Source organism: Schistocerca gregaria, chromosome 7, assembly GCF_023897955.1.
Source record: "Schistocerca gregaria isolate iqSchGreg1 chromosome 7, iqSchGreg1.2, whole genome shotgun sequence".
Taxonomy (NCBI): domain Eukaryota; kingdom Metazoa; phylum Arthropoda; class Insecta; order Orthoptera; family Acrididae; genus Schistocerca; species Schistocerca gregaria.
The window spans coordinates 278,753,284-278,825,372 of record NC_064926.1 but is presented as its reverse complement, the minus strand read 5'-3'; the positions used below and the strand labels follow the sequence as shown (position 1 = coordinate 278,825,372).

The 72,089-nt window shown below is 43.1% G+C and overlaps 1 protein-coding gene across 1 annotated transcript; it reads left to right on the top strand.

The window, feature by feature from the left end:
* Window positions 1-25,457: 25,457 nt before the first annotated feature.
* LOC126282370 (uncharacterized) lies at window positions 25,458-64,010 on the top strand. The gene is made up of 4 exons (XM_049982029.1): window positions 25,458-25,544; window positions 29,611-30,357; window positions 57,981-58,067; window positions 63,444-64,010. Exons 1-4 carry the CDS (start codon window positions 25,458-25,460, stop codon window positions 64,008-64,010), a joined length of 1,488 nt encoding a protein of 495 aa, XP_049837986.1.
* The last annotated feature ends 8,079 nt before the right edge of the window (window positions 64,011-72,089 follow it).

Below are 72,089 nucleotides of genomic sequence, written 5' to 3'. Positions count from 1 at the left end.
TTTAAGGACAATCTACATTCACACGAGACGCTTTTGGCAACAAAGTGAAATCAGCTGACCCCATTATCACGATTCTACCCACAGATACACAGACAATATTCATTATTTAAGTTTTGGTGTTGTAGAGGTGAAGGTAAATGATTGGAGAAAACTTCTAAGACTTCTCCAAGCAACTTCTCCACGGTCGAGAAACATGAAATAGTCATACTATACCAGAGAGAAACTCAAAACTTTCAAGGACTGTGTTCAGTGGCACCAGGACATAGTATCTGGATACTGAGGGGTCGCAGTGTTAGTGCTTCATTTCTCACTGTTATCGATGACCAGTAGGCGTTCAGTAGGTCTGTCTGTGAACCCATAGTTCCGATTCTGCAAGCAGTAACAGTGCTGAGTTTAGGCGTGGACTGTCTCTGCGACTTTCATTCTAAGGTGCAACAATGCACCATATAGAAATACGCATTCATGTTGAAGAGCTTCAGGCATTAGAACGGGAATGCATTATGAGTCTTCCGGCAGCTGGATGGGTGTATCGACGAATATTTTGCGCCCAACGAACCGGTGAAGTGTCTCGGGTTTCATCTGTGGTCCCTGAGACGTTCCCATACATGCAGACCATGTTCTAGGGGTCCACGTCCTACAAATACGCGTCAAGATCAGCGCATTGTGACAGCAGCAGTGGCTGACCAAACGTCATCCAGGGATGAAATCCAGTCACATGTAGCACCTGCTGTGTTATTACGAGGAATTCGGAATCGTCTGCTACCAGCAGGATAAAGACCACGTGTGCCTCTGACTGTGCAACCGCCGACACCACCTGACCGACAAATATGGCTACCCTGGTGTCGTTAAATAGTGGAATGGCGTTTTATTGTCTTCTGAGATCAGACCAGGTTCTATCAGCATGCGACTGACGAAGTTAACTGATATGGCATGGACCGGGTAAGTTGCGTAATCCAGAGTGAATTCATCCATGACACACAGGTCTATTCCTAGGCTCCATGGTGCTGGTGGTAATCTAAAGTGAATTCATCCATGACACACAGGTCTCATCCTAGCCTCCATGGTGTGGGTGGTCATCAGTTACAATTCGCTATGACATTTGGTGTTTCAGCTGGGTAAAGAAACCAGTTGGTGCTACATTGCATAAGCGTTAGCCTTGTGCTACTGCCATTTCTTCGACATACCTGTAATGTGCTTTTTCAATAGTACAGTGCCCCTCCAAAAATGCCTGTTACAATGCAGGGTTCTCTTCATGATGTACAATTGTGGTCCTGGCCAGCAAGATCACTAGGTGCCTCATTCGGTGTGGACATCACAGGTCAATATATATATACTCATCGCCTCAGTTTAGCCTTTGTTCTCCACAGTAATCTCAATTTTGTGAGCGAAAAGGCCTATCAGAGCCATACGCGTAAAGAAGCAGTGGTTAAAATCTATGGTTCAAATACATAAACAGTTAAGCAATAGTGTCATAATTCTTTGTATGAGACGCAAGGTAGATCTCATCGAAAACTATTTAACGTTGGTAAGAGGCGTGCTGATTCGATTCACAGTGTAAGTAAATGGAAGGCTGAGTTGAGACGTGGATGTAATTCATCTGAAGACGATCCACATAAAAGTGCTTTACAAAACTGCAACCAGAGGTAAAGATATCGAAAAGTGCACTTTGTGGCACTACACGAATTGCAATTGATGTTGAAAAAAGATAGATCACGGCAAAGGTGTTTGAGGAGAGGCAGACTGTAAGTTGGTGCACGAAGAACTAACTCTGAAAAAACTTGGAACAACATAGATGCGTTATCAACTGACTTTGCTAAAACAAAAGCGACAATAATTTCTCATCATGAACTCCACTGCTTTAGCGGTAGCAACATATTTTGCGTTGTATTTCTTTAGTGGGCTTTAGGTGAGATTGTTATTTCACATCGCAAAACAAATGGGCAATCGAAGCGAAAGGAAACCGACGATTGAAAACAAGAGAACGCCATGTTGTGAATTTTATATTCGGAGGTTCTGGGATGTCACATAAATTCATCATAATGATTTTCTTCAGAAAGGTAAAATAATGAGAGACCAATATGTAAGTTCTTTGTGGGAACTCCGTGAATAAATAAATAGGACTGGGACCTGAATTGAAAATTGAGGGGAAAAGGATCATCGTACAACTGGACGTTCACCTGCCCTTTAAGTACTTTGACAACAGGAATGATTAATTACTATATTTACAGATAGTTGGGACCGACACTCAGTCATGGTAACCTGTGTCTCCATAATATTATCACGTATGAGGACACTTTTCACTGGAAAGTAGTTTAAACAATATTTTATGACTAAAATCGAACTTCATGGTTGGAAACAAGTCACTGGAAATGCATATACATCCTCATCGATACTCTCCAAGCAAGGTGCAGCTGTGCTTGATGGTACTTTACGTAACACTGTCATTCACCCCTGTCCCTCTACTGGTTCCACATTATTTGCGAGAAGAACGATTGGTGGTAAGTCCCCTGATAGACTCGGATTTAATTTTACCTCCGGGGTATTCCGCGAGATGCACGTACGATGAATCAGTACATTGGTAATACTTCTAGAAACTTACGCTCTCGGAACTTTAACAGTAAACCACACAGTGATCACAACGCCTCTATTGTGGCATCAGCCACTACTGTAGAGCGAACGTCTCCGTGAGACTTTCGTGTTAGATAAATGAATCTGTAACTGAACTCGCTGCTCTTCTTCGGATCTTATCTCTTTCCTCTGTCATTCCTATCTCGTACGTATTCCAGGCTATTGAGTAATATTCCAGTATCAGCAGAACGAAGGTTTTGTGCTTGGACTACATTTCCTGAGGGTTCTTCCGATCTGTCTGGCAACTGCCATACCTTAACTTGGTTTTATGTGGTCGCTCCACTTTCAATAGTTCTGTGTCCCCTCCTAGATATTTTACGGAAATAAGTCTTTTCACTGATTATTCTGCAGTCGCGTGATCACAAGACTGAGTCAATCTGCCTATTTGTAAGCAAATGTTACATTTTTTGTGATGATGATCAACTGCCACTCACTAATCCAAGTGTCGATCCTCTGCATGTCTTCTTGCATTTCGTTACAATTTCCTAGCTCTTGGGCTTTTCTGTATACCGTAGTATCATCCAAGAAAAACCGCATGGAACTGCCGACGTTATGCAATAGGTCGTTTACATGTAATGGGAAAAATAGAGACCATGTGACACTCCCTTTGTATACCCCTGAAGTTAGTCTTACATCTGAAGATTTTCTCGATCGACAATGACTTACTGTGTTTTGTATGCTGGAAAATCTTCACTCCAGTTACACAGCTGGTCTGATATTCCGTAATCATTGCGGTAAAAGTGAATCACCTCACGAACGTTGCTGTTTCTTACCTAAAACACAACATCCCTTGTTGTGACTTTAGAGTTTCCTGGCCGGTACCTCCTGGTGAAGTTCTTGCCGCTACTACAAAAAGTGTGGAAATACCACGAAATTGCGACGAATAAGGAACGATGTGACAGTTTGTGGGTCGTCATATGTGGATCACGTGTCTTCCATTCACTCTGAGAAGTCTAAGCTACCTAAACTGCAACATAATTTTACAAACACGTCGATATGGTAGATTCATAAGTGAAACATTAATCACTTCATGGCAGTATCTGATGTTTCAAATACACTCTGAAAGTTTCTTTAAAAATACGATTATTGTTCGTTTTACTTATTGTTTATGTTTATTGATTTTGCATGGACTTTGCTGGCTTGAATTGTCTGAAAGACGGTCTGAGAAGTTCAGTCTATTGCAAACAGTTAATCAAAACAGAAGTAGACCTGAGTGATTTGGAAGACAGTGTCCTGAGTAGCCTACTAAAGAAAAACAGATTCTACCTAATCTTCCTTCAAAAATCGTAAAACTCTGTTTTATACTTCTTTACGTCTCTGACATGAAATCTGATAACACCGCAGACGCGCAGTGTCGCAGATAACATTGCTCGCTGTCTGGCAAACAAAGTACGCGGGACTGCTGTCAGAGTATCCAAGTTATAAGGGAAGTTGATAGCGACCAAATACCAGCATACCCACATACCAACACTCCTGTCAGCTTTTTTTAAAAAAAAAAAAAATAGCGCTCCTCGCAACAAGAAGGAATTAACCGAATAGGACAGAATTTGGCAGATGTGATATACACTCCTGGAAATTGAAATAAGAACACCGTGAATTCATTGTCCCAGGAAGGGGAAACTTTATTGACACATTCCTGGGGTCAGATACATCACATGATCACACTGACAGAACCACAGGCACATAGACACAGGCAACAGAGCATGCACAATGTCGGCACTAGTACAGTGTATATCGACATTTCGCAGCAATGCAGGCCGCTATTCTCCCATGGAGACGATCGTAGAGATGCTGGATGTAGTCCTGTGCAACGGCTTGCCATGCCATTTCCTCCTGGCGCCTCAGTTGGACCAGCGTTCGTGCTGGACGTGCAGACCGCGTGAGACGTTGCTTCATCCAGTCCCAAACATGCTCAATGGGGGACAGATCCGGAGATCTTACTGGCCAGGGTAGTTGACTTACACCTTCTAGAGCACGTTGGGTGGCACGGGATACATGCGGACGTGCATTGTCCTGTTGGAACAGCAAGTTCCCTTGCCGGTCTAGGAATGGTAGAACGATGGGTCCGATGACGGTTTGGATGTACCGTGCACTATTTAGTGTCCCCTCGACGATCACCAGAGGTGTACAGCCAGTGTAGGAGATCGCTCCCCACACCATGATGCCGGGTGTTGGCACTGTGTGCCTCGGTCGTATGCAGTCCTGATTGTGGCGCTCACCTGCACGGAGCAAAACACGCATACGACCATCATTGGCACCAAGGCAGAAGCGACTCTCATCGCTGAAGACGACACGTCTCCATTCGTCCCTCCATTCACGCCTGTCGCGACACCACTGGAGGCGGGCTGCGCGATATTGGGGCGTGAGCGGAAGACGGCCTAATGGTGTGCGGGACCGTAGCCCAGCTTCATGGAGACGGTTGCGAATAGTCCTCGCCGATACCCCAGGGGCAACAGTGTCCCTAATTTGCTGGGAAGTGGCGGTGCGGTCTTGGCGAGCATCCGTGCGTCGCTGCGGTCCGGTACCAGGTCGACGGGCACGTGCACCTTCCGCCGACCACTGGCGACAACATCGATGTACTGTGGAGACCTCACGACCCACGTGTTGAGCAATTCGGCGGTATGTCCACCCTGCCTCCCGCATGCCCACTATACGCCCTAGGTCAAAGTCCGTCAACTGCACATACGGTTCACGTCCACGCTGTCGCGGCATGCTACCAGTGTTAAAGACTGCGATGGAGCTCCGTATGCCACGGCAAACTGGCTGACACTGACGGCGGCGGTGCACAAATGCTGCGCAGCTAGCGCCATTCGACGGCCAACACCGCGGTTCCTGGTGTGTCCGCTGTGCCGTGCATGTGATCATTGCTTGTACAGCCCTCTCGCAGTGTCCGGAGCAAGTATGGTGGGTCTGACACACCGGTGTCAATGTGTTCTTTTTTCCATTTCCAGGAGTGTATATAAACTGACAAAAACATGACAACAAATTTAGAAAAAGTGAATGATTTGTTAAATATAAAGAGCTTGACAAGTTGAGCATGTCAGTAACTCGTTGGTCCACCTCTGACCTTATGCAAGCATTTCATTTGGTCTCAAGAAACGAGACTCATCACTGAAGACATTTCGATGATGATGATGATGATGATGATTAGTGTTTTAGGGCGCACAACAACGAGGTTACTACCGAGCGGTGTGGCGCAGTGGTTAGCACACTGGACTCGCAATCGGGAGGACGACGGTTCAATCCCGTCTCCAGCCATCCTGATTTAGGTTTTCCGTGGTTTCCCTAAATCGTTTCAGGCAAATGACGGGATGGTTACTTTGACAGGACACGGCCGATTTCCCTCCCAATCCTTCCCTAACCCGAGCTGACGCTCCGTCTCTCATGACCTCGTTGTTGACGGGTCGTTAAACACTAACCACCACCACCACAAACGAGGTTACTAGCTCCCGTTCCCAAAATAAGTATTGAAGAGTGCAGTCAAGATCTTTTAAAGAAGAATGAATTTAGAGCCGATCTTTACGAGAATTGTAAATGCTCAAATTTCCAGATTAGGCACAGCACATCAAAACAGGTAGATAAAGCTAAAAGTAAAATACCAGTACTAAACAGGTAAAAATAATTAACTGTGGCTGGGCGACCACTTACAAATAATGGGTGACCAAACCACTTTAGAGCACATTAAGATCTCAATCCCAATATTTTGGGAAGAACGTAAAACTCCAGCCACACTCGCCTCATTATTAAATAAAATAGAGGGCAGGTCTCGTGGTAAACTTAAATCTTCCCTCAAACCCGCATATAAAACACAGTTAAAATATGTCGTATCGAAAGGTGTGTTCCACATGTCTGACACGTTGGTAGCTCCTCACGTCATACAGAAAACCATGTGTGAATGGACAATGTCCTATTCGAAGCCGTGTAAGGGCTACTTCCTCAGTTCGTGGTTATCGGAAGGATGTAAACCACGGTCGGACGGAATCCTTCACCTCTCGCAACTTATTATCCCACACTTCCAGCCACTGACCCTCCCACCAACGCATGACCTTCCGAGTCACAAATAATGTTATTGCCTGCAGGGGGACGGAACAGCGAGAAGGAGATGGGATGGAGCAAGCCTCCTTGGCAGCCGCATCTGCAAGTTCATTTCCAGGAATCCCTATGTGCCCTGGAACCGAGCAGAAAATTACATCCTTACCCTGCTTTTGCAAGAGCAGGAGTGCGTCCTGTACTTTTGCACCATCCGATTTGCTGGGTACATCTGTTCAAGAGCGTGTAGAGCACTTTGGGAATCGGAGCAGATGATGAATTTTTTGTCATGATCTAGTTACATATGCTCTAACGCTTTCAGAATGGCAAATAGTTCTGTATAGTAAACTGAGAACTGCTCTGGGAGCCATATCCTACGTACAGTATCAGGAAACACAGCAGAGCAGCCCATAAAATCCCCCTGTTTACACTCATCCGTGTAAAAAGTAATAAAATCTGAATGGCAGTCTAAAATCTTAGTAAATTTAATTTTAAAAAGGTGGTACGGGGTACAATACTTCTTGTAAGCAGCCCGATCAAGAAGAAATCTCGGCCGTTGTAGTAGCGACGGAGATCCCCTATTCCATCCCTGGTTGAGGGCTTTAATGCTCTCCAGGTGTACTGATTCGAGACTCTCCTTTGCACGGATGCCAAACGGCTTTGTTGCCTTCGGACGGTGGCGGAAGAGACGTTTCAGTGCCGGTTGTGAAAAGATGTTGGACGCCAACGAAACAGGAGTGGACTTGGCCCTGTATGCTTGCCGTACCACGAGGAGAAGACGTCGAATTGACAGCGGAGCCTCTCCAGCCTCGACACATAGACTAGCAACTGGACTCGTACGATAAGCCTCCGTTGAAAGCCTAATACCCTCATGGTGAATCACATCCAACATTTTGAGGTACGAAGGTCTTGCAGATCCATAAGCTGGACATCGCACGAAGGCGTTATAGAGTTGGAGCAGACGTGCCCTCTCAGCGCCCCAGGACCTATTACTGACACGTTTAAGGACGTTTAAAGCCTTGTAACAGCGGACACTTAGATCCTTTAGGTGTGGCAACCATGTGAGCTCCTCATCAAAAATAAGCTCGAGATATTTTACTTTTTCCTTAAAGGTGAGAACAGTGTCTCCTAGTTTTAAAACAGGGAGATTGAAAAGAGAACGGGAGCAGTTAAAATCTACACAGTCTTCTCCAAAGAGACTGTGGCCTTAGACCATTCCTCCAAACGCAGGATCGTCAGCTGTAATTCGCGTGTAGAAGTTGTAAGGAAGGAAAGCGCAGAGAAAATGGAGAAATCGTCTACAGACAAGGAGCACTGTACGGGCCGTCGTACTGTGGACGCAATACTATTGTCACACTGAGGACACGTCCTTGGGGAACACCTTTCTCGTGCCTAAAACAGGACATTTCCAACCTTATACATAAAATACCTGTCCGACAGAAAGAATCTGATGACTGTGGGTAAACGCCCACGGAAACCCCGCTCATAAAGCTGCTGCAAAATGTTATGCCTCTAGGTAGTATCGTACTCTTTTTCCAGTTCTAAGAAAACCCCGGTAAGGTGTTGCTTACGTAGGAAAGCATCTTGTATCGCTGTTTCGAGTAGGAGCAGGTTATCTATGGTGAAATAATACCTCCTGAAGCCACACTGGCAGCGGGTAAGTTATGATCTGTATTCGAGAACCCACACCAGGCGCCCATTGACCACACGTTCAAATGTCTTTCCTACGCAGCTCGCGAGACTAACGCTTCGATAACTACTGGGATCGGACCGATCCTTCCCTGGTTTTAAAAGTGGAATTAAAATCGATTCTTTGCACGAACTAGGAAAGTCACCTGTCTCCCAAATTTCATTAAAAAGTTGAAGGAGGACTTGCTTTGACCTCAGATCCAACTGTTGCAGCATGCTATACGATATCAGGTCTTGGCCAGGTGCAGTATCACGAGATACTGACAGTGCAGAGTCCAACTCCCACAAAGAAAAAAGTCTGGTTTTATTCCTCATTGTTGTTTGAACGGAAATCAAAACCAGCCCTCTCCTGTGTACCCCGATAGCGATGAAATTCTGGGTGCTGGCTAGAAAAGGCCGTAAAAGTTTGACATGATTCTACCACTTCCCGGGCGATGTCTCTTGGAGATGTTAGGAGACACCCCCGCTCACGTATAGCTGCTATTGGTGGTAGAGTATGGCTTCCCATACTTTGCTTGAAGATGTGCACCTATTGATAGAGTTCAGGAACTCTCGCCAAGACCTCCGTTTACTCTCTCTAACGACTCTTCTCGCCCGCGCCCGTGCTATTCGGAAAGCTGCCAGATTCGAATCAATAGGGCACCGATGGAATCTTCTCAAAGCCGCCCTTCTGTCTCTGTTTGCGGTACCACAGTCGTCATTCCACCAAGGGACAAGCTGCCTCACAGGTGTCCACTATGACTTTGGTATGGATAAATTAGCGGCATGGTGCATCACTGTCGTAGTGTGATCCGCCCAATCCTGGACGCCTTCACACTTCGATAACAGCCAACTGCCTGTAGAGCGTCTAATTTCCCTTCCTGAACAAACATTTTGGCGGCTTTTCGACACGACCCGTTTCAAAAAAATGGTTTAAATGGCTCCGAGCACTATGGTACTTAACATCTATGGTCATCAGACCCCTAGAATTTAAAACTACTTAAACCCAACTAACCTAAAGACATCACACAACACCCAGTCATCACGAGGCAGAGAAAATCCGTGACCCCGTCGGGAATCGAACCCGGGAAACAGGGCGCGGGAAGCGAGAACGCTACCGACCCGTTTCAGCTGGCAGATGGAGCCAGATAGGATAATGGTCGCTACCATGAAGGTCGTCGTCTACTACCCACTGAGCAATGTTCGCAAGCACAGGCGAACGAATAGAGAGGTCTATGACGTAGAACAAACCTGAAGCGGTGCTAAAATACGTGGCCTGACCTGTGTTCAGCAGTATGATGTCGGAAGTCCTGATCAACTGCTCAATCATCTGGCCTCTGGGGCAGGTCTTGTTAGAACCCCATAATGCATTATGAGCATTAAAATCTCCTAAAATGAGAAAGAGACGGGGTAGCTGATCAATGAGCTGTGCGAGGGATTCACTGTCAATTCTCTCATCGGCTGGTAAATACAAGGATCACACTGTGACATTATCATCGGCCAGGATGTGAGCTGCAACCGCTTGTAGCGTTGTGGTTAAGGGCACTTTAGGAGTGGAATGTAGCCTTAACGAACACTGCCACCCCACCCTGCGATCTATTACCAGTCAGGTCGTCTTACCTGTACATGTGATAACCTGTAAGTACAGGGGTGTCATTCTCTTTAAAATGTGTCTCTTGCAAAGAGATGCAAAAGGGGTTTTCTTGTACTAACAGCCGCTATTCTTCAAAGCGAGTTCTGACTCCATTCAGATTCCACTGAAATATGGGAGCCAGATCAGCGGTTTAGATTTCCCCGTCTCTTTGCGCCGCGCTGGTGAGACACTTGTGGAGCGAGTGGCAGCAGAGGGGCTGCCAGGTTCTGGTGAAGAGGTGTCAAACTCCATGATGATTTCCTCCTCATCAGTCAGGGATACCATGACGACATACGATGGTGCCTTTGGCAGGTTTGACGCCAAACGTCGTGCCCCTTTCCCTGGTCCCTTTTTCTTGGTGGAAGTCGGGGATAGGGAAGTGGAGAGGCACTCGGTGTCTGGGGTGCCTTCGAAGCCTCACTGTAGCTTTCTCTGCTATAGCGTTTGGTTCAGTCGGAGCAGCCTGAATAGCTATTTCTTTATTGGTTGTGCTCTGGCGTGTACAAACGCACGTACAGGTATTGGTGGTGGATACTGCTACGCTGGACACGGTCTACGTCGAAGAGTCTACTTTTCTACTTTTTACACACTTTTGTGCAGCAAGGAGGCATAGGATGTGGCAAAGCCAGGGTTTTTTGTCACCTTATACTCTTTTTCGGCTTCTACATAAGGTATCTTCTTTGTCACCTTTATCTCCTGAATTTTTCTTTCCTGCGCAAAGATGGGGCAGTCTCTGATCCAGACTGGATGGCTCCGAGAGCAATTGATACACAGGGCTGGAGATGGGAAGTTAGTCCCAGCCTCATGAGCTGCCTTGCCACTTACACCGCAGGTCGGTTCACCCCCACAACTAATCGTTGTATGGCCAAATCGTTGACATTTGAAACATCTCATAGGATTAGGTATATAAGGCCTAACCCTAAGTCGGAGGAAACCAGCCATAACGTATTCAGGCAAGACAGGCAAATTGAAAGTCACAATGAAGGTGGCAAATTACTCAACAACTCCATTATTCCCAGGTGTAAATTATTCCACGTCAACAATCTCCTGAGTTGCTAATTCTTGCTTCAGCTCTTGTACCTCGATATCCATTAATTCACGGGAGGTGACAACGCCTTTACTAGAGGGAATTGTGCAACTCGACAGTAATATCATACTCGCCTAACTTGGTTGACTTTCGAAGCAGCTCCACTTGCTTTGCCCTAGTAGTCTCAACTAACAGGGTACCATTCCTCAGGCGTTTGATAGATTTCAGTGTAACTGCGAGTGTTTCTAAACCTTTATGTATATAGAAAGGAGACACTTTTTCAAATGAGCCCTCCTTCCTCTTAATCACGATGAAAACATTGTCATTTATGACTCCATGAGCCCTGTTACTCAGTTCTATCTGCTTATCTGGAGGACTAGCCTCCCTCATGCGCTTTACTGATTGCGAAGTTGCTGAAGGAAAATACGTCGTTGCCATGTGCGTCCCACGAGCAGCTAGGGAACTAAACGTCAGCCGAGACAGATCCCCGCATGCCTGGGTAAGCCTTATACAACTGAGGTGCGGCAGGTTCCTCAGAGGTCGCCCGCTAGTGGCTGTTCCACCTCAATAGCCATGCAGCTTATCGGCGCGGAGCTCACCTTAAGATTGAAGGTTTTTTTTTATAGAGGTATACGTATCGTCCTCACGATCCAGGCAATCAAGCCAAGATCCCCGGTCCCTGCGACACCCAACGTTCCACCGTTGCGCCATGGTCGCTGAAGCATACCCAGAGCTTACTGTGTCAGAGGTCTGGCGGCGCACACCAGTCCACAGCTCGGGGACCCCAGGTTCGCCAATCCCGTACCCAGCAAGTGCATGCTGAGTCCCCCGAGGGGAAGACATTTCGACTCCAGTCAGTGATATTGCAGGCCGAAGACACGTCTGGAGACGCCTCGGGCAGCGATGGGACACCCACGTAAATGTCACATAGCAACCTGTAGCCCGCAGTAGGGCCTGAAAACCAGGCCTGGAGGTCTGAAGTACGATTTCCTTTAATAGGATGACTCATATGATTGTCATCCGCGGCAGCTCTTCGGCACAGCCGTTATTCGACGAGATTTTACTACCAGCTTTGTTGCCCTTCATGCGAAGCCATGCTGGGTTTACTTTTCAGAAAGACAATACCCGTTCGCTAACGGCGATTGTTTCTATTGCTTACCTTTGTGCTTACAAAATTCTACCTTGGCCAACAACGCTGATCTCTCCCAAATTGAGAATGTTTGTAGCATCCCATCGCGGGACTTTGACGATCTAACACGCCAAATGGACATAATTTGGTTCAGTTCCTTCAAGAGGACATCCAATAGCCTTGTCCATCTAGCCCTATATCTGCTTCCATAAGGGCCACTGATGGACCAACGCGTTATTGGCTTCCTCAATTTTTGGAGCACTTTATCTTGAATAAATTATTCAATATTTCTAACATTTTAGTCATTTTTCTGTCTGTACATGTATATCGCAGCTACCGATTTCCGTTATATTCAGGTAATTCCTTAATAGAGCCTAGTTCTTTTTATTTCTCATTTTTTATCCCAGATTTATTAACCAATTATGAGTGCAGTTCCTCGGATAAAAATGTGGGTTTTACAAGTTCTGTGGAAACATACAATATTGTTAGAACTCAAACTAGTTTCAGCGGCAAGCCTCGTGTCATCAGATTACTACAGAATACAGAGTCAAATATAACACTGTCCTTCTTTATGTCACTAGGACGAAATAGGCACGCATATTGGATCATCCGATTTCTCGCTGTATTTCCCTTCCTGAATGATGGATGTAAATTTGTAGTAAACTGCTACTACAGACTGTGTAGTTCATCTTTATTTGCCCACGTCACAGCTTGTATAAATTTAAAATACTGGTGACATACGAAGCTATAGTATAATTTTAGAGATCGGATAAGTAAAATTTTTACTTCCATAATGTCTTGCATTTCTTCATAAAGCACTGGATTTTTTTTATTAACGTAGTTAAATAGAAATATCATCGCGACAATATTATGCTTTTATTTTCATTTTAATTCATTTAATATAGCTCTCGTTTAAAGATTAAGAAGCGTTTCTGGAGACAAAGGCGAACTGAATGACAGACGATGAAAGCAATACAGAGTTGGATATCTAAATGCAAGGTCCCCCATCAACGTTTTTAAGTATCGCTCTACCCCGCATGGCATATATTCGAATAATTTCGGATATACAGCTAGAAGCTACATCTGAGAATAATGCATAACACATTCAAAATACTGAATAGGATATCTTCGATACACAGGAACCTACCACATACCGACAATACGTTGTGTTTCTGATTCACTTTTTCATATTACCAGCTCTATTTTTAGGAATATTAATTGTAAACTTTATTTCATTCTCTAGTATTTCTCATTTTTTCAAATATTCTTCTGTGTATTACTTTAACATTAGTCTACATAATAAGCAATTTATATCTCACCATAAAGTCTCTCAATAAGTGTTAGCGTGATTTTTCTTTGACGTTCTAGGACAAAAGTTACTGACAGTAGCAAAGACTATGTCTCTTCTCAGTATCAACACAGAGATACGTAAAATACATTCACCATTATTTTAAACATGTTACTACAAATTTTCGGCAAGTGATGCTCTGTCAAATTTGTTTAATTTCTTTAATTGAAGTTTTACAATGCTTGTTTCAGCATGTGAAGTATTAAGCAGAGTTGCCAAACATGATGGAACGATGATCGAAACTAAAAGAAATATGTGATACACAATGAGCCTGAATGTATTTGAAACCACTGAATTTGGTACCGAAGGAAAATGCTCCCAAATCTAATGCCATTATCATCGCGATCGCATGCACCACGCCTGAAATAAATAAATAGTTCATGTCTGGCGACGCAGAAGCTGGTTACACATTGCTAACAATGACGACGAGCAAAGACTTCAACAATAGGAAATGGCTGGAGGTAACGTTAACCGTTGCGTAGCATCAGTCTGAGGAATTCAACAGTCGAGTAAAGAGCCGTTCGGAGCTTTCTGACAGTTGCTTCATCCAGTGAAGACTCTTACCGTCCGAGGTAAGTATCAACTGTCTTTAATTTCATTGTCTACTTGAACTGCAAGTGATTTTTCATAATATGAAGGCTGAGATATAAAAAGTGTGCGATAACAGACGCAGTCTTTTGTATAGGCCTATTGTGGTGCTCTATGGGAATTTCGGAAGATACAGATTCTCGGCAGTGGGAGAGGTGAACATGCGTTAAGAGGAGGGTGCTATAATGCAGATAAATACGGATCCACAAAATTTTCAGTTATTTACTAATGACGGAAGAATTTGTAGAGATATAATTACATTTACACCTGTATTAGTATATAGGGAATTCGATTCACTGTCTAACGCTTCGAGACGAATAGGTAGCATAATGTACATTGAGCTGATTAACGTCATGAGACAGAGATACGCACATATACCGATTGTGGCAGTATCGCGTACACTAGGTATAAATCGGCAGCGCGTTGACAGAGCTGTCATTTGTACTCAGATGATTCATGTGGAAGGATTTCCGACGTAATTTTGTACCCGTAATGGGAATCAACGGACGTAGAACGCAGAATGGTGGATGGAGCATTCAATTTCGGAAATCGTGGGAGAAATAAGTGTTGCGAATTCTTCAGAGTAAAAAGTGTGCAGAAATACCAAATTTCAGGGAATTACCTCTCATCGCGGACAACGCACTTGTCGACAGTCTTCACGTAACGAATGAGAGTGGCGTAGTCTGTGTAAGGTAGTCAGTGCTAACAGCCAAGCAACAGTGCATAAAATAACCGTAGAATGGTTCAAATGGCTCTGAGCACTAAGGGACTTAACTTATGAGGTCATCAGTCCCCTACAACTTAGAACCACTTAAACCTAGCTAACCGAAGGACATGACATACATCCTTGCCCGAGGCGGGATTCGAACCTGCGACCGTAGCAGTCGCGCAGTTCCGGACTGAAATGCCTAGAAACTCTAGGCCACCGCGGCCGTCCCAAATAATCGTAGAAATCTACGTGCTACGTACGACGAAATATCCTTTAGGATGGTACGGCAAAATTTGTCGTTAATAGACAATGGCAGTAGACGACCGTCGCGAATGCCTTTGCCAACAGGCGCCGTCTACATCGGCTCTCCTGGGCTCGTGACCATATCGATTAGACGCTAGACTACTGGGAAACAGTGACGTGGCCAAATGAGTCCGAATTTCAGTAGATAAGGGTTACACCTACATCCGTATGATGACTCTGCTGGTCACAATAAAGTACATGGCAGAGGGTTCAATGAACCACCTTCCAGCTGTCTCATTACCGTACCCCTCTCGAACAGAGCGCGGGAAAAACGAGCTTTTCTCTTATTGTATCGTGATCATTTCTACCTATGTAGCTGGGTGCCAACAAATGGTTTTCGCGATCGTAAGAGAAAACTGATGATTGAAATTTCATGAGAAGACCCCGCCGCAACAAAAAACGCCTTTGTTTTAATGATTGCCACACCAATTTACGTATCACGTCTGTGGCACTATCTTCCCAACTTCGCGATAGTTAAAAACGACCTGCTCTTCTTTGTACTTTTTCGATGTCATCCGCCAGTCCCATCTGATGCGGATCCCGCACCGCACAGCAATACTGCAGAATAGGGCGGACTAGCGTGCTGTAAGCAGTCTCTTTAGTGGATCTGTTGCACCTTGCCGGCCAGTGTGGACGAGCGGTTGTAGGCGCTTCAGTCGGGAACCACGCGATCGCTACGGTCGCAGGTTCGAATCCTGCCTCGGGCATGGATGTGTGTGATGTCCTCAGGTTAGTTAGGTATAGGTAGTTCTAAGTTCTAGGGGACTGATGACCTCAGATGTTAAGTCCCATAGTGCTCATAGCCATTTGAACCATTTTTTGTTGCACGTTCTAAGTGTCTGTCAATGAATCGCAGTCTTTAGTTGTCTCCACCCACAACACTATTTATATGATCGTCCCAATTTAGGTTATTTTTAATTGTATCCCTAAGTATTTAGTAAAATTTACGGCCTTCAGATTTGTGTGACTCATCGCGTAATTGAAATTTAGTGGATTTCAATTAGTAGTCATGCGAAGAACTTCACACTTTTCTTTATTCATGGTCAATTGCAAGTTTTCGCACCGCACGGACATCTTATCTAAATAATTTTACAATTTGTTTCGGTCATCCGATGACTTTACAAGACAGTAAATGACAGCATCAACTGCAAAAACTCAATGAGGCCTACGCAGATTGTCTCTTATGTCGTTAACATAGATCAAGAACAATAGAGGGCCTATAACACTTCCCGCCTTATATTACTTCTGATTTACTCGATGACTTTCCGTCTATTACTACGAACTGTGACCTTTATGACAGGAAATCATGAATGAAGTCGCACAACTGAGACGATATTCCATAGGCACGCAGTTTGGTTACAAGACGCTTGTGAAAACGGTGTCGGAAGCCTTCTCGAAATCTAAAAATATGGAATCAGTTTGACATCCCCCGTCGATAGCACTTCATGAGTATAAACAGCTAATTGTGTTCCACAAGAACGATATTTTCTGAAACCGTGCTGACTGTGAGCGAACGGTTGTATATAATTGTTAAATATGGAGCTATTGTATCAGCATAGTCTGATAGCTGATGCTAGGTTTCGAGTGTGGCGCAGACGCTATGAACCATGGTCCCAAGGCACCTACAAGGCGCTGTTCAATCTGTGATGATTCCATAATGTTAATGTTTGACCACTTTAATGATTGTATGCAACATCATTTTCACTGTTGGACAATCGTATTCGGAAGTATATGGTCCTTCAGTTGCCGATGTAGGCTTTTTATTAAAATTTTATCGTAGATATAAGTGCTTTCCTGATAAACGGTCCGATGTAGCTGAATGTGGGGAGCGCCACCTATGGCGCGCAGGATGTAGCGCATTTGACGACCGTGCGCCTAGTATAACAAATGTAGTGGCGGTGGACATAGGGTGCTACATGCAGTTTTACTTATGATCGAAATAGGCTTATGTCTGTTGAAGCTATTTTATTTTATTGATCTTGACGAATCCGCTGGACAAAGACACTTCTCATTTTTAAAAGCTCATGTAAGCAATTTGTTATCACATAAGTAATTTATAAGTTTAAGTATAGATTATATTACTGGTCTAGATATTGTTTTGATCACCTTAGGACCTCTGAAGAAGGCTATATTATTATAGGAGAAACCATGGTCAAGGCTTAGGATAAAAATAATTAGAGAAACTGTGGGCTGTTTTTCAAACGAGACTACTCCATAATGTTGTGGGCTGTGTTCACATCTAATGGACTGGGACCTCTGATCCAATTGAACAGACCATTGGCTGGAATGTTCGGACACGTGGAAACCATTTTCACCGATTCATGAGTTTCAAATTCACAAACAACGATAGAATTGTCGTCACATTTGTTTACAGTTAGTATGAAGAACATTCTGGACATTTCGAGTGAATAATTTGCTCACCCACATTGCTCAACGTGAATCGAACTTTTATGGGACGTAATCGAGAAGTCACTTCGTGAATAGAATCCTATACCGGCAACACTGTCGCAGTTCTGGACTGCTATAGAGGCACTCAAGGTTGAATATTTCTGCATGGTACTTCCGAAGACTTGTTGAGGACATGCCACATCGATTTTATGCACTATGCCGGGCACAAGTAATTGCCACACATTATTAGAAGGGCGTGACATTTTTCACCTCATAGTATTTATAAACGGCTGGCGATCGTGATTTGTGTGTAGAATCGAAAACAGGATAAACAGGCAATGTTCCCGCAGAGACGTTGCCTGCTGGTCAGTCTTTACAGTGTTCCAGTTAAATACCACCCCTCCTCCATGCTGAAACGGTGGGGCACCGGGATTCTACGGGTTCTCATCCTGATGATCATATGATGAATTCCGACACCGGCACTGCATTACCTGTCTCTTCTGTACCTGATGTTGCTGTAAGTCGTTTAGAGTTGTGCTCTCCGATTTCCGATGAGTACAGTGGAGATGGCTCCTCTATTAAATCGGAGCTTGACGTGTCCCCAACCCTTCCACATCAAGAGTCAATGTTCTCACGGAGTGGTGTGAAACAGCGTTTTCAACCTGCACGTGCAGCTGAGCGTCGTAGAAAGAAAAATGAGGATTCCTCGGTACCCGGTAGGGAGGATTAGAACTACATGTTCTTTCCACCACCTCAAGACGTTGAGGAGAGAAGGGCGTGATGACTGTATTTTCCTTAGTGTTGTTTCGTTGACCTTACATGTGATAACGGATGCAGCCATATACATTTCTCACCCTCAGTATTAATAGGATATGTTCCCAATTACGGCTTGCTGCATTACGCCAGTTTATTTACGATTCCCAAGCTAATATCTTGTGTTTACAAGAGGTGTTATTTGATGTGTCTTGTCTTACTGGATACTCTACGTTTTTCAGTATTGCGCCTGAAAATTCTACCGGTATGGCTTTGCTTTATCGAGATGGAGTACCACTGACGGACTTCGAAATGCTAGATGATGGTCGGGGTGCAGGCTGTACTTTTTTTTTCTCTTTACGCTCCGTCTGGATCCGGTCGTTCATTCGATTGCGCGCTGTTTTAGAAGTAACAAGTTGTTTATTTACTTCGACGGAAACCGAAAAAAGGTTTTGTTGAGGGTGGGGTGGGGGCGATTTTAACTGCGTCTTACGTCGTGTAGATCAGATCTCAATTATACATATTGTCGTGAGCTTAATGGTACGGTGACGTCTTTGATTCTCCAAGATGCTTGGGCATTCAGATATCCTGCATTGGTGCTGTTTACGTTTTTTACAGCTACTTCAAGCAGTCGATTGGACCACTTTTATGTATCCGCCCCTATATGTAGTCACTTTCTATCGATTGATGTAATTCCTGCCAGTTTCACTGATCACTGTGCTGTTTCAATTACTTTTAACCACGTCCCACTGCGGGTCCATCTTTTGCGCCCTTTATGGAAGCTAAACACTACATCTCACGGGCCCCTCTCTGGAAGGCATCATCGCAACCATACGGCGGCTGACATTCCAGTCCCCGGCGCTTTATCCCTCAATTCTAGAATGGTGGGTCACTTTTGCTAAACCTCAGATTCGAAATAACACTCAGGCGTTTTAGCGCTGAAAAAGCGGCTGAAATAAGGCGAACCATTGAATTTTATAATGCTGTCCTGTGCCATCTTTACGATAAGGCTCGTGATGCCCCCTAAGAGTCTTAGACGTCCACCGTGTGAAGGCAAAACTTCTACATCTCAAACGTAGGCACATTGATGGTATGGGCTTGCGTTCCCAGCCTTCTTCAATCGCAATCTTCTTCGGCTTCACAAACGATCTCAAAGGACGTGTCTTACTACCATTCGTTCTCTAGATGGCCTTGAGTGGTCCTCCCAATCTGCTATTATGAGTGAACTTTACCATTACTTTTCTGACCTTTACACTGAAGTGTATTCAGACAGTCTATAGTCTGTTGATTTTACCTCCCTCCTTTTTAGTGTTGTATCGCCAGCTCTTCAGGAAGAGTTTATCTCTGTATTCCATCACGATGACATATTTGATATTCTGGCTCGTTCTCCCTACCACAAATCGCTTGACTTCGATGACCTTCCCTGAGAATTTGATACTCGATGTTGGCCCCTGATAGGAGATAGGATAACTTCTATGGTGAATGAAGTATTCCACGGAGGCCTTATCCCGACCACCTTTAGGGTTGCTAAAATTGTCCTGATCCCCAAGAAGTCGGGACGTTTGCGTATGGACCAGGTCCGCCCGATAACCCTCTTCAACTATGATTTAAGATAAATGGTAAATAGCAGACTATCGGTGTTGTTTGGTTGCCATCATTGCGAGAAATGTTAGTTGTGTTCCGGCCATTCCCGTGACATGCGCTTTGCTTTTCATTGATTTTTACCATGCTTTCGACCGCGTTAATCACGGTTTTCTCATGCGAGCATAGACGATTGTTGGTTTTAACGATGCTACGTGACGGTTCTTTAACTCACTAATTATTGGTATTCGGGCGTCCATTGACGTAAATGGCCGTCTTACTTCCCCATACTTCAAGGGAGTCCACTATCTTTGTCGCTCTACGTTCTGTTTCTGGAATCCTTAAGCGAACTATAACTGTTCATGTGGGTGGCTGGTCGCTGTTGGGAGAAAGGTTTACCGTTCGGGCATGTGCTGATGACGTTATGGTTCTTCTTCGTACCCCTGATGATACACCACGGCTGACGGAAGTTTCGGATGCTTTTCTTTGTCTTGCTGGAGCGCGGGTTAATGACCAGAAATGTCACTTACTCAGTTTGCGAGGATTTGACGCTGTTGAAATTCAATGGGCCTTTAAGGTCACCCGCTATCCATCGTTAGGCGTTATAATTGACAGTTGTCCGCTAAAGATGGCTACGAAAACTGGAAGTCTGTCACGGATAAGATTCAGGAAGCAGTCATTGAAAACAAACGTCGCTCTCTCTCACTTCTTCATAAGGTCCGGGCCATGGAAACGAATGTGTTAGGTAAGGCTTATTTTACGGCACAAATCTTTCCACTTCATGCAATGATGTACCGCAAGTTGTAAAGTTTAACTGTCAGGTTCATCTGGTCCAACTCTATATTTCGCTTGCGTTACGGGGTCATGGCGCGTCCCCGTCGCCTGGGAGGTTTGGACCACGCTGATATTCGTGGTAAGGCTTCTGCCTTATTCATCCGTCGCACCTTTTTAACATGTCTACGCGCTCCCCAGTCACTTCCAGCTCGTTTTCATGACAGTATCCGAACGGCGAGATTAATACCTCCAGTAGATATTTGAAGGATTAGTTGTAAACTAAGGTACGTTAAGGAGTTTTTTCTTGAAGTCAGTTATTTAGGAATAAATATCCTTTCCCAGGCGAATCTCTCCCTAAAAATGCTGTTTTCCCGCTTCTCAGTTCCTCATAGCATTCCCTCTGTGGAAGCCCTGTCGCCAGAAACGAATTGGAAGTTTGTTTGGTCTAACGTTAGCCTCCAGATTTTCCCGATGGAAGTGTCGTCCTTGGTGTACCAAGTTGTTCATGATATTGTACCTACCAACGTGCGACTTTTTCGTATTGGCCTCAGTGTGACGAATGGTAGCACTCGTTCCATGAAACTGATACATCATATCATCGATTGATCTCCTTCGGCTTCGCCGACAACTAGCTTTTCTCTTCAGGACGTCGGAGGCGGCTGTCCTGGGGGAGATTCTAGTGTGTCCCGATTCAACCTTCCTTTCCCGGTCGAAGAACAATGACATGTCCACTACATGATGGTGAATAGATATCACGCAGATCCGATTGCCTTTTATCAATATATGGCTACAGCCCATTGGACGTGGCTCAGGATGCCACGTTATCCAGAACTTTTTTCCTATATACTGTATCTTGTTTTTCATCGACAAGAAGTTGGATGAGTGTAAATCCCCTCACACTTTTGTGGCCACTCTTTTTTGGATTTAAATGTTCCAAGATATAGAAGCGACGGAGGAAAAAAAGGTGAGGGCTCGTTAAAATTAAGGCCATTACCCTTCATATACGTTTTTCTGATTTAACCATTTTGTTTAAATTGAAATGGCCTTTTTTGTTTTATTTTTAATTGATTGCCTTAAATAAGTGATTTGTGGGACAAAAAAAGCGGTAGCGTCTTGCACTAAGGATCAAAAAGCTCTAGGTGCCGGGCTAGACCCCAGCTAATGCATACTCTTTATCTATAGATCATCCTCATTGGCACCCAGTACTTTTCAACAGGATTGTAAATTATAATGAAGATGTGGCCAGAGGTTTTGTGCAACCTCTGAATCTTGGTGTGGTCAACGGTATGAATGAGCAAAATGCAGTGCAAAACAGAGCTTAACAACACATAACACGTGTACACATGAAATGTGGCCTCTAACTGAAAAAGTGTCTTGATCGTCTCTCCATTGGCAAAAGTGTCAGATATAGCCTATCATTTCTATATGCAGGAATGGACCTTACCAAGAGCAGGTGACCATGAGAAAATGATTGAACTTACCACAATGCCGTTATAATCTAGGACTTCGGATATGACACTAAAAGATCTGAAGAAGGTAATTGTAAAGGCTCAATGTAGATATAGTTGTGTAGATGAAGTGAAATTTAAAGAACTCCAGGATTTCTGTTCTGACTAATGAAGAATAGTATTAACAGTACCAGAAAAATATGTGACGAGGGTGGGACTCATTTCGAGTAGAAAGGTAGGACACAAAGTCGAAGTACTATGAACTGTTCAGTGACATGGATAATCTCAACAGAATCTACAGGGAACCATCACCAACGAATGTAGCTCAGGTATACATGTTGAGTGACGAGCAGAAGTTGAAGAAATGGATACAGAGTATGACGAAATTGAAAGCAGGATCAAAAGCTAATAACCATGGGAATTGGAACACTGTGGTGCAGAAAGGAACTACAGAGATAAGGGAGGCCGCGTGGGATTAGCCGAGCGGTCTCAGGCGCTGCAGTCACGGACTGTGCGGCTGATCCCAGCGGAGGTTCGAGCCCTCCCTCGGGCATGGGTGTGTGCGTTTGTCCTGAGGATAATTTAGGTTAGGTAGTGTGTAAGCTTAGGGACTGATGGCCTTAGCAGTTAAGTCCCATAAGATTTTTTAAAAAAAGTTATGGGAGAATATGGTGTCGTTATTAGAAAGAGAGGATAAAGAAAGACACCATGAGATGTGAAATAAATTTATGTTTGTAAATGCTATTCACAATTACAGAATCACAACAGGAAGAGATCTATTCGGAACAGGCTCGAATGTATAAGAAGTTAACACCTAGATTACAACTTACTGACACAGATATTTCGAAGTCAGATCCTGGGATTTGAGACATACACAAAAGCATTTAGAATGAGATCACAATTTAGCAATGATGAAGAATAAGCAAAAGTTTAAAGCGAAATACTCGAATTCTGAGGTAGGGGAAGATGTAAGCTAAGGCTGTAGATGCTATGGTAGTGAATACCACAGTAGGCTGTTCACTTTAAGAGGAATGGACACCTCTTAAAAGGACGATAAAGAAAGGTACACAGAACAAACATAAGTGGAACCTAGGTAAGTGGGAAGGAACAATGGTTAACATAAGAGACAATTTTCAGGAGCGAAAAAAAGAGGAAATTATTTACAACCGTAGCGTGACAGTTTCATCGTGTGAATTTCCTTTATTCTAACATGTATATAATACACATTACCTACCAGTTTCAGCTCTTTGTCATTATCTAACATAAATCTCATTGGTGACGTGTGTGTCACGTTTAAAAATATCAGCAGTGGTGTGTCCTTTCTCACACTACTGACTGCTAAACAGTGGTGACTAACGAAGACATAACCAATAATCAGTGGCTGGAGGCAACGTATGCTATTGGGTAGCATCATTCTGAGCAATTTATCATTAACCTTGTGAGCCATTCTGGAACTTATTTAATTTTTTCCATTGAAGACTAACGTAATTATCAACTACTTTTCGTGCCATTGTCTGATGATGCTGATAGTTATTAGTTTAGACTCTGAGGGCTCAGATATGAAACTGTGTGATAATAGAGGCAGCAGGCATATAATGGAACTCCGTGGGAAGTTTGCAACATAGAGTTTCGAATATTGTTAGTTCGAGCGTAGTATGTCACTTAATGGGAGACTACTGTAGAGTGTATAAAACTGAATCTGTAACATTTCCGTAATTTAACTATGGTGTAAAGTAATTACACAGACATAATTTCATTTACATCGGTGCTGAGTTGTAGGACACGACTCGTAGCATGCACCAGGAACGTTAGAGGCAACACATCGGAATTATCAACGAGCATGATACACATGTATATCAGAATGAGGCCAAACCGCCACTCTGCATAAGATAAACGAAATCTCGATGAAAATCGTCTTCAGTCAATGCGGGCGCCTGTGTCTTAAAATTCATAAACATCCAGTTCTGCATCTGCGGCGAAGTGTATTTTATTGACTTTGCAATATAAATGATTTTACTACACTTCTCAGACCAAAATTTCACTCTGTAGCGGAATGTGAGTGAGACTGTGAGAGTGGACTCTCCCTCCCACCCTCACTCACCACATTTTGAAATGTGACACACACACCCACATAACGAACGCTACACATTTGAAAACGGCCAAGGGCTGAAACTGGCTAGTAATGCGAAACATATATGTGGTTCATCAAAAGCACTTTCCATGATAAAACTGACAGCCTACGGTGGTTTAAAGAGGTTTCATCATTTAGATGTTACTTTAAAGCTGTGAACCCAAACTTGAAGTAACTGAAAGAGGTACAAAAATCTTCAAAAAAAACCATAGCTATGTACTTGACTTATCAATGAAATGAATAGGATTTCAAGTAATCTAAAGCGATCAGATGCGGGAACATTGCGAAGATATCGGAAAGGAAATGGTCTTCAGAATGTCGGGTTCAGCGTGTACACAATTCAGAGGCAAGAGAAATGGCCTCAACATTATGAGCACATACGGAATTCCACCGTTGAACCCAGGAGAAAGCTCGATAAGTGGAAAGCTTTCGTTGTATGTGTCATACTGGGAAGGAGCTGTTTACAGAAGAGATATAGGAAGAAATGGGAGTCGTTTTGGAAGACACAGAGGGTTGATTAACAGTGTCAGAGGGTAACCAAGCTACTGAAAAATCGTATCTAAAGATTGAAGAACGAATAGATAATATTCCTTCAGTACTTCTAGAATCTTTATGTAGGATTTACTATACTCCTACTTTAACGATGTGTTGTAATTAGTACTAAATACAATTTTAACTATATTCTTCAGGCCTGTTACGCTACTTCCGATACTTCTAGTACTCTATGAATGTTCGACTCTTATATGAACTACTTCCAGAAATAAAGAAACAGGGTATCAGTCAATGGTGCGCTACCTGTACTCTTGGGAATTAAGTGAACTAACGAGGTATCACAGTAGTCATTTTCAGTGAAACATATAAGTATAATATTATTCAGTACCTCAGTCTTTATTTCGGTAGCTTCCGATCACTCGTTGTCCTCGTCAAAAATAACTCATCAGAAATTCAAGGAAAAGCGCAACTGCAGCTCATAAGACACCGAGCTGTTGGATACGTCGTCGACATTTGCAGATCATGGTTGGTGAGCTGATTCACGACTTTGGGTAATAAGCCATTCGATCACGCCAACCATTCACCCAGAACGCATTCGGGCACGGTGGACACGCCCCGTGCCTCGTAATGAAGATGCGGCCGCAAAGTCTTCCATCGTGTCTTTTGAACACCTCACTACGCTCATTCACTTTCGGGACAATTATGACGCAAAAACTAGTAAACCTCACGTGACGGAGCGTTTAATATGGTTGAGTGGAGATAATGGGCACGGTTTACTGTAGAAGTGTTATGGCGTTCAGTACTTGACACGGGTCTTCTCTGACGCAGATGTTACGCCGTTTGTGCCCCTGCATCCGCCGGCGTGCCGCTGACCGCGACGAGCGCAAGAGGCTGAAGAAGAGCAAGAAGGCGCAGGTGAGTTGTGGCTCCCTGCGTCACACCAATAGCATACAAAACTTACTCTCGGCACGATATCTCTCCCTATGTCATACTTAGTTGCTTCATCCAAAAACTTCATATATATCTTTAAATGACGATTTGCGTGTGGCCATCGACGTGGCTATTGCCAATATCAACTTTCGTTTTGCACCCTCGGACAGGCAACACACCAAATGTGTTTGCAAGATTGACTACCCAGTAGATGAGAATTGTTGATGCTGTAGGTGAAGGTAGGTCGGCAATACGGTAGGGCTGCCTTTCATTTGCGCTAAAAAATGTTCAAATTTGTGTGAAATCTTATGGGACTTAACTGCGAAGGTCATGAGTCCCTAAGCTTACACACTACTTAACCTAAATTATCCTAACAACCACCACACACACACACACCCATGCACGAGGGAGAACACGAACCTCCGCCAGTACCAGCCGCATATTAGTCGGACACTAAGGGAAACTCAATATGTAAAAGTGCATTTCGAGATATTTTACCCTTTCACTGCAATGACCTGATTACGGAGTAAATCTACGGATGCTACACACTTTTATTCTCTATTATTATACGAGATTATCTCCCGTTGTTGGAGCTAAATGCCCTTGATAATTATTTAGTAGTTATGGGAATAAATATCATGCGAATAGCAGAAGAAAAGCATCAGCCTTATTATGTTTTATGAAGACCAAGGGTTTTCAGGCGACATCTTGTGCTTGCACCCATCTTAGACAAAGTACGGGAAAGCAGGTTAAGATGATATGGACACGTCATGCGTATTAAAGCAGACTCAGAGGAGAGAATAGCTATGCACCTGGGCACAAATGGCCGACGACCTCGTGGCAGATCCAAGACACGATGGCTGGACCGTATCAATAAAGTTACGGAATTCATCAATTCCACATACATAGAAGCACCTGACAGACCCGAATGGAGTCAGATGTATCAACAAGACGATTCTGCTAGCGCGGGATAAACGCCAAAAAGCAGTTAAACAAGCCTCCGATTTTTCAAAGGAGCCACCTCGCTCACACCATTCACACTACGCTTACATTACAGTATATTGGCAGTAAATAATTAATACGAATTTTCACTTTGGTTTCTGACAGTTGATTCTCCTTCATAGAAGAGTCAGTGACTTTCACAAAGGCCTACGTGTTCTGCCTGGCGTCAGCATATGCCGAGTACGACTGCTTAAAGGATAAATGAACGACTGACATAGCCGACAGAAGTAATGAGACCTGTCCTGGTACAGATGTAGAAAGGACAATACGCCAGCTGTAGACGGTGCAGACCAGCTACTGCTAGGATCTCGCTTACTGGACGCTGAGCATTTGCTCACTTTTCGTGACTAGCTGCTACCATACCCACGTTTAAGGCTGATAACTACATTTGGTCTCACACTCATTACAGTCGGTCACTCTGTCGCTGACGACGTAAACAGGCACTACACCCTATAGGACCTCGCGAGACGAATCTACAATCTACAGTCGCAGTTAGAGCAACGTTCATACCTGTCAAATGAAATGAGTGGGTATGAAATAAACTTTCCGAATTTAGGATGGTGATCCTTTACAACAAGGACTAACCGTAGTGATTCACATTACTAAAATCTTTCATGCGGAAAAAAAAGCTGTCGCTGCATTCGGCGAATCGCCTTACTGTAAAGGCACAGATGGCACAATTCTTCACAAACTCAACTCATATCATAAGAAAATGTTCCGATTAGGGATGCACGATGATGGCAAAGCTTCAATGCTAATTTCTATTTCAACGCTCACGTCTGCGCATCGATGGTAGACAATAACCGATGTTAAATATTGAGTTTGGAGAATGATTTATTGGCTGATATTTACTTGTAGAACTCGTTCCCCTACAACCGCATTCCAGTCCCCCATTACCAACAGTGTTTCATTCTCTTATACTTATTGAAATACCCGTTCACTATATTCATACACTTCATCTCTTTATTGTCAGCTTTCTACTCTGCATGTGTACATCTACTATTATTATCGTTATTTATTTGTTGTCTATTCTGATGAGAGAAACCCTGTTACTGAACTGTTCACGGTAATACACTCTCTGTCCAACTATTCACAACAAATCCTACTGCCATCATACCAATCACTGCTGCTGTTGATATTATCCTATATTCAACTGACTATAAATTGTTGTCTTAATTCCGTTCCGTTTACTTCATTGACTCCGACTATATCTAGATTAGGCCTTTGCATTTCCAGTTTCAGAATTTATAGCTTCTCTACCATGTTTAGATTTCGGACATAATCACATCCGGCTCTCAGAACATTATCCTTTCGTTCGGGACTTAATATTTTTCTCACGGTCACCTCCATATTCGCAGTCTCCGGTGTCTTTTGCCAGTGAGAAGAGCATCATGACAATTTTTCAATTCACAGTCCACAGACCCTGTGGATACACATAATGCGTCTATAATGCCGCGGTTTCCATTATCTTCTGCACCCTCAAGCCGTTGATCATTGCTTATGTTTTACCTTTATGGGCAGCTTTCCGGCCCAAGGGCAAGAGTGTGCCCTGAACGTCAGTCCGCTCCTCCGCCCTCTTTGACAAAGTCGTTTTCAGAATAAGGTTTTGTTCTTTTGCCTGAAGTCTTCTGCCGTAAGAGCTACAAAGAAGGTGCCACAACTGACTATGACAAACTATATGTAGCAACTCAAATCATCCAATTATTCTATGCAACCCTAAAACGTTACTGATTCGTCTTCTGGAGTGGCGCAAAAAGTTGCAACCATGTTAATCGACAGAAAAGACTAGCGGCTCTCATTGGCTACAGTAGTTTGCTTTTGTATCATTTCGACTGTGGTTACCTCGTTTTGAAGTAACCCATTTAACTACACAAATTCAAATGTATAATTTCACGTACACCTTAATATAGTAAATTGGTGAGCACACCATACGACCTGATTAACGTAGTTTCACCGGAATACACTGACAAAAAACCTGAAGCACTAACGAGGAGTTAGATGACATAAACGAAAGTTGGTAGCCGTCTTCCTACATCTGAAACAAGATGACTGTTTCAATTTCGCACCCGTCCCCTGAGAGTGGCGCTAGAAGCACCACTATGAGTTTTCAATCACGTTTCCTTTGAATGGAGGCTGTAAGTGTCGTGAAAGTTAATTATTTTTGAGACGAGACATGATTAGTAGGCGACAGTAAAGAAGGCCATTATCAACACCTCACTTGGTTAGAATAGGTCCATTTGATAGAGCTAGGAGAAGCTGGATGTTCCTTCTGCAATATTGCAGAGATATTTGGAAAGAATGTAGCTACTGTACTTGATTGTTGGCAGAGATGGTCACGAAAACGTACGGTCGCAAGAAGACCAGGCCTCGACTGGGCAAGTGACACGACTGAGTGGGAAGAGCATCGTGTGGGGCGTATGGCTCCCACATGTGCTACTGACTCAGCAGCACCAATATGAGCAACAATATCGTTTACTTCAAGGATATCGCCGTTCCAGGCAACCTGTAGCGTACATTCCACTGACCCTTAAACACAGTTATATACTACTGCAGTGGAGTTAGGGGAAAGCTCATCGTATGGCACGGTGGAATACTGTAGAGTTTCATGACGAAAGCTTGTTTTACCTCCACCTTGGTAGTGACTTCGTTAGAAGGAAGAGCCAGTTGAGGTCCTGCAAGCAGTTTGTCTGTGTGTTTGATTCATTAGAGCAACACCTGGACTACCGTCTGAGGTGCAATTTCATATCACAGTTGGAGCACTGTCACGGGTATCCCACTCACCCTGACCGCAAATTTGTACCTCAGTCTGTTGATCTGACGTTTTGTGCTGGAATTCATGTACTGCATTCAAGGCTTTGTTTCATAAATTGTTAATTCTCGCCCACATACAGCTGTTGTAACCCAAATTGATCACCAATGATTATATTTTCGTGTTTCACTTTTTCTCTTGTCAGTGAATATACAAAAACAGGTATTACAAGCACGTATTCTGAACCACTACTACATACAAGAAAATCAATCCTAATACAGAATATCCTTCTGATTCCAGGCTTGTGATGTCTCCGACACCGTGTGCAGTGGCTACACTACCCCTGCCGAGCAGCAGCCGCTGCCACCGACGCTGCCACGCCCGCCTTCACCGCCCCTACCGCCGCCTCCCACCACCTCAGGCGGCGAGACCACAACTACTGATGAGCTGCTGCCCACCACCAACTTGGGCAGTGGCGATGTTAGTGTTGCTGATGACCCACTGGCCCCCACCACCTCGCCTAGTGGAGATAGTAATGCTGCTGAGATGCAGCCCCCCACCTCCTTTTGCAATGGAGACAACACTGCTGACGATGAACCGTCTCACCCCACTGTCTTTGAAGGCAGTGACAGCACATCCACTAATGAACTGCTGATCCCCACTGTCTTGCACAGTGACGATATTATTACTGCTGAACTGCAGCCCCCCACGACACTTGGCAGTGGCAACAAGCTTGCCAATGATGGACCTCCGCATCCCACCATCTTGGATGTTCGCGATGCCACATCCACTAGTGAGCCGCTGCCTCCCAGCAACGCTGGCAGTTGCGACTCTAATGCCTCTGAGTCGCTGCCCTCCACCACCTTGCACAGCGTCGAAGTGTCTGCCGATGTTAAGCCACCATGTCCCCCCATCTTGGATGGTGGCTACTGCACGTCCACTAATGATCTCATGCTAGCCACCGTCTTGGACACTGGCAATTCTATTCCTGCAGAGTCACTGCCCCCCACCACCTCGGGAAACTTCAACACAGCTGGCAGTAATCAAGTACTGAATCCCACCATCTACCAAGATTGTGTCACCAATACTGAATTATCTTTATTGCCTCATGTAGCTGATGTTGCACCATCAGCGCTACAGGGTGCGCTTCTCACTGGCCCTCCCCCAAGGCAGGCGTTCCCTAAGATTTCCAAAAAGAAAAGTCCGTCTGACCAGCTGCTATATCTTCAAGGCCCTCCACCTTTTCCCGCTTTTGGAAATAAAATGTAATGTTATCAGTTTGTGTTTGGAACTCAAAATTAATAAAGTTTATGAAAGCATCTTTGTTATTAATGTTGAATTTTATGGTTTGTATTGCAAAATGTGTTGCTGAATCTTTTATGTCAGTTATAATCTCATGCATCATCCCATGTACACATGTGGGATAGTACTGCGCCAACCTTCAGAAACGACCAAACTCCGAAATCAAACGGTTAGACTCTACAGAAGCACAGTGACACAAATAAAGTGAGAGCAACGTCGCACTGACGAAATCAATACCTTAGTTTCACTCAGTTGTACTCAAGAAGCGCATGACAAGAATCTGCCACGTCATTTCTATCGTGGAAGTACGTTACTCGATTGTACATGTAAAATTAGACCTAAGGTAACCAGCCGGTTTAAACTAAGGTATTGGAAATATCGTCTGTACAGATCACAAACGAGACACTTTTACTTGGCAGTTGACATTCTCATTATATCCCGCACTACGTAACGGTATAAAGATGTTGTGTACTGTGAAACTGCTACAAATACTGTTATTGGTTTCAGGGGCTAGTGATAGGTACCGGAATATGATACACTACTGGCCATTAAAATTGCTCCACCACGAAGATGACGTTCTACAGACGCGAAATTTAACCGACAGGTAGAAGATGCTATGAGTGCTTTTCAGAGCATTCACACAAGGATGGCGCCGGTGGCGACACCTACAACGTGCTGACACTTGGAAAGTTTCCAACCGATTTCTCATACACAAACAGCAGTTTATCGGCGTTGCCTGGTGAAACATTGTTGTGGTGCTTCGTCTAAGGAGGAGAAATCCGTACCATCACGTTTCCGACTTTGATAAAGGACGGATTGTAGCCTATCGCAATTGCGGTTTATCGTACCACGAAATTGCTGCTCGCGTTGGTCGAGATCCAATGACTTTTAGCAGAATACGGAATCGGTGGGTTCAGGAAGGTAATACGGAAAGCCGTGCTGGATCCCAATGGCCTCGTATCACTATCAGTCAAGATGACAGGCATCTTATTCCCATGGCTGTAACGGATCGTGCATCCACGTCTCGATCCCTGAGTCAACAGATGGGGACGTTTGCAAGACATCAACCATCTGCACGAACAGATCGACGGCGTTTGCAGCAGCATTGACTATCAGCGCGGAGACCATGGCTGCGGTTACCCTTGACGCTGCATCTCAGACAGGAGCGCCCGAGATGGTGTACTCAGCGACGAACCGGGTGCACGAATGGCAAAACGTCATTTTTTCGGATGAATACAGGTTCTGTTTACAGCGTCATGGTGGTCGCATCCGTGTTTGGCGTCATCGTGGTGAACGCACATTGGAAGCGTATATTCGTCACCGCCTTACTTGCGTATCGCCGGCGTGATGGTATGGGTTGCCATGGGTTACACGTCTCGGTCACCTCTCTTGTCCTCATTGACGGCACTCTGAACAGTGGACGTTACATTTCAGATGTGTTACGACCCATGGCTCTACCCTTCAGTCGATCCCTGAGAAACCTTACATTTCAGGAGGATAATACTCGACCGCATGTTTCAGGTCCTGTACGGGCCTTTCTGGATACAGAAAATGCTCGACTGCTGCCCTGGCCAGCACAATATCAGGATCTCTCACCAATTTCAAACGTCTGATCAATGGTGGCCGAGCAACTGTCTCGTCACAATATGCCAGTCACTACTCTTGATGAACCGTGGTATCGTGTTGAAGCTGCATGGGCAGCTGTACTTCTACCCGCCATCCAAGCTATGTTTAACTCAATGCGCAGACGTATTAAGGTCGTTATTACTGCAATAGGTAGTTGTTTTGGGTACTGATTTCTCAGGATCTATGCACCCAAATTGCGTGAAAACGTAATCACATGACAGTTCTAGTATAATATATTAGTCCAATGAATACCCGTTTATCATCTGCATTTCTTCTTGGTGTTACAATTTTAATGAGCAGTAGTGAATGTTATTAATAATGCCTCTGACTATCACAATATCTGCAAGGTTTGTACGAATAACAGCCAGCATAGACGACCTCAGCTTGTAACCTCCTCCTCACTTATCGACCTTAATGAAAGTGAAAAATTAAACCGCGTGTACCTAACAGAAATTTGGGAAAAGCAGTCGTCACCGAAGTTAACCTGTCGGTAAAGAGGAAGGAAAGGGTTACATATAAATGAAAGGAAAAATGCTAATAAAACTGGTGGAAATTAATTTTGAAAAGGGTTAAACTTAATAAAGAAAGTAAATGTGTGGCCGTTATGTTAACAATTATCTAGCGGTAATTAGATATTTGAGATCTGGGGGAAATTACGGTCGCCAGTTCTATGGACAATTACTATAGTAACTGAAAAAGGAAGGTTATTACACATACAAAAAGCACCAGAAGCGTGGCAACTGAAGGTTGACACGTGTAGTGTGAAAACTGAAAGTTTCTCAGAAGTTGTAAATTTCGCTACACTCTGACTTAACTTAACAAAAGAATTAATAAAACCGGAAAATTCAAAGTTAATTTAGTGACTGAAATTAATAGTGAGCTTTGTTTCTGAAGCACATCGAAATTCAGTAAAATACGTTTAGTCTTGGGCTACTTGAATCTACGCAATTTAGATATAAGAGTGATACCTGAGCTAGATATAAGAGATTTAACTCTGAACTTGAATTAAATGATTCTCAACAGTAAGCAATAGTAAAATTTAGTACGTACCAATCTGAGCTGCAGTCACAGGTAAGCTAAAATACGGTAACAAAACTCGCACTCTTAATTTGTGCTTGTGTAATCTAAATATTGTAGCCAGCTATGAATACCTTAACTTAAGTTTCAAATTAAAGCAGTGAAATCGAATGATATTACTTTAATGCAACAATGAGCAACAAAGGTTCATGCTACGTAGCTGTAATTTAGTGAGAAAAATGTAACAGTTTGAAAAGCTGAGCCCTGCCATACAGTTCTAAAACTTTACGTGCTACCAGTCTTCCTTGTTGGTTGACTGAAGGTTTGAAGTCGTAGATCGAGCATGTGGCTACAGTCACTCATTGTCGGCCGTAACTGTTGCAGAAGCTGGATGTTGGCGCGCTTTCTTCTCGACACGGTCTGCAGCCGAAACGGTCTCTTGATGTGTGCCAGCTAACGCTCCCGTCCGCGACACCAATGCCAGAAACTAACATAGCAAGTCGAGTGAAATTACATGCTGCCAAACGCCGAAAGCGCGGCAATTCGCGGGAGCGTCACACAACACAACTGCTCCACTGCCCTCCTCCAGCCAGACTCCCCCTGCTCTGCCCGCGCTCCACGAGGCAGTGTTAACACTACCAAAGATCGTAAGCACTTTGGATCTCCACACGACCTATCGATGTATTCGTTTCTCCAGTATAGTTTTCCCTAGGCAAGACCCAGCGTAAAAATACAAATAATATTTACAAAAGAAACCAATTATACATCGACTTATATATATAAAGAGTAAAACAATTACAATATATAAATGTCATACATTCAGGTAACAAAATAAGGAAAAAAATTATAGTAGAATAGATGGAAATTGGAGGATATGCATTTCCGGCATTACAAGCTGCAATGGAAAATGCTATGCACTATAGTATACGTTGGATAGAAAATCAGATACTCGAATTCACAACTCACAGCAACAAAGTATAGTCTTCCACTGTACTACTCTGCTACACGAAAATGCACTCACTAAACAACGGTGAAACGGAAATGTTCAAGTCTTTTATGAAAATAAGAAAAGGATGAGACGTCATGCTTGATAATAACGTATAAATATCTTTCACTCCAAAATCACAACCACGTTGTGTATAACCTGCTAAACGCAGCGTGCTACACAGCACTTTTAAGTAACATCTATTTTGTGTCGCACTTTCAGAAACATTATTCACTCTCTTTTATTAATTGACGTTATGAACCACAGATATCCTCTCTACGTAGCAACCATGAGGACAAAAAAGAAGGAAGGAAGCACTGCTGATTTGTGTTGTATCTTGTACTGAAGCCAGAATGTGTGTCTTTCCACTATTTTAAGTAGCCCCAAACATTAGCAGACCACTATTTACGACTGCTTCATGCTCCGTATTTACGTCGTGAGCGGCAAGGAAGGCAATTTCGAACCTTTAAAGTTCTGGAATACGCATCTGCTCAGGAAAATCCAGTGCTTGTTTGCAACTGGAATTGATTTTTGTTCGTCATATTTTCAGCTTTCAACTCGTATGTACAACGTTTTTAACGTTTAAGATTGCAAAAAACTTTCATATGTGTCCTTTATTAGCCCATAGCCGTGTGCATCGAGGAAAGAATGAATGCATCCCATCGTAACTTGTGCATGTCAATAAAGCTAACGATTGCCGAAAGTTCAAAGATACTGAACTGCATAGAGGTATAAATCCACGTAGAATTCTGGTTTAATTAGATAATCAGATTGTTAGTAGTAACTACCCTCCAGTCTCTAAACCTAGCTACAGAAATGCGAATCACACGCATTCCACGCCGTGCCAGCCGCGTCTTTGAGATGCCAGTTATGGTCACTTCCCAGTTCTCTGTAGGAACACATCGGTTCGTCTTCTTCCTGCTGGTACTGTAAATAATATTTGGCAAGAAGGCAAGGTATGTTTGGCAACTCTGTGATCGACGAGTTACTTGATGGTGTGCACAGAATTAAGTCTCAAAGTTCATTTGATTATTCCTGCCTTTTCCATTGAATAATCTGAGTTATTATCGCTTGAGGTGTAACAAAAGTTAGTGCATTTACGGTTTTCAGCACAGGAAAGTCGTTGCACGCGGAAATCGCAACTAATTTTGACCTTTAAATAGCGATGTACGAGTTCTAGTCACTATTGTCGTTGCAATGGCAACCCCAAACGTATACCTCTTCGCTAGCTCTGTGCTAACGTGGTGCTCTAAAAAAAAGCGTCAGTCCTGGGTCGCTGTGCCAGTCTCCCAGACTGTGACGTTTGTTCTGAATTAAAGCTGTCAAACAAGGTTTGAAGAAGAATAAAATGCCACTACCACACGACAGTTAATGTAGAAAATACTTTTCTTACATATTTTGGCACGATGCGCTCTCCTCATACATAATACAAAAGTTTCGAGAAGTCTGCTGCCTGGCCGACTATTAAACCTGAAAAGAATAAAACGTCGCAGTATTTGGCCCTTTTTCCACATTCGACTACTTTGAGGTGAGAACTGAAGGGAATTATGTTCAAAGTTCCATTAGACTGATAACTTCAGCAGACAGCAAAATTGCGTTTTAAAAAAAGTAGCAGTGAATGCATTTGAACTCCGACGTTTTGTCTACAGTGCACTACACTTACGTTACATTAGTAACTGAACCATAGCTGCACCTGCTCTAGAAGTTAACAACAAATCGTCCAGAACTTCCGCATTCCACAGTGTTGTGAGATAATTGATATAGGTGGATGTAGACTTGTGAGAGATAGACAGTTACAGTTTTTCTTTTGCACTGCACGACGTTTTCAACAAACAAAGCGCAATAGAGCAGCTCAAATGCAATTTCCTATTTAAATTTCTGCAGCCTACACTGTTGGCAATTCTGTGTAGGTGGTTGTTACGTGATTTTTTCGGTGATTAAAAAATAGAGTTGAATGCATGCACTGGGTAGTCGAGGGAGCTAGTTCATGGCGATTCGATCAAGCAAGTTAATGAATGTACTGAACATGGTGCAAACCACTACAGGAAACTTCTGTGTCAGAATTCTCATCCAGGGTGGCGCAACGGCGTTATAATAGATAAATGTGCCTCAGAGAAGCGTATCTGGTGGTGTCTTGGATAGCTGGCAGGTTCATGTACCCATAGTCTGGGCTCGATTCCAACTTCTGCTGATGATTTTTGACACGAAGTGACAGATTCCGCTCTCTTTGGCTACGCCAAGTGAAGAAGGTATAATGGAATTGTGGTCTGAAATTCACATTAAACATGATATTCCTTCTCTACCAAGTAGACATTAGGTTGAACCACAATAAAGTCAAGAGTGGTGACATGTAGAAACTATATCACCAGTAACCTAGTTATTTATTCCTAGTGACGAAACAAACGCTTTGTAGGGTCACAAGACACTTATTACATTCTTTATTTGAGCTTCTGTATGTTGATAAAATTGGTTCTGAACTGGGAATGAAACTCAGACCGCCCTTAACGCGTAATTTGATCCCTTCGTGACAATACAGGTTGACTACAAGTTGTTTGATCAAAACTGCAGATTCCTTAACCTCTCCACATATTGCGCCTGAATGGGTTCGAATCCTGGCCCGGCACTAAAGTTTTCATTATGTATTGTCAAGCTCTAGGATGAGAACATCTATCTGAGGTTGAATAATAATTTTGATTTTTAATGTATTTTCATTCGTTGTCAACACTAACGATGTCTTACGTTTTTTACTCCCAGTGAGACACATAACTATTTGCGAGATCACTGTAAGTTCAAGGATTTTATTCCGGGCTGCTGGCGGAGAAAAATTCGGTAGCTGACGTCTCTTTGTGTGTAGTCAACAACGATATGTGTGGAGTTCGATTACGAGTCAGCACTGAACTCTTCGTCATATTATTTCTAGTTCAAACATGTTTACATGTTGCTGCTGGTGTAACAAACCCATATTTAACTTTCGATTTCTCTGTAATATAACAGCGATAGGTGCCGTGTTGGAGTCCTGGGAAGGAAAAAATTAATTTTTCGTCTCGTCATTTCAGATACAACATCTTGCAATTTTTGAGAAAATTCGGTATGTCACAGCTGATTGTGCTTCGATAAAAATCCGATTATGTTCTGGGTTTGAACCCCTATCCAACACAAAGCTTTATCTCACAGAATTTCATGTAAGTTACTTGTGAAGAAGCAATATTTAACATCTCTCGTAGTTCGGTAACAGGGACAATTGATGCTGGGTAAGAATTCGCGTCCGTTAAAAGGGTTTACGTTATGTGATTTAAAGTTGATATTTCCTAACTGATACTGTTTAAAATCGAGATATATCACTCAGGAATGACTGTTTGTTTCCATCAGTCACGAAATCTTTGCTTAGTCCGCATGACCTGTGTTTGGGTCCATATGCAGAACGAGACGGCTCTTCGTGTCCTTTGAAGTTCATACATATTCTCAACTAGCAGCTCGTAAAAACTTAAATTTTTTATGTCATTTTGTGTTAAATAATAAGTACGGTATGTTACTTTGAAAAGGAAAACATGAATACGACGAACTTGCTACGTGGATTATCTATCTGATATAATAATGAGAGTAATAACATTTCAGGTACGTCATTTATCGTAATAAATGTGAGCTTAAAAGCCTTATGGACAGACTTATCTGCCATAAGGTGTTCCCTAATATTTCTAGTATCGTATTACTACTTTACATCTTGAGTTATTGCTGTACAGAGCAGTGTTTTCTAGTGGTGATTTGTTGGAACCATTTTCAATAGTCAAACGACTGTACCGAGGAGCGACTAGTGAACCTGCTCAACAGCTGCGTTATGAGGGTTGTACGCGAATCAGGCGAAATGCAATTCAGTCGTTATGATACTTTTGAGGACTGCTGTACATGTACGGTTTCAGCGTCGTCCGCCAACAGATAGCGCGGTGGCATTGCTAGCTGAGGACCATTGCGTCTACGTTTTAATAGGGAATGGTCACAACCAGAAATCTTAGTGTGGTGCACACGTGTGAAGCAAGCGGGCAACCATGGTACTGAAGTACTCATGCCAGCTCCCAGTTTGAAAGGGTTCAAATTGTGGCCTTTCGATTGGCTGAAAGACCCTTTCGGAGAACTGTCACACAAGCTGGAGGTCATGCCTCAGTTGTGACGATGCTGGTATCAGAGGTAAAGTGAACATTCTCACATCTGTAGACGAGATTCCTGACTTCCACGGAGCGCACACACCCACCTTGATCGTTGTATTGTAAGGACAGCGTAGCAGATCGTACAGATACCGGAACACCGATTATAGGACGAGTGAATCAAGTCTTGTCGACCAGTACTGTTACTCAGCGGTTATTAGCAATGGGGTTACAGGCATATACACCTCTAGCCCATCTTCCACTCATGCCACAGCGTGCAGGTACACAGCTGGACTGCTGACGTCAGAGAACCATTTGGATGATGGAATGGTCTACTGTGGTCTCAGGAATGGAAGCAAACTCTACCGTCAGGCAAGTAATGGTCTTTGTGCTTACGACGTGGACCTGGTTAGCAATGTAACATAGAGTGTACTCGTCCAAGACACACTTGCCCGACCCAAGCCTAATGGTTTGTGATGCAGTAAGCAACAATTCTCTTACAATGTTGGTGTTTCTGGCGGGTAAGCCAACCAGCGCTCGGTATGAAAAGAAGGTTGTTTGACAAATTGTTTTGCCGTTATTGCAACATGAATGTGATATATACTAGGTGATAGGTATTAACATTATAATGTTAGCTCATACACTGCCCTCGAAACTGCTCTGCAACACATGCAGCAACTTCCCTGACCAGCACGATCAAACTTTTCTCGAATCGATATCACGTAATGGTGTTGGTGTTCCAGAATTGGACGGTACCTAATACTTCAGAACTGTCTGTACTATTGATCTGTAAATGTAACCGTTTCATGTACTTTTTGTTACTGAATTAGTGAACATGTTTTATCGCAATTTCGCCATTCATTAAATCTTTAGTAATAACAGCACTTTTCATGCTAACTAATTAACTTCATACTATCTGATCAGAAGTATCCGACACCTATTAGTGGACATTTATATGGTAGTTTCTACTACTCTCCTCTATCACGGCATGAACTCTACTTCCCATACTTTCTGAATGTCTGCGGAGGTAGGGCAGCTCGTACTGTCTCAAGAGCAGGAATCACGTTAGGTAGTGATGTTCGATCTGGAACAAAGTCTACATTCTAACTCATTCCAAAGGGTTGACTTGGGTTGAGGTCGTGACTGTGGGCAAGCCAATTCATTTCAGGAATGTGTTGACAGCTGCTGGCTTATGAAAGGGTACATTATCATGGCGATGTAAACAAGCATCGTCTTGGAACTCTTGTTCTCCTACACACAGCACACAGTTCTGTAAAAATGTGTTCATATCCTTCCTAATTTAATTTTTCCTTAAGCCCATTTAGGGGGCCATATCCTAACCACTAGAAACACCCTGGCACTGCGTCACCACCCCCTTATCAATTCACGTCTGGCACTGCATATGAGGGCAGGGAATATTACCAGACATTCATCAGGCCCTAAATCTTCCACCAGTACTAAAGGTTATAGCGTGGTTCACCTTCGATACACTTGTTTTAGGTCATCTAGTATTGAATGCTGTGGCTCTGTGCATCATCTCCAGTGCCGCCTAGCTATGATAACATATATCTGTTGCTTATGAAGAGCTGCTGGACCGTTGTACCCCGATTGATATAACTCCCTAAGCACCATCAATATTCTAGCAGGACTACTGGTAGCTCTTTCTTTGTAGTCGTTTTGGAACTCACGAGTCATTCCTTCCCGTGATTTCGTGTAATTTTCCGCAACCAGTATCAACAATTTTCGTCATTGTAGGAGGTCTGTCTGGTTTTGGTTTAGCTGCGGCTGTTCCTTCGCGTTTCCATTACGCAGTAACATCACCAACAGTCATCAAATATAGTTTTAGTAGGGTTTAAATTCCCTCATCGATCTATTGCTCAGGTGACGTCCAGAAGCTAGTCCCAGTTCGAAGTCACTGACCTCTCCTGACCGATCTACTCCGTTGTTGCTGCTCCTCTGCTGAGAATACAATATTCCACACCTTCTTTTCTAGGGACGGAGATGCCCCTCTTGACATCTATATCAAATTCCATGTAACAATGGGGCATCAGAATATCCTTCATGAGTTAATGTACTGAACAAGTATTGCAAATAAAGGAGTCTGATTCATTTGCAATGTCTTTAAGTAATTTAAAAACCACACTGCATTATCTTTCCAGAGCATAAGTGACCATCACAAATATAGAAACACATGTATTCCACATTTGCGTTAGCTGCAGTAACGATTCAGCCGTATTTCTAAAATAGGCCTTCATCTGTGTTCCTTTTATCTTCTATTATTACTAAAGTAATTATTCATTGCGATGCATGTAGCCTGACGAGAGAATTTCCTTTATTCTCTTTTGCGTACAGCCGGATGCAATTATGATCTTGACTGTGTTCTTACTCTTCGAGTAACTTCCAATGGTTTTCAACAGTCGAATCAAAGACCTAGAAAGTCGGTAGATAACGTAGTAACGTGTCTCATTGTTGTAATTCTGCACGATCGACCCCACCTAGTACCGTGAGCGGCTGTAGGTAGAGCTAATACACACATCAAAAAACTATTTGCATCACCCGAGTTCCCAAAACTCCAGAATATAATGTTGACTGTGGATATTATATCGCAGACACTGTCCCTTTGACTTTTCAGAGATGTCACTAAACACGCCCATAGATGTAAACAACCAAATATGAGGAGCGCCTATTACCTGGAAGGGGTCCGACAGCTGATCAGTTCCAGTCATTCCACCAGGTAGGAGGTACACGGCTCGTGTAGACGGACAATACCAGGGTTCGATCGAGTCAGTGTTGTTACTTTGTGCCAGGAAGGGCTATCAACAAGTGAAGTGTCCAGGCGTCTCGTAGTGAACCACAGCGATGTTGTTCGGACATGGAGGAGATACAGAGAGACAGAAACTGACGATGACGTGCCTCACTCAGACAGCCCAAGGGCTACTGCTGCAGTGGATGACAGCTAACTACGGTTTGTGGCTCGGAGGAACCCTGAAAACAACGCCACCATGTTGAACAATGCTTTTCGTGCAGCAACAGGACTCCGTCTTACAACTCAAACTATGCGTCATAGGCTGTATGATGGACAACTTCACTCCCAACGTCCCTGGAGAGATCCCTCTTTGCAGCCACGACACCATGCAGCGCGGTGCAAATGGGCCCAACAACAAGCTGAATGGGCCGCCCAGGATAGGTATCACATTCTCTTCACCCATGAGTGTCGCATATGCCTTCTACCAGAAACTCGCCGGAGAGACACAGATTCCAGCAGGGTGGCATTATGTCGGCCGACGTAACCTACTGTTGGTCATGGTAGGCGCCGTACGATACGTGAATGCCATCCACCGACCGATAGTGCAACCATATCGGCAGTATATTGGTGAGGCATTCGTCATGTCATTCTCAATGGAGAGAAGTCTTCCGAAGTAAGAGTGATTTCAGGTCTGCCACAGAGAAGTGTCATAGGACCGTTGCTATTCACAATATACATAAATGACCTGGTGGATGACATCGGAAGTTAACTGAGGCTGTTTGCAGATGATGCTGTGGTGTATCGAGAGGTTGTAACAATGGAAAATGGTACTGAAATGCTGGAGGACCTGCAACGAATTGACGCATGGTGCAGGGAATGGCAATTGAATCTCAATGTAGACAAGTGTAATGTACTGCGAATACACAGAAAGATAGATTACTTATCATTTAGCTACAAAATAGCAGGTCAGCAACTGGAAGCAGTAAATTCCATAAATTATCTGGGAGTACGCATTAGGAGTGATTTAAAATGGAATGATCATGTAAAGTTGATCATCGGTAAAGCAGATACCAGACTGTGAATCATTGGAAGAATCCTAAGGAAATTCAATCCGAAAACAAACGAAGTAGGTTACAGTACGCTTGTCGCATACTGCTTAAATACTGCTCAGCCGTGTGTGATCCGTACCAGATAGGGTTGATAGAAGATATAGAGAAGATCCAACGGAGAGCAGCGCGCTTCGTTACAGGATCATTTAGTAATCGCGAAAGCGTTACGGAGATGATAGATAAACTCCAGTGGAAGACTCTGCAGGAGAGACGCTCAGTAGCTCGGAACGGACTTTTGTTGAAGTTTCGAGAACATACCTTCACCGAAGAGTCAAGCAGTATATTGCTCCCTCCTACGTATATATCGCGAAGAGTCCATGTGGATAAAATCAGAGAGATTAGAGCCCACACAGAAGCATACCGATAATCCTTCTTTCCACGAACAATGCGGGACTGGAATAGAAGGGAGAACCGATAGAGGTACTCAGGGTACCCTCTGCCACATACCGTCAGGTGGCTTGCGGAGTATAGATGTAAAAGTAGATGTTTTGGGGTGGCATTAAGTGGGCCGACGTACGCAACTGTTGGTCATGGTAGGCGCCGTAAAGGTTGTACGATACGTGAATGCCATCCACCGACCGATAGTGCAACCATATCCCCCATCGTTCACATCTTGTGAATGAGTTCCTTCAGCACAACGACATCGCTCGGTGTCTGGGGTGCCTTCGAAGTCTTCACTGTAGATTTTTCTGCTATAGCGTTTGGTTAAGTCGGAGCACCCTGAATAGCTGTTTCTTTATTGGTTGTGCTCTGGCAGGTACAAACGCAGGTACAGGTATTGGTGGTGGATACTGCTACGCTGGACATGGTCTACGACCTTATACTCTTTTTCGGCTTCTACATAAGGTATCTTCTTTATCACCTTTATCTCCAGAATTTTTCTTTTCTCCGCAAAGATGGGGCAGTCTCTGATCCAGACTGGATGGCTCCCAGAGCAATTGATACACAGTGCTGGAGATGGGCAGTCAGTCCCAGCTTCATGGGCTGACTTGCCACATACACCACAGGTAGGTTCACCCCCACAGCTCATCGTTGTAAGGCAAAGTAGTTGACATTTGAAATATCTCATAGGGCTAGGTATATAAGGCCTTACCCTAAGTCGGAGGAAACCAGCCATAACGTATTCAGACAAGACAGGCGAATTGAAAGTCACAATGATGGTCGCAGATTTCTCAACAACTCCGTTATTCCCAGGTGTCCATTATCCCACATCATCAATCCCCTGAGTTGCTATTCTTGCTTCAGCTCTTGTACCTCGATATCCATTAAAGCACGGGAGGTGACAACGCCTTTACTAGAGGGAATTGTGCAACTCGACAGTAATATCATACTCGCCTAACTTGGTTGACTTTCGAAGCAGCTCCACTTGCTTTGCCCTAGTAGTCTCAACTAACAGGGTACCATTCCTCAGGCGTTTGATAGATTTCAGTGTAACTGCGAGTGTTTCTAAACCTTTATGTATATAGAAAGGAGACACTTTTTCAATTGAGCCCTCCTTCCTCTTAATCACCATGAAAACATAGTCATTTATGACTCCATGAGCACTGATACTCAGTTCTATCTGCTTATCTGGAGGACTAGCCTCCCTCATGCGCTTTACTGATTGCGAAGTTGCTGAAGGGAAATACGTCGTTGCCATGTGCGTCCCACGAGCAGCTAGGGAACTAAACGTCAGCCGAGACAGATCCCCGCATGCCTGGGTAAGCCTTATACAACTGAGGTGTGGCACGTTCCTCAGAGGTCGCCCGCTAGCAACTGTTCCACCTCAACAGTTATGCATCTTATCGGCGCGCAGCTCACCTTAACATTGAATGATGTTTTATAGAGGTATACGTATCGTCCTCACGATCCAGGCAATCAAGCCAAGATCCCCGGTCCCTGCGACACCCAACGTTCCACCGTTGCGCCATGGTCGCTGAAGCATACCCAGAGCTTACTGTGTCAGAGGTCTGGCGGCGCACACCAGTCCACAGCTCGGGGACCCCGGGTTCGCCAATCCCGTACCCAGCAAGTGCATGCTGAGTCCCCCGAGGGGAAGACATTTCGACTCCAGTCAATGATATTGCAGGCCGAAGACACGTCTGGAGACGCCTCGGACAGCGATGGGACACCCACGTAAATGTCACATAGCAACCTGTAGCCCGCAGTAGGGCCTGAAAACCAGGCCTGGAGGTCTGAAGTACGATTTCCTTTAATAGGATGACTCATATGATTGTCATCCGCGGCAGCTCTTCGGCACAGCCGTTATTCGACGAGAGTTTACTACCAGTTTTGTTGCCCTTCATGCGAAGCCATTCTGGGTTAACTTTTCAGAAAGACAATACCCGTTCGCTCACGGCGATTGTTTCTATTGCTTGCCTTTGTGCATGCAAAATTCTACCTTGGCCAACAGCGCTGATCTCTCCCAAATTGAGAATGTTTGTAGCATCCCATCGCGGGACTTTGGCGATCTAACACGCCAATTGGACATAATTTGGTTCAGTATCCTTCAAGAGGACATCCAATAGCCTTGTCAATCTAGCCCTATATCTGCTTCCATAAGGGCCACTGATGGACCAACGCGTTATTGGCTTGCTCAATTTTTGGAGCACTTTATCTTGAATAAATTATTCTATATTTCTAACATTTTAGTCATTTTTCTGTCTGTACATGTATATCGCAGCTACCGATTTCCGTTATTTTCAGGTAATTCCTTAATGGAGCCTAGTTCTTTTTATTTCTCATTTTTTATCCCAGATGTATTAACCAATTATGAGTGTAGTTCCTCGGATAAAAATGTAGATTTTATAAGTTTTGTGGAAACAAACGATATTGTTAGAACTCAAACTAGTTTCAGCGACAAGCTTCGTGTCATCAGATTACTACAGAATACAGAGTCAAATACAACACTGTCTTTCTTTATGTTCCTAGGACGAAATAGGCACGTATAATGGATCATCCGATTTCTCGCTGTATTTTCCCTTCCTGAATTACGGATGCAAATTTGTAGTAAACTGCTACTACAGAATGTGTAGTTCCTCTTCATTTGCCCACGTCAGAGCTTGTATAAATTTAAAATACTGGTGACGTACGAAGCTATAGTATAATTTTAGAGATACAGCACTGGATTTTTTTTATTAACGGAGTTAAATAGAATCCTCATCGCGACAATATTATGCTTTTATTTTCATTTTAATTCATTTAATATAGCTCTCGTTTAAAGATTAATAAGCGTTTCTGGAGTCAAAGGCGATCTGAATGACAGACGATGAAAGCAATACAGAGTTGGATATTTAAATGCAAGGTCCCCCATGATCGGTTTTAACTATCGCTCTACCCCGCATGGCATATATTCGAATAATTTCGGATATACAGCTAGAAGCTACATCTGAGAATAATGCATAACACATTCAAAATACTGAATAGGATATCTTCGATACACAGGAACCTGCCACATACCGACAATACGTTGTGTTTCTGATTCACTTTTTCATATTACCAGCTCTATTTTTAGGAATATTAATTGTAAACTTTATTTCATTCTCTAGTATTTCTCATTTTTTCAAATATTCTTCTGTGTATTACTTTAACTTTAGTCTACATAATAAGCAATTTATATCTCACCATAAAGTCTCTCAATAAGTGTTAGCGTGATTTTTCTTTGACGTTCTAGGACTAAAGTTACTGACAGTAGCAAAGACTATGTCTCTTCTCAGTATCATCACAGAGATACGTAAAATACATTCACCATTATTTTAAACATGTTACTACAAATTTTCGGCAAGTGATGCTCTGTCAAATTTGTTTCATTTCTTTAATTGAAGTTTTACAATGCTTGTTTCAGCATGTGAAGTATTAAGCAGAGTTGCCAAACATGATGGAACGATGATCGAAACTAAAAGAAATATGTGATACACAGTGAGCCTGAATGTATTTGAAACCACTGAATTTGGTACCGAAGTAAAATGCTCCCAAAACTAATGCCATTATCATCGCGATCGCATGCACCACGCCTGAAATAAATAAATAGTTCATGTCTGGCGACGCAGAAGCTCATTACTCATCGCTAACAATGGCGACGACCAAGACTTCAACAATAGTAAATGGCTGGAGGTGACGTTAACCGTTGCGTAGCATCAGTCTGAGGAATTCAACAGTCGAGTAAAGAGCCGTTCGGAGCTTTCTGACAGTTGTTTGATCCAGTGAAGACTCTTACCGTCCGAGGTAAGTATCAACTGTCTTTAATTTCATTGTCTACTTGAACTGCCAGTGATTTTTCATAATATGAAGGCTGAGATATAAAAAGTGTGCGATAACAGACGCAGTCCTTTGTATAGGCCTACTGTGGTGCTCTATGGGAATATCGGAAGATACAGATTCTCGGCAGTGGGAGAGGTGAACATGCGTTAAGGGGAGGGTGCTATAATGCAGATAAATACGGATCTACAAAATTTTCAGTTATTTACTAATGACGGAAAAATTTGTAGATTTATAATTACATTTACACCAGTATTAGTATATAGGGAATGCGATGCACTGTCTTACGCTTCGGGACGAATAGGTAGCATAATGTACATTGAGCTGATTAACGTCATGGGACAGAGATACGCACATATACCGATTGTGGCAGTATCGCGTACACTAGGAATAAATCGGCAGCCCGTTGACAGAGCTGTCATTTGTACTCAGATGATTCATGTGGAAGGATTTCCGACGTAATTTTGTACCCGTAATGGGAATCAACGGACCTAGAATGCAGAATGGTGGATGGAGCATCAAATTTCGGAAATCGTTGGAGAAATCAGTGTTGCGAATTCTTCAGAGTCAAAAGTGTGCAGAAATACCAAATTTCAGGGAATTACCTCCCATCGCGGACAACACACTTGTCGACAGTCTTCACGTAACGAATGAGAGTGGCGTAGTCTGTGTAAGGTAGTCAGTGCTAACAGCCAAGCAACAGTGCATAAAATAACCGTAAAATGGCTCAAATGGCTCTGAGCACTAAGGGTCTTAACTTCTGAGGTCATCAGTCCCCTACAACTTAGAACCACTTAAACCTACCTAACCGAGGGACATCACATACATCCATGCCCGAGGCAGGATTCGAACCTGCGACCGTAGCAGTCGCGCGGTTCCGGACTGAAGTGCCTAGAACCTCTAGGCCACGGCGGACGGCCCAAATAATCGTAGAAATCGACGTGCTACGTACGACGAAATATCCTTTAGGATGGTATGGCGAAATTTGTCGTTAATAGACAATGGCAGTAGACTACCGTCGCGAATGCCTTTGCCAACAGGCGCCGTCTACATCGCCTCTCCTGGGCTCGTGACCATATCGATTAGACGCTAGACTACTGGGAAACAGTGACGTGGCCAAATGAGTCCGAATTTCAGTAGATAAGGGTTACACCTACATCCGTATGATGACTCTGCTGGTCACAATAAAGTACATGGCAGAGGGTTCAATGAACCACCTTCCAGCTGTCTCATTACCGTACCCCTCTCGAACAGAGCGCGGGAAAAGCGAGCATAATTTTTTTTTTGCGTGCCCTCATTTCTCTTATTGTATCGTGATCATTTCTACCTATGTAGCCGGGTGCCAACAAATGGTATTCGCGAACGTAAGAGAAAACTGATGATTGAAATTTCATGAGAAGACCCCGCCGCACCAAAGAACGCAAAAAACGCCTTTGTTTTAATAATTGCCACTCCAATTTACGTATCACGTCTGTGGCACTATCTCCCCAACTTCGCGATAGTTAAAAACGACCTGCACTTCTTTGTACATTTTCGATGTCATCCGCCAGTCCCATCTGAAGCGGATCCCGCACCGCACAGCAATACTGCAGAATATGGCGGACTAGCGTGCTGTAAGCAGTCTCTTTAGTGGATCTGTTGAACCTTGCCGGCCTGTGTGGCCGAGCGGTTCTAGGCGCTTCAGTCGGGAACCACGCGACCGCTACAGTCGCAGGTTCGAATCCTGCCTCGGGCATGGATGTGTGTGATGTCCTCAGGTTAGTTAGCTATAGGTAGTTCTAAGTTCTAGGGGACTGATGACCTCACATGTTAAGTCCCATAGTGCTCAGAGCCATTTGAACCATATTTTGTTGCAAATCAAAGTATCTGTCAATGAATCGCAGTCTTTAGTTTTCTCCACCCACAACACTATTTATATGATCGTTCCAATTTAGTTTATTTTTAATTGTAATCACTAAGTATTTAGTTAAATTTACGGCTTTCAGAGTTGTGTGACTCATCGCGTAATCGAAATTTAGCGGATTTCTATTAGTAGTCATGCGAAGAACTTCACACTTTTCTTTATTCATGGTCAATTGCAAGTTTTCGCACCGCACGGACATCTTATCTAAATAATTTTGCAATTTGTTTAGCTCATCCGATGACTTTACAAGACAGAAAATCACAGCATCAACTGCAAAAACTCAATGAGGCCTACCCAGATTGTCTCTTATGTCGTTAACATAGATCAAGAACAATAGAGGGCCTATAACACTTCCCGCCTTATATTACTTCTGATTTACTCGATGACTTTCCGTCTATTACTACGAACTGTGACCTTTATGACAGGAAATCATGAATCAAGTCGCACAACTGAGACGATATTCCATAGGCACGCAGTTTGGTTACAAGACGCTTGTGAAAACGGTGTCGGAAGCCTTCTCGAAATCTAAAAATATGGAATCAGTTTGACATCCCCCGTCGATAGCACTTCATGAGTATAAACAGCTAATTGTGTTCCACAAGAACGATATTTTCTGAAACCGTGCTGACTGTGAGCGAACGGTTGTATATAATTGTTAAATATGGAGCTATTATATCAGCATAGTCTGATAGCTGATGCTAGGTTTCGAGTGTGGTACAGACGCTATGAACCATGGTCCCAAGGCACCTACAAGGCGCTGTTCAATCTGTGATGATTCCATAATGTTAATGTTTGACCACTTTAATGATTGTATGCAACATCATTTTCACTGTTGGACAATCGTATTCGGAAGTATATGGTCCTTCAGTTGCCGATGTAGGCTTTTTATTAAACTTTTATCGTATATATAAGTGCTTTCCTGATAAACGGTCCGATGTAGCTGAATGTGGGGAGCGCCACCTATGGCGCGCAGGATGTAGCGCATTTGACGACCGTGCGCCTAGTATAACAAATGTTGTGGCGGAGGACATAGGGTGCTACATGCAGTTTTACTTATGATCGAAATAGGCTTATGTCTGTTGAAGCTATTTTATTTTATTGATCTTGACGAATCCGCTGCATAAAGACACTTCTCATTTTTAAAAGCTCATGTAAGCAATTTGTTATCACATAAGTAATTTATAAGTTTATGTGTAGATTATATTACTGGTCTAGATATTGTTTTGATCACCTTAGGACCTCTGAAGAAGGCTATATTATTATAGGAGAAACCATGGTCAAGGCTTAGGATAAAAATAATTAGAGAAACTGTGGGCTGTTTTTCATACGAGACGACTCCATAATGGTGTGGGCTGTGTTCACATCTAATGGACTGGGACCTCTGGTCCAATTGAACAGACCATTGGCTGGAATGTTCGGACACGTGGAAACCATTTTCACCGATTCATGAGTTTCAAATCCACAAACAACGATAGAATTGTCGTCACATTTGTTTACAGTTAGTATGAAGAACATTCTGGACATTTCGAGTGAATAATTTGCTCACCCACATTGCGCGACGTGAATCGAACTTTTATGGGACGTAATCGAGAAGCCACTTCGTGAATAGAATCCTATACCGGCAACACTGTCGCAGTTCTGGACTGCTATAGAGGCACCCAAGGTTGAATATTTCTGCATGGGACTTCCGAAGACTTGTTGAGGACATGCCACATCGATTTTATGCACTATGCCGGGCACAAGTAATTGCCACACGATATTAGAAGGGCGTGACGTTTTTCACCTCATAGTATTTATAAACGGCTGGCGACCGTGATTTGTGTGTAGAAACGAAAACAGGATAAACAGGCAATGTTCCCGCAGAGACGGTGCCTGCTGGTCAGTCTTTATAGTGTTCCAAGTTAAATACTACCCCTCCTACATGCTGAGATCGTGGGGCACCGGGATTCTACGGGTTCTCATCCTCATGATCAGATGATGAAATTCGACACCGGCACTGCATTATCTGTCTCTTCTGTACCTTATGTTCTTGTAAGTCGTTCAGAGTTGTGTTCTCCGATTTCCGATGACGATGAATACAGTGGAGATGGCTCCTCTATTAAATCGGAGCTTGACGCGTCTCCAACACATCCACATCAAGAGTGAATGTTCTCACGGAGTGGTGTGAAACAGCGTTTTCTACCTGCACGTGCTGAGGGTCGTAGAAAGAAATGCGAGGATTCCCCGGCTCCCGGTGGGGATTATTAGAACTATATGTTCTTTCCACCACCTCCGGACGTTGAGGAGAGAATTACGTGATGACTGTATTTTCCATAGTGTTGTTTCATTGACCTTACATGTGATAGTGGATGCAGCCATTTACATTTCTCACCCTCAGTATTACTAGGAATTGTTCCCAATTACGGCTTGCTGCATTACGCCAGTTTATTTACGATTCACAAGCTAATATCTTGTGTTTACAAGAGGTGTTATATGATGTGTTTTGTCTTCCTGGATACTCTACGTTTTTCAATATTCCGCCTGCAAATTCTACCGGTACGGCTTTGCTTTATCGAGATGGAGTCCCACTGACGGACTTCGAAATGCTAGATGATGGTCGGGGTGCAGGCTATACTTTTTTTTTTCTTTACGCTCCGTCTGGATCTGGTCGTTCATTCGACCGCGCGCTGTTTTATGAGTAAGAAGTTGTTTATTTACTTCGACGGAACTCGAAAAAAGGTTTTGTTGGGGGTGGGATGGGGGCGATTTTAACTGCGTCTTACGTCGTGTAGATCAGACCTTAATTATACATATTGTCGTGAGCTTAATGGTACGGTGACGTTTTTGCATCTCCAAGATGCTTGGGCATTCAGATATCCTACATTGGTGCTGTTTACGTTTTTTACATCTACTTCAAGTAGCCGATTGGACCGCTTTTATATATCCCCCCCTATATGTAGTCAGTTTCTATCGATTGATGTAATTCCTGCCAGTTTCACTGATCACTGTGCTGTTTCAATTACTTTTAACCACGTCCCACAGCGGGTCCATCTTATGCGCCCTTTATGGAAGCTAAACACTACATCTCACGGGCCCCTCTCTGGAAGGCATCATCGCAAACATACGGCGGCTGACATTCCAGTCCCAGGCGCGTTATCCCTCAATTGTAGAATGGTGGGTCACTTTCGCTAAACCTCAGATTCGAAATAACACTCAGGCGTTTTAGCGCTAAAAAATCGGCTGAAATAAGGCGAACTAGGGAATTTTATAACGCTGTCCTGTGCCATCTTTACGATAAGGCTCGTGATGCCCCTTAAGAGTCTTAGACGTCCACCGTGTGAAGGCAAAACTTCTACATCTCAAACGTAGGCACATTGATGGTATGGGCTTGCGCTCCCAGCCTTCTTCAATCGCAATCTTCTTCGGCGTCACAAACGATCTCAAAGGACGTGTCTTACTACCATTCATTCTCTAGATGGCCGTGAGTGGTCCTCCCAATCTGTTATCATGCGTGAACTTTACCATTACTCTTCTGACCTTTACACTGAAGTGTATTCAGACAGTCTAGCGTCTGTTGATTTTACCTCCCTCCTTCTTAGTGTTGTAACGCCAGCTCTTCAGGAAGAGTTTATCTCTGTATTCCATCACGATGACATATTTGATATTCTGGATCGTTCTCCCTACCACAAATCGCCTGACTTCGATGACCTTCCATGAGAATTTGATACTCGATGTTGGCCCCTGATAGGAAATAGGATAACTTCTATGGTGAATGAAGTATTCCACGGAGGCCTTATCCCGCCCAGCTTTAGGGTTGCTAAAATTGTCCTGATCCCCAAGAAGTCGGGACGTTTGCGTATGGACCAGGTCCGCCCGATAACCCTCTTCAACTATGATTTAAGGTAAATGGTAAATAGCAGACTATCGGTGTTGTTGGTTGCCATCATTGCGAGAAATGTTAGTTGTCTTCCTGGGTCGTACCCTCCTGAATCCCGTTGCTGAATGTCGTGATCTAATTTAGATTGCCTCCACCATTCCCGTGGCATGCGCTTGGCTTTTCATTGATTTTTACCATGCGTTCGACCGCGTTAATCATGGTTTTCTCATGCGAGTATAGACGATTGTTGGTTTTAACGATGCTACGCGACGGTTCTTTAGCTGACTGATTACTGGTATTCGGGCGTCCATTGACGTAAATGGCCGTCTTACTTCCCCATACTTCAAGGGAGTCCACTATCTTTGTCGCTCTACGTTCTGCTTCTGGAATCCTTAAGCGAACTATAACTGCTCATGTAGGTGGCTGGTCGCTGTTGGGAGAAAGGTTTACCGTTCGTGCATATGCTGATGACGTTATGGTTCTTCTCCGTACCCCTGATGATACACCACGGCTGACGGAAGTTTCGGATACTTTTTTTTGTCTTGCTGGAGCGCGGGTTAATGACCAGAAATGTCACTTACTCAGTTTGCGAGGATTTGACGCTGTTGAAATTCAGTGGGCTTTTAAGATCACCCGCTATCCATCGTTAGGTGTTATAATTGACAGTTGTCCGCTAAAGATGGCTACGAAAACTTGAAGTCTGTCACGGATAAGATTCAGGAAGCAGTCATTGAAAACAAGCGTCTCTCTCTCTCACTTCTTCATAAGGTCCGGGCCATGGAAACGAATGTGTTAGGTAAGGCTTATTTTACTGCACAAATCTTTCCACTTCATGCAATGATGTACCGCAAGTTGTAAAGTTTAACTGTCAGGTTCATCTGGTCCAACTCTATATTTCGCTTGCGTTACGGGGTCATGGCGCGTCCCCGTCGCCTGGGAGGTTTGGGCCACGCTGATATTCGTGGTAAGGATTCTGGCTTATTCATCCGTCGCACCTTTTTAACATGTCTACGTGCTCCCCAGTCACTTCCAGCTCGTTTTCATGACGGTATCCGAACGGCGAGTTTAATACCTCCAGAAGATATTTGAAGGATTAGTTGTAAACTAAGGTACGTTAAGGAGTTTTTTCTTGAAGTCAGTTATTTAGGAATAAATATCCTTTCCCAGGCGAATCTCTCCCTAAAAATGCTGTTTTCCCGCTTCTCAGTCCCTCATAGCATTCCCTCTGTGGAAGCCCTGTCGCCAGAAACGAATTGGAAGTTTGTTTGGTCTAACGTTAGCCTCCAGATTTTCACGATGGAAGTGTTGTCCTTGTGGTACCAAGTTGTTCATGATATTGTACTTACCAACGTGCGACTTTTTCGTATTGGCCTCAGTGTGACGAATGGTAGCACTCGTTCCATGAAACTGATACATTATATCATCGATTGATCTCCTTCGGCTTCGCCGACAACTAGCTTTCCTCTTCAGGACGTCGGAGGCGGCTGTCCTGGGGGAGATTCTAGTGTGTCCCGATTCAACCTTCCTTTCCCGGTCGAAGAACAATGACATCCTGTGGCTTGTTGGACATTATGTCCACTACGTGATGGGGAATAGATATCACGCAGATCCGATTGCCTTTTATCAATATATGGCTACAGCCCATTGGACGTGTCTCAGGATGCCACGTTATCCAGAGCTTTTTTCCTATATACTGTATCTCGTTTTTCATCGACAAGGAGTTGAATGAGTCTAAATCCCCCCCACCCTTTTATGACCACTCTTGTTTGGATTTAAATGTTCCAAGATATAGAAGCGACGGAGGAAAAAAAGGTGAGTGCTCGTTAAAATTAAGGCCATATCCCTTCATATACGTTTTTCTGATTTAACCATTTTGTTTTTATTGAAATGGCCTTTTTTGTTTTATTTTTAATTGATTGCCTTAAATAAGTGATTTGTAGGACAAAAAAAAGCGGTAGCGTCTTGCACTAAGGATCAAAAAGCTCTAGGTGCCGGGCTAGACCCCAGCTAATGCATACACTTTATCTATAGATCATCCTCATTGGCACCGAGTACTTTTCAACAGGATTGTAAATTATAATGAAGATGTGGCCAGAGGTTTTGTGCAACCTCTGAATCTTGGTGTGGTCAACGGTATGAATGAGCAAAATGCAGTGCAAAACATAGTATTAACAACACACAACACGTGTACACATGAAATGTGCCCTCTAACTGAGAAAGTGTCTTGATTTGTCTCTCCATTGGCAAGAGAGTCAGATATAGCCTATCATTTGTATATGCGGGAATGGACCTTACCAAGAGCAGGTGACCATGAGAAAATGATTGAACTTACCACAATGCCGTTATAATCTAGGACTTCGGATATGACACTAAAAGATCTGAAGAAGGTAATTGTAAAGGCTCAATGTAGATATAGTTGTGTAGATGAAGTGAAATTTAAAGAACTCCAGGATTTCTGTTCTGACTAATGAAGAATAGTATTAACAGTACCAGAAAATATGTGACGAGGGTGGGACTCATTTCGAGTAGGAAGGTAGGACACAAAGTCGAAGTACTATGAACTGTTCAGTGACATGGATAATCTCAACAGAATCTACAGGGAACCATCACCAACGAATGTATCTCAGGTATACATGTTGAGTGACGAGCAGAAGTTGTAAAAATGAATACAGAGTATGACGAAATTGAAAGCAGGATCTAAAGCTAATAACCATGGGAATTGGAACACTGTGGTGCAGAAAGGAACTACAGAGATATGGGAGGCCGCGCGGGATTAGCCGAGCGGTCTCAGGCGCTACAGTCATGGACTGTGCGTCTGATCCCAGCGGAGGTTCGAGCCCTCACTCGGGCATGGGTGTGTGCGTTTGTCCTGAGGATAATTTAGGTTAGGTAGTGTGTAAGCTTAGGGACTGATGGCGTTAGCAGTTAAGTCCCATAAGATTTTTAAAAAAAGTTATGGGAGAATATGGTGTCGTTATTGGAAAGAGAGGATAAAGAAAGACACCATGAGATGTGAAATAAATTTTTGTTTGTAAATGCTATGCACAATTACAGAATCACAACAGGAAGAGATCTACTTGAAACAGGCTCGAATGTATAAGACGTCAACAAATAGATTACAACTTACTGACACAGATACTTCGAAGTCAGATACTGGGATTTGAGACATACACAAAAGCATTTAGAATGAGATCACAATTTAGCAATGATGAAGAATAAGCAAAAGTTTAAAGCGAAATACTCGAATTCTGAGGTAGGGGAAGATGTAAGCTAAGGCTGTAGATGCTATGGTAGTGAATACCACAGTAGGCTGTTCACTTTAAGAGGAATGGACACCTCTTAAAAGGACGATAAAGGAAGGTACACAGAACAAACATAAGTGGAACCTAGGTAAGTGGGAAGGAACAATGGTTAACATAAGAGACAATTTTCAGGAGCGAAAAAAAGAGGAAATTATTTACAACCGTAGCGTGACAGTTTCATCGTGTGAATTTCCTTTATTCTAACATGTATATAATACACATTACCTACCAGTTTCAGCTCTTTGTCATTATCTAACATAAATCTGATTGGTGATGTGTGTGTCACGTTTAAAAATATCAGCAGTGGTGTGTCCTTTCTCACACTACTGACTGCTAAACAGTGGTGACTAACGAAGAAATGAGCAATAATCAGTGGCTGGAGGCAACGTATGCTGTTGGGTAGCATCATTCTGAGGAATTTAACGTTAACCTTGTGAGCCATTCTGGAACTTATTTAATTTTTTCCATTGAAGACTAACTTAATTATCAACTACTTTTCGTGCCATTGTCTGATGATGCTGATAGTTATTAGTTTAGACTCTGAGGGCTCAGATATGAAACTGTGTGATAATAGAGGCAGCAGGCATATAATGGAACTCCGTGGGAAGTTCGCAACATAGAGTTTCGAATCTTGTTAGTTCAAGCGTAGTATGTCAGTTAATGGGAGACTACTGTAGAGTGTATAAAATGAATCTGTAACATTTCCGTAACTTAACTATGGTGTAAAGTAATTACACAGACATAATTTCATTTACATCGGTGCTGAGTTGTACGACACGACACGTAGCGTGCACCAGGAACGTTAGAGGCAACACATCGGAATTCTCAACGAGCATGATACACATATTGATTAGAATGAGGCCAAACTGCCACTCTGCATAAGATAAACGGAATCTCGATGAAAATCGTCTTCAGTCAATGCGGGCGCCTGTGTCGTAAAATTCATAAACATCCAGTTCTGCATCTGTGGTGAAGTGTATTTTATTGACTTTGCAATATAAATGATTTTACTACACTTCTCAGACCAAAATTTCACTCTGTAGCGGAATGTGAGCGAGACTGTGAGAGTGGACTCTCCCTCCCACCCTCACTCACCACATTTTGAAATGTGACACACACACACCCACATAACGAACGCTACACATTTGAAAACGGCCAAGGGCTGAAACTGGCTAGTAATGCGAAACATATACGTGGTTCATCAATTCACTTTGCATGATAAAACTGACAGCCTACGGTGTTTTAAAGAGGTTTCATCATTTAGAAGTTACTTTATAGCTGTGAACCCAAACATGAAGTAACTGAAAGAGGTACAGAAATCTTCAAAAAAAAAACCATAGCTATGTAATTGACTTATCAATGAAATGAATAGGATTTCAAGTAATCTAAAGCGATCAGGTGCGGGAATATTGCGAAGACATCGGAAAGGAAATGGTCTTCAGAATGTCGGGTTCAGCGTGTACACAATTCAGAGGCAAGAGAAATGGCCTCAACATTTTGAGCACATACGGAATTCCACCGTTGAACCCAGGAGAAAGCTCGATAAGTGGAAAGCTTTCGTTGTATGTGTCATACTGGGAAGGAGCTGTTTACAGAAGTGATATAAGAAGAAATGGGAGTCGTTTTGGAAGACATAGAGGGTTGATTAACAGTGTCAGAGGGTAACCAAGCTATTGAAAAATCGTATCTAAAGATTGAAAAACGAATAGATAATATTCCTTCAGTACTTCTAGAATCTTTATGTAGGATTTACTATACTCCTACTTTAACGATGTGTTGTAATTAGTACTAAATTCAATTTTTAACTATATTCTTCAGGCCTATTACGCTACTTCCGATACTTCTAGTACTCTATGAATGTTCGACTCTTATATGAACTACTTCCAGAAATAAAGAAACAGGGTATCAGTCAATGGTGCGCTACCTGTACTCTTGGGAATTAAGTGAACTAACGAGGTATCACAGTTGTCATTTTCAGTGAAACATATAAGTATAATATTATTCAGTACCTCAGTCTTTATTTCGGTAGCTTCCGATCACTCGTTGTCCTCGTCAAAAATAAATCATCAGAAGTTCAAGGAAAAGCGCAAATGCTGTCCATTAGACGCCGAGCTGTTGGATACGACGTCGACATTTGCAGATCATGGTTGGCGAGCTGATTCACGACTGTGGAATATAAGCCATTCGATCACGCTAACCATTCACCCAGAACGCATTCGGGCACGGTGGACATGCCCCGTGCCTCGTAATGAATATGCGGCCACAAAGTCTTCGATCTTGTCTTTTGAACAACTCACTACGCTCATTCACTTTCGGGACAATCATGACGCAAAAACTAGTAAACCTCACGTGACGGAGCGTTTAATATGGTTGAGTGGAGATAATGGGCACGGTTTATTGTAGAAGTGTTACGGCGTTTAGTACTTGACACGGGTCTTCTCTGACGCAGATGTTACGCCGTTTGTGCCCCTGCATCCGCCGGCGTGCCGCTGACCGCGACGAGCGCAAGAAGCTGAAGAAGAACAAGAAGGCGCAGGTGAGTTGTGGCTCCCTGCATCACACCAATAGCATACAAAACTTACTCTCGGCAGGATGTCTCTCCCTATGTCATACTTAGTTGCTTGATCCAAAAACTTCATATACATCTTTAAATGACGATTTGCGTGTGGCCATCGACGTGGTATTGCCAATATCAACTTTCGTTTTGCACTCTCAAACAGGCAACACGCCAAATGTGTTTGCAAGATTGACTACCCAGTAGATGAGAATTGTTGATGCTGTAGGTGGAGGTAGGTCGGCAATACGGTAGGGCTGCCTTTCATTTGCGCTAAAAATGTTCAAATGTGTGTCAAATCTTATGGGACTTAACTGCGAAGGTCATCAGTCCCTAAACTTACACACTACTTAACCTAAATTATCCTAACAACCACCACATACAGACACACCCCTGCACGAGGGAGGACTCGAACCTCCTTCCAGGACCAGCTGCACATTAGTCGGACACTAAAGGAAACTGTCTCAAAGTGCATTTCGAGATATTTTACCCTTTCACTGCAATGACCTGATTACGGAGTAAATCTACGGATGCTACACACTTTCATTCTCTATTATTATACGAGATTATCTCCGGTTGTTGGAGCTAAATGCCTTTGATAATTATTTAGTAGGTATGCGAATAAATATCATGCGAATAGAAGAAGAAAAGCATCAGCCTTATTATGTTTTATGAAGACCAAGGGTTTTCAGTCGACATCTTGTGCTTGCACCCATCTTAGACAAAGTACGGGAAAGCAGGTTAAGATGATATGGACACGTCATGCGTATTAAAACAGACTCAGAGTAGAGAATAGCTATGCACCTGGGCACAAATGGCCGACGACCTCGTGGCAGATCAAAGACACGATGGCTGGACCGTATCAATAAAGATACGGAATTCATCAATTCCACATACATAGAAGCACCTGACAGACTCGAATGGAGTCAGATGTATCAACAAGACGATTCTGCTAGCGCGGGATAAACGCCAGAAAGCAGTTAAACAAGCATCCGATTTTTCAAAGGAGCCACATCGCTCACACCATTCACACTACGCTTACATTACAGTATATTGGCAGTAAATAATTAATACGAATTTTCACTTTGGTTTCTGACAGTTGATTCTCCTTCATAGATGAGTCAGTGACTTTCTCAAAGGCCTACGTGTTCTGCCTTGCGTCAGCATATGCCGAGTACGACTGCTTAAAGGATAAATGAACGACTGACATAGCCGACAGAAGTAATGAGACCTGTCCTGGTACAGATGTAGAAAGGACAATGCGCCAGCTATAGACGGTGCAGACCAGCTACTGCTAGGATCTCGCTTACTGGACGCTGAGCATTTGCTCACTTTTCGTGACTAGCTGCTACGATACCCACGTTTAGGGCTGATAACTACATTTGGTCTCACACTCATTACAGTCGGTCACTCTGTCGCTGACGACGTAAACAGGCACTACACCCTATAGGACCTCGCGAGACGAATCTTCAATCTACAGTCGCAGTTAGAGCAACGTTCATACCTGTCAAAGGAAATGAGTGTGTACGAAATAAACTTTCCGAATTTAGGATGGTGATCCTTTACAACAAGCACTAACCGTAGTGATTCACATTACTAAAATCATTCATGCGGAAAAAGAAGCTGTCGTTGCATTCGGCGAATCGCCTTACTGTAAAGGCACAGATGGCACAATTCTTCACAAAGTCAACTCATATCATAAGAAAATGTTCCGATTAGGGATGCACGATGATGGCAAAGCTTCAATGCTAATTTCTATTTCAACGCTCACGTCTGCGCATCGATGGTAGACAATAACCGACGTTAAATATTGAGTTTGGAGAATGATTTATTGGCTGATATTTACTTGTAGAACTCGTTCCCCTACAACCGCATTCCAGTCCCCCATTACCAACAGTGTTTCATTCTCTTATACTTATTGAAATACCCGTTCACTATATCATACACTTCATCTCTTTATTGTCAGCTTTCGACGTCTGCATGTGTACATCTACTATTATTATCGTTATTTATTTGTTGTCTATTCTGATGAGAGCAACCCTGTTACTGAACTGTTCACGGTAATACACTCTCTGTCCAACTATTCACAACAAATCCTACTGCCATCATACCAATCACTGCTGCTGTTGATATTATCCTATATTCAACTTGTAACGTTCCCTCTTTCTGTTTATTTAGGTTTGATTTGTTTGATTGTTATTCTTTATTTCTATTATTCGGAATCTTTTTTTTTTATTAAATTGAGCCTGAAACTTACGTAATAAATACATCGCGTGAAGTACGATTTGCAGCATAAACAAAAATTAATTTCGGAAATGTAATCCACTGAATATTAAAAGTAAAGCTTTTGAACAACGCGCGTGACTGACTAGATACATTCAGAGGGTACGTACATTCGCGTGCGAGTGGTTGCGGTCTGATGAGAAATTTTCATTGTGAAATAATTTCGTCGTAACACACTCGGAGATTGCGAACGTACATTCAGAGTAGAGGCACGTACGTTCTATCATTCCCCGTGGCCTGGATAAAAGAATGGCAATTATTTAAATCTAAGGGTATTTCTTTTGCATCGGACTAGTATTTTTATAAGAAAAAGAAGATTGCAGGTTCTGAATGTCTCGGCAAAACGAATCGGAAGTAATATTAGCGGCCACGAAAGGAAAGTAGAGAGCACAATCACGTACCTCTATTGTTGAGCAGCGCCGTTTTGAAGATCTTCGGTTCCATCTAAAACTCGCCTCCTCTGCTTAACATAAATACTCCATAGGCATGGGAATAAGGCTTGTTGTGCGATGAAAATAATATAAAACACATCTTGCGTCTTTTAACTCATTCATTTACCACACACACACACACACACACACTAGTAATTAGACAGTACGACATCCCACCAGCCCATCAGAACAAAAAGTAGTCGTTCATACAAGAAATAAAAAACGAAGGGCGAAATTGTTCCTATGTCTCTCAAAGATAAAAGGTTTACCATATATTTCTCTGGTGTGTCACTGGAACAATTTTTCAGCACCTCTGCGATTAAATCACAATATTTTCAGTTCCTGTACAAACTGACTATAAATTGTTGTCTTACTTCCGTTTACTTCATTGACTCCCACTATATCTAGATTAGGCATTTGTATTTCCAGTTTCAGAATTTATAGCTTCTCTACCATGTTTAGATTTCGGACATAATCACATCCGGGTTTCAGAACATTATCCTTTCGTTCGTGACTTAATATTTTTCTCACGATCACCTCCATATTCGCAGTCTCCGGTGTCTTTTGCCAGTGGGAAGAGCATCATGACAATTTTTCAATTCACAGTCCGCAGACCCTGTGGATACACATAATGCGTCTATAATGCAGCGGTCTCCATTGTCTTCTGCACCCTCAAGCCGTTGATCATTGCTTATGTTCCACCTTCATGGGCAGCTTTCCGGCCCAAGGGCAAGAGTATGCCCTGAACGTCAGTCCGCTCCTCCGCCCTCTTTGACAAAGTCGTTTTCAGAATAAGGTTTTGTTCTTTTGCCTGAAGTCTTCTGCCGTAAGAGCTGCAAAGGAGGTGCCACAACTGACTATGACAAACTATATGTAGCAACTCAAATCATCCAATTATTCTATGCAACCCTAAAACGTTACTGATTCGTCTTCTGGAGTGGCGCAAAAAGTTGCAACCATGTTAATCGACAGAAAAGACTAGCGGCTCTCATTGACTACAGTAGTTTGCTTTTGTATCATTTCGACTGTGGTTACCTCGTTTTGAAGTAACCCATTTAACTACACAAATTCAAATGTATAATTTCACGTACACCTTAATATAGTAAATTGGTGAGCACCCCATACGACCTGATTAACGTAGCTTCACCGGGATACACTGACAAAAAACCTGCAGCACTAACGATCAGTTAGATGACATAAACGAAAGTTGGTAGCCTTCTTCCTACATCTGAAACAAGATGACTGTTTCAATTTCGCACCCGTCCCCTGAGAGTGGCGCTAGAAGCACCACTATGAGTTTTCAATCACGTTTCCTTTGAATGCAGGCTGTAACGGTCGTGAAAGTTAATTATTTTTGAGACGAGACATGGTTAGTAGGCGACAGTAAAGAAGGCCATTATCAACACTTCACTTAGTTAGAATAGCTCCATTTGATAAAGCTAGGAGAAGCTGGATGTTCCTTCTGGAATATTTCAGAGATATTTGGAAAGAATGTAGCTACTGTACTTGTTTGCTGGTAGAGATTGTCACGAAAACGTACGGTCGCAAGAAGGCCAGGCCTCGACTGGGCAAGTGACACGACTGAGTGGGAAGAGCATCGTGTGCGGCGTATGGCTCCCACATGTGCTACTGACTCAGCAGCACCAATATGAGCAACAATATCGTTTACTTCAAGGATATCGCCGAGGCAGACAACCTGTAGCGTGCATTCCACTAACCCTTAAACACATTTATATACTACTGCAGTGGAGTTAGGGGAAAGCTCATCGTATGGCACGGTGGAATACTGTAGAGTTTCATGACGAAAGCTGGTTTTGCCTCCACCTTGGTAGTGAGTTCGTTAGAAGGAAGAGCCAGTTGAGGTCCTGCAAGCAGTCTGTCTGTGTGTTTGATTCATTAGAGCACGACCTGGACTACCGTCTGAGGTGCAATTTCATATCACAGTTGGAGCACTGTCACGGTTATCCCACTCACCCTGACCGCAAATTTGTACCTCAGTCTGTTGATCTGACGTTTTGTGCTGGAATTCATGTACTGCATTCAAGGCTTTGTTTCATAAATTGTTAATTCTCGCCCACATACAGCTGTTGTAACCCAAATTGATCACCAATGATTATATTTTCGTGTTTCACTTTTTCTCTTGTCAGTGAATATACAAAAACAGGTACTACAAGCACGTATTCTGAACCACTACTACATACAAGAAAATCAATCCTAATACAGAATATCCTTCTAATTCCAGGCTTGGGATGTCTCCGACACCGTGTGCAGTGGCTACACTACCCCTGCCGAGCAGCAGCCGCTGCCACCGACGCTGCCACGCCCGCCTTCACCGCCGCTACCGCCGCCTCCCACCACCTCAGGCGGCGAGACCACAACTACTGACGAACTGCTGCCCACCACCAACTTGGGCAGTGGCGATGTTAGTGTTGCTGATGACCCACTGGCCCCCACCACCTCGCCTAGTGGAGAAAGTAATGCTGCTGCGTTGCAGCCCCCCACCTTCTTTTGCAATGGAGACAACACTGCTGACTATGAACCGTCTCACCCCACTGTCTTTGAAGGCAGTGACAGCACATCCACTAATGAACTGCTGATCCCCACTGTCTTGCACAGTGACGATATTATTACTGCTCAACTGCAGCCCCCCACGACACTTGGCAATGGCAACAAGCTTGCCAATGATGGACCTCCGCATCCCACCATCTTGGATGTTCGCGATGCCACATCCACTAGTGAGCCGCTGCCTCCCAGCAACGCTGGCAGATGCGACTCTAATGCCTCTGAGTCGCTGCCCTCCACCACCTTGCACAGCGTCGAAGTGTATGCCGATGTTAAGCCACCATGTCCCCCCTTCTTGGATGGTGGCTACTGCACGTCCACTAATGATCTCATGCTACCCACCGTCTTGGACACTGGCAATTCTATTCCTGCAGAGTCACTGCCCCCCACCACCTCGGGCAACTTCAACACAGCTGGCAGTATTCAAGTACTGAATCCCACCATCTACCAAGATTGTGTCACCAATACTGAATTATCTTTATTGCCTCATGTAGCTGATGTTGCACCATCAGCCCTACAGGGTGCGCTTCTCACTGGCCCTCCCCCAAGGCAGGCGTTCCCTAAGATTTCCAAAAAGAAAAGTCCGTCTGATCAGCTGCTATATCTTCAAGGCCCTCCACCTTTTCCCGCTTTTGGAAATAAAATGTAATGTTATCAGTTTGTGTTTGGAACTCAAAATTAATAAAGTTTATGAAAGCATCTTTGTTATTAATGTTGGATTTTATACCTTGTATTGCAAAACGTGTTGCTGAATCTTTGATGTCAGTTATAATCTCATGCATCATCCCATGTACACATGTGGGATAGTACTGCGCCAACCTTCAGAAACGATCAGACTTCGAAATCAAACGATCAGACACTACAGAAGCACAGTGACACAAATAAAGTGAGAGCAACGTCGCACTGACGAAATCAATACCTTAGTTTCACTCAGTTGTACTCAAGAAGTGCATGACAAGAATCTGACACGTCATTTCTATCGTGGAAGTACGTTACTCGATTGTACATGTAAAATTAGACCTAAGATAGCCAGCCGGTTTAAACTAACGTATTGGAAATATCGTCTGTACAGATCACAAACGAGACACTTTTACTAGGCAGTTGACATTCTCATTATATCCCGCACTACGTAACGGTATAAAGATGATGTGTACTGTGAAACTGCCACAGATACTGTTATTGGTTTCAGGGGCTAGTGATGGCTACCGGAATATGATACACTACTGGCCATTAAAATTGCTGCACCACGAAGATGACGTGCTACAGACGCGAAATTTAACCGACAGGTAGAAGATGCTATGAGAGCTTTTCAGAGCATTCACACAAGGATGGCGCCGGCGGCGACACCTACAACGTGCTGACACTTGGAAAGTTTCCAACCGATTTCTCATACACAAACAGCAGTTTGTCGGCGTTGCCTGGTGAAACGTTGTTGTGTTGCTTCGTCTAAGGAGGAGAAATGCTTACCATCACGTTTCCGACTTTAATAAAGGACGGATTGTAGCCTATCGCAATTGCGGTTTATCGTACCGCGAAATTGCTACTCTCGTTGGTCGAGATCCAATGACTTTTAGCACAATACGGAATCGGTGGGTTCAGGAGGGTAATACGGAAAGCCGTGCTGGATCCCAACGGCCTCGTATCACTATCAGTCGAGATGACAGGCATTTTACTCCCATGGCTGTAACGGATCGTGCATCCACGTCTCGATCCCTGAGTCAACAGATGGGGACGTTTGCAAGACATCAACCATCTGCACGAACAGATCGACGGCGTTTGCAGCAGCATTGACTATCAGCGCGGAGACCATGGCTGCGGTTACCCTTGACGCTGCATCACAGACAGGAGCGCCTGAGATGGTGTACTCAGCGACGAACCGGGTGCACGAATGGCAAAACGTCATTTTTTCCGATGAATACAGGTTCTGTTTACAGCGTCATGGTGGTCGCATCCGTGTTTGGCGTCATCGTGGTGAACGCACATTGGAAGCGTATATTCGTCATCGCCTTACTTGCGTATCGCCGGCGTGATGGTATGGGGTGCCATGGGTTACACGTCCTGGTCACCTCTCTTGTCCGCATTGACGGCACTTTGAACAGTGGACGTTACATTTCAGATGTGTTACGACCCGTGGCTCTACCCTTAAGTCGATCCCTGAGAAACCTTAAATTTCAGGAGGATAATACTCGACCGCATGTTTCAGGTCCTGTACGGGCCTTTCTGGATACAGAAAATGCTCGACTGCTGCCCTGGCCAGCACAATATCAGGATCTCTCACCAATTTCAAACGTCTGATCAATGGTGGCCGAGCAACTGTCTCTTCACAATATGCCAGTCACCACACTTGATGAACCGTGGTATCGTGTTGAAGCTGCGTGGGTAGCTGTACTTCTACCCGCCATCCAAGCTGTGTTTAACTCAATGTGCAGACGTATCAAGGTCGTTATTACGGCAATAGGTAGTTGTTTTGGGTACTGATTTCTCAGGATCTATGCACCCAAATTGCGTGAAAATGTAATCACATGACAGTTCTAGTATAATATATTTGTCCAATGAATACCCGATTATCATCTGCATTTCTTCTTGGTGTTACAATTTTAATGAGCAGTAGTGAATGTTATTAATAATGCCTCTGACTATCACAATACCTGCAAGGTTTGTACGAATAACAGCCAGCATAGACGACCTCAGCTTGTAACCTCCTCCTCACTTCTCGACCTTAATGAAAGTGAAAAATTAAACCGCGTGTACCTAACAGAGATTTGGGAAAAGCAGTCGTCACCGAAGTTAACCTGTCGGTAAAGAGGAAGGAAAGGGTTACATATAAAGGAAAGGAAAAATGCTAATAAAACTGGTGGAAATTAATTTTGAAAAGGGTTAAACTTAATAAAGAAAGTAAATGTGTCGCCGTTACGTTAACAATTATCTAGCGGTAATTAGATATTTGAGATCTGGGGGAAATTACGGTCGCCAGTCCTATGGACAATTACTATAGTAACTGAAAAAGTAAGGTTATTACACATACAATAAGCACCGGAAGCGTGGCAACTGAAGGTTGACACGTTTCTCAGAAGTAGTAAATTTCGCTACACTCTGACTTAACTTAGCAAAAGAATTAATAAAACCGGAAAATTCAAAGTTAATTTAGTGACTGAAATTAATAGTGAGCTTTGTATCTGAAGCACATCGAAATTCAGTAAAATACGTATAGTCTTGGGCTACTTGAATCTACGCAATTTAGATATAAGAGATTTGACTCTGAACTTGAATTAAATGATTCTCAACAGTTAGCAATAGTAAAATTTAGTATGTACCAATCTGAGCTGCAGTTACAGGTAAGCTAAAATACGGTAACAAAACTCGCACTCTTAATTTGTGCTTGTGTAATCTAAATATTGTAGCCAGCTATGAATACCTTAACTGAAGTTTGAAATTAAAGCAGTGAAATCGAATGATATGACTTTAATGCTGGCGTTTGAATTTCAACGACACTCGGGTTCATTTCGGAAAAGGAGGGGACACTGCTTGGCTGCTTGGTAATGCAATTGGGACAATGAGCAACAAAGGTTCATGCTACGTAGCTGTAATTTAGTGAGAAAAATGTAACAGTTTGAAAAGCTGAGGCCTGCCATACAGTTCTAAAACTTTACGTGCTACCAGTCTTCCTTGTTGGTTGACTGAAGGTTTGAAGTCGTAGATCGAGCATGTGGCGACAGTCACTCATTGTCGGCCGTAACTGTTGCAGAAGCTGGATATTGGCGCGCTTTCTTCTCGACACGGTCTGCAGCCGAAACAGTCTCTTGATGTGTGCCAGCTAACGCTCCCGTCCGCGACACAATGTCAGAAACTAACATAGCAAGTCGAGCCAAATTACATGCTGCCAAACGCCGAAAGCGCGGCAATTCGCGGGAGCGTCACACAACACATCTGCTCCACTGCCCTCCTCCAGCCAGACTCCCCCTGCTCTGCCCGCGCTCCACGAGGCAGAGTTAACACTACCAAAGATCCTAAACACTTTGGATCTCCACACGACCTATCGATGTATTCGCTTCTCCAGTATAGTTAACCCTAGGCAAGACCCAGCGTAAAAATACAAATAATATTTACAAAAGAAACCAATTATACATCGACTTATATATATAAGGAGTAAAACAATTACAATATATAAATGTCATACATTCAGGTAACAAAATAACGAAAAAAATTATAGAAGAATAGATGGAAATTGGAGGATATGCATTTCCGGCATTACAAGCTGCAATGGAAAATGCTATGCACTATAGTATACGTTGGATAGAAAATCAGATATTCGAATTCACAACTCACAGCAACAAAGTATAGTCTTCCACTGTACTACTCTGCTACACGAAAATGCACTCACTAATCAACGGTGAAACGGAAATGTTCAAGTCTTTTATGAAAATAAGAAAAGGATGAGACGTCATGCTTGATAATAACGTATAAATATCTTTCCACTCCAAAATCACCACCACGTTGTGTATAACCTGCTAAACGCAGCGTGCTACACAGCACTTTTAAGTAACATCTATTTTGTGTCGCACTTTCAGAAACATGATTCACTCTCTCTTATTAATTGACGTTATGAACCGCAGATATCCTCTCTACGTAGCAACCATGAGGACAAAAAAGAAGGAAGGAAGCACTGCAGATTTATGTTGTATCTTGTACTGAAGCCAGAAAGTGTGTCTTTCCACTATTTTAAGTAGCCCCAAACATTAGCAGACCACTATTTACGACTGCTTCATGCTCCGTATTTACGTCGTGAGCGGCAAGGAAGGCAATTTCGAACCTTTAAAGTTCCGGAATACGCATCTGCTCAGGAAAAACGACACATTTGGCCTCGTCAATCTAACTTACTATTTCTTATGTTATATATTTCGAATAAAAAGAAGAGGAGAATGTAATGTGAAACGGATGCTTTCTCAATGCATTTTATGCAAGAGGTTTTCATACTTGTATTGATAGTAAATGAAGATGGACCACCAAAACCAGTGCTTGTTTGCTACTGGAATTGATTTTTGTTCGTCATATTTTCCGCTTTCAACTCGTATGTACAACGTTTTTAACGTTTAAGATTGCAAAAAACTTTCATATGTGTCCTTCATTAGCCCATAGCCGTGTGCATCGAGGAAAGAATGAATGCATCCCATCGTAACTTGTGCATGTCAATGAAGCTAACGATTGCCAAAAGTACAAAGAAACTGAACTGCATATAGGTATAAATCCACGTAGAATTCTGGTTTAATTAGATAATCAGATTGTTAGTAGTAACTACCCTCTAGTCTCTAAACCTAGTTACAGAAATGCGAATCACATGCATTCCACGCCGTGCCAGCCGCGTCTTTGAGATGCCAGTTATGGTCACTTCCCAGTCCTCTGTAGGAACACATTGGTTCGTCTTCTTGCTGCTGGTACTGTAAATAATATTTGGCAAGAAGGCAAGGTATGTTTGGCAACTCTGTGATCGACGAGTTACTTGATGGTGTGCACAGAATTAAGTCTCAAAGTTCATTTGATTTTTCCTGCCTTTTCCATTGAATAATCTGAGTTGTTATCGCTTGAGGTGTAACAAAAGTTAGTGCATTTACGGTTTTCAGCACAGGAAAGTCGTTGCACGCGGAAATCGCAACTAAAATTGACCTTTAAATAGCGATTTACGAGTTCTAGTCACTATTGGCGTTGCAGTGGGAACCCCAAACATATACCTCTTCGCTTGCTCTGTACTAACGTGGTGCTCTCTAAAAAAAAAAGCGTCAGTCCTGGGTCGCGGTGCCAGTCTCCCAGACTGTGACGTTTTTATCCCTTCTGTGAAAGAGCTACAAGCAGTCAGATTAAACATCGATAAGGAAAACTCAAGAAAATACTTTCCGCTCACAGTGCAATGGTGAAAAACTTACAATGCTGCACAACAGGTAATGCCTCTTTCCGTTGCTGACAAGCAAATTTTGGGTTTCTAGGAATACATAACTCTCTTTTTAAAATGCTACATTTGCATACCTGTTGCGTATGACGCAGCATACCAATTAAACACAGACCCAATCGAAATCAAAGTGAGTAGTATTTTACTAATTCGGTTCGATAGAGGCACGCTTGTGTACAGATACTCAGCTTTATTTAAACAAACTTTCATCGTAAGGTTATTGTGGAAAGTTTTATTTCATTTCTCATAATGCAGTGCACAATTTTCGTAGAGTTTCTTTTAGTGTTGTTCAAACAATAGTGAACATGAGAGAGAAATTAATCACAACGATATATGCGAATTCTCTGACGTTATGTATAACAGTCTGACAATGTGTATTATTGATTACATGCATGTAGAAAACTTGTTCTGAGTTAAAGCTGCCAAACAAGGTTTGAAGAAGAATAAAATGCCACTACCACACGGCAGTTAATGTAGAAAACACTTTTCTGACATATTTTGGCACGATGCGCTCTCCCCATACATATTATAAAAGTTTCGAGATGCATCTGCTGCCTGGCCGACTATTAAACCTGAAAAGAATAAAATGTCGCAGTATTTGCCCCTTTTTCCACATTTGACTACTTTGAGGTGAGAACTGAAGGGAATTATGTTCAAAGTTCCATTAGACTGATAACTTCAGCAGACAGCAAAATTGCGTTTTAAAAAATGTAGCAGTGAATGCATTTGAACTCCGACGTTTTGTCTACAGTGCACTACACTTACCGTTACATTAGTAACTGAACCGTAGCTGCACCTGCCCTAGAAGTTAACAACAAATCCTCCAGAACTTCCGCATTCCACAGTGTTGTGAGATAATGGATATAGGCGGATGTAGACTTGTGAGAGATAGAGACTTACAGATTTTCTTTTGCACTGCACGACGTTTTCAACAAACGAAGCGCAATAGAGTACCTCAAGTGGTAAGGAACACTTCCTATTTAAATTTCTGCAGCCTACACTGTTGGCAATTCTGTGTAGGTGGCAGTTACGTGATTTTATTTCGGTGATTAAAAAATAGAGTTGAATGCATGCACTGGGTAGTCGAGGGAGCTAGTTCATGGCGATTCGATCAACCAAGTTAATGAATGTACTGAACAAGCTGCAAACCACTACAGGAAACTTCTGTGTCAGAATTCTCATCCAGGGTGGCGCAACGGCGTTATAATAGATAAATGTGCCTCAGAGAAGCGAATCTGGTGGTCTCTTGGATAGCTGGCAGGTTCATGTACCCATGGTCTAGGCTCGATTCCAACTTCTGCCGATGATTTTTGACATGAAGTGACAGATTCCGCTCTCTTCTGGCTACGCCAAGTGAAGAAGGTATAATGGAATTGTGGTCTGAAATTCACATTAAACATGATATTCCTTCTCTACCAAGTAGACACTAGGTTGAACCACAATAAAGTCAGGAGTGGTGACATGTAGAAACTATGTCACCAGTAACCTAGTTATTTATTCCTAGTGACGAAACAAACGCTTTGTAGGGTCACAGGACACTTATTACATTCTTTATTTGAGCTTCTGTATGTTGATAAAATTGGTTCTGAACTGGGAATGAAACTCAGACCGCCCTTAAGGCGAAATTTGATCCCTTCGTGACAATACAGGTTGACTACAAGTTGTTTGTTCAAAACTGCAGATTCCTTAACCTCTCCACATATTGCGCCTGAATGGGTTCGAATCCTGTCCCGGCACTAAAGTTTTCATTATGTATTGTCAAGCTCTAGGATGAGAACATCTATCTGAGGTTGAATAATAATTTTATTTTTAATGTATTTTCATTCGTTGTCAAAACTAACGATATCTTACGTTTTTGACTCCCAGTGAGACACATAACTATTTGCGAGTCCACTGTAAGTTCAAGGATTTTATTCTGGGCTGCTGGCGGAGAAAAATTCGGTAGCTGACGTCTCTTTGTGTCTAGTCAACAACGATATGCGTGGAGCTCTATTCCCAGTCAGCACTGAACTCTTCGTCATATTATTTCTAGTTCAAACATGTTTACATGTTGCTGCTGATGTAACAAACCCATATTTAACGTTCGATTTCTCTGTAATATAACAGCGATAGGTGCCGTGTTGGAGTCTTGGGAAGGAAAAAAATAATTTTTCGTCTCGTCATTTCAGTGAAAACATCTTGCAATTGTTGAGAAAATTCGGTATGTCACAGCTGATTGTGCTTCGATAACAACCCGATTATGTTCTGGGTTTGAATCCCTATCCAACACAAAGCTTTATCTCACAGTATTTCATGTAAGTTACTTGTGAAGAAGCAATATTTAACATCTCTCGTAGTTCGTTAACAGGGACAATTGATGCTGGGTATGAATTCGCACCGTTAAAAGGGTTTACGTTATGTAATTTAAAGTTGATATTTCCTAACTGATACTTTTTAGAATCGAGATATATCACTCAGGAATGACTGTTTGTTTCCATCAGTCACGAAATCTTTGCTTAATCTGCATGACCTGTGTTTGGGTCCATATGCAGAACGAGACGGCTCGTCGTGTCCTTTGAAGTTCATACATATTCTCAACTAGCAGCTCGTGAAAACTTAAATTTTTGTGTCATTTGGTGTTAAATAATAAGTACGGTATGTTACTTTGAAAAGGAAGTCATGAATACGACGAACTTGCTACGTGGATTACCTATCTGATATAATAATGAGAGTGGTAACATGTCAGGTACGTCATTTATCGTAATAAATGTGAGCTTATAAGCCTTAAGGACAGTCTTATCTGCGATA

What these genes read in the sequence shown, in the direction of transcription:
- LOC126282370 (XM_049982029.1), top strand. Translation starts at nt 25,458, where the DNA reads ATGTTACGCCGTTTGTGCCCCTGCATCCGCCGGCGTGCCGCTGACCGC. An exon ending in ACACAGCTGGCAGTAATCAA is followed by an intron (nt 30,358 to 57,980) that starts GTACTGAATCCC and finishes TCTCTGACGCAG; the next exon opens with ATGTTACGCCGTTTGTGCCC. An exon ending in AGAAGAACAAGAAGGCGCAG is followed by an intron (nt 58,068 to 63,443) that starts GTGAGTTGTGGC and finishes GCTCAACTGCAG; the next exon opens with CCCCCCACGACACTTGGCAA.